The sequence below is a fragment of the Rhineura floridana genome, chromosome 1 (assembly GCF_030035675.1).
Source record: "Rhineura floridana isolate rRhiFlo1 chromosome 1, rRhiFlo1.hap2, whole genome shotgun sequence".
Taxonomy (NCBI): Eukaryota; Metazoa; Chordata; class Lepidosauria; order Squamata; family Rhineuridae; genus Rhineura; species Rhineura floridana.
In genome coordinates, this window is record NC_084480.1 from 175,699,271 (window position 1) to 175,752,442 (window position 53,172).

At 42.7% G+C, this 53,172-nt stretch overlaps 1 protein-coding gene across 5 annotated transcripts; it reads left to right on the top strand.

The window, feature by feature from the left end:
• The first annotated feature begins 10,299 nt into the window (after positions 1-10,299).
• On the top strand, positions 10,300-52,911 carry STING1 (stimulator of interferon response cGAMP interactor 1). Of its 5 annotated transcripts, none has more exons than XR_009758200.1 (9): positions 10,300-10,405; positions 23,707-23,892; positions 29,531-29,780; positions 32,814-33,000; positions 35,551-35,659; positions 40,184-40,422; positions 45,968-46,154; positions 48,336-51,155; positions 52,673-52,911. XR_009758200.1 is itself a non-coding variant. In XM_061587202.1 (8 exons), the coding sequence occupies exons 2-8, from the start codon at positions 23,820-23,822 to the stop codon at positions 48,527-48,529; spliced, it is 1,239 nt and encodes a 412-aa protein (XP_061443186.1). In that variant the 5' UTR covers positions 10,300-10,405; positions 23,707-23,819; the 3' UTR covers positions 48,530-51,191. The 5 variants fall into 5 exon arrangements, 3 of the variants coding, with proteins under 3 accessions (XP_061443186.1, XP_061443207.1, XP_061443199.1); XR_009758201.1 differs by lacking the exon at positions 52,673-52,911 and having other exon boundaries at positions 48,336-50,203; positions 51,006-51,185; XM_061587202.1 differs by lacking the exon at positions 52,673-52,911 and having other exon boundaries at positions 48,336-51,191.
• The last annotated feature ends 261 nt before the right edge of the window (positions 52,912-53,172 follow it).

Below are 53,172 nucleotides of genomic sequence, written 5' to 3' on the forward strand. Positions count from 1 at the left end.
AAACTGCATCCTAGCTTCTCTTTGCCTTCAACGTCATTTGAACCATGCAATTTAAATGGGGATGCAAGTAGCACCAATCTCACATTAAATCACCATGTGAACCAGCCCCTACTTCAGAAAAGGGCTTTTCTCAGGAAAAGCCAACTTCATCACACATGCATTATCACAGAACCCATAGCCAGGGCCGGTGCTGACATGTTTGGCGCCCCCCTGCAAATTATGAATTGGCGCCCTTACCTTTTATAATTTTTTGTGTTCATTTTTCAATTCAAATGTTAGTAATTTATTATTAATTTTCCCAGGTGTTTTTTTAAAAGTTTCTGGGCTTAGAGGCGCCTCTGGCGCCCCTCAAGCTTTGCGCCCTCCTGCCATGCTTACCTTGCTTACTGTGTTACACCGGCCCTGCCCATAGCAGGCCTTTAATCTGCCAATATAAAAACATCAAAACTCCAACAAGAGGTGGGTAGTCCCTAGATGTTTTATTCTTTTTGTCATTGTTTTTAGGCAATATTTCATTATGGAAGCGGGAGAGGAACTATTCTTCCAAAGTGAGAGTGAAAAGACACATCCTTAGATAATTATCCAGGGAACAATCCTAATTGGGGTAGGTTGTGCAGTAGCGGGATTTCTTCCAGCCAGGGTGGATGGTAGGGGCCAAAGGCTTTGTTTACCTACTTTGATGCATCGACTCCAGACTGGCACAGCACAGGGATGTAGAACAGGCCCCCCTCCAGGAATGTTGGATCCATCTCTGATTCCACCCCATCCCTCCCCCAAGCACCCTGTTTCAGGGCCTTATGCCCATGGTGACCTGCACTCCGTCATGTTTTAAGAGATCACAGGCACAGAGGGAGCCTCCCTAGTGATGGAACCCCACTTCCGCCACCTCCAGCATCCTGGATCTCCTGCCTCTTTCCCCCTTTCTTTTTCTTTTTAATCTCACAATATGCATACCCCCACCCTTAATACCCCCCTTCCAGTTCTCTCTGACCACTTGCCCTCCATTCCCCTTTCCCCGCTTCCTTCAAGTGACACTCTGACATTCCATCTCTCAATAACTTCCAGCCATCAGGGCCTACACCTTGATTGTGTCAGGCAACATTAGCAGGTTAAAAAAACAATTAATCCTAGGGACTACTGGAGGATTTCCAGAGAAATCACGAGTGGAGATGGATGTGAGCTTTAACCCATTCCCCCCCAGGCACAATCCTGATAGAAACTGACACACACACATACACTACAATTAGTGATAGGAAAAAGCTCCTATTGGGATAACAACCCAAGGATATAACTGGGGATAAATTTCTTGCAGCTTTACAAGAATGAACAGATTAAGGGTGATCTAAGGACGGTTGGAGGAACTGAACTTTTTCGGGTCAGCATGTTGATTCTGTGGAAAAAATGACAGTACTTTCTTAAGATCCTATTTTGGTTCTCTACGTTTTGTTAGTTCCACAAAGCAGCACAGCATCTACAGAAATCAATGATGGGTTTTATCTGGGTAAGAAAAAGAGCAAGGACAAACTTGCAAACTATGCAGGTGAAAACAACACATTTCGGTAACACTCTTAAGTGTTCAAACACTTCATGTACCTTATCTTCTTGTAATCTTTGCAGCAACTCTGTAAAGTGAGAATTATTATTACAAAATAATGAGGCCGAGCAGTACCAAATGTTTTCTTCTGTTCGATTGCAACATAACAAGTCACTATAATGCACAGAGTGGTTTAGTCATCAAGACTTTTTTTTTCTAGAAGAAAAGCTCGTGTCTTTTCTTTTTGAAACTCTTACTTTGAAAAGAAGTAAAAAGGAAAAACCAAATAAAATGTGACTACCTTCCTGGATCATTGTTTCTTGTGATAAAACATTGTGCTAAATGGGTTAAAATATTTCTATTTTAGTGTCAGTGTCACAAATTAAAAACCCAGGATCAACAGCATTTTAAGTAATTTTGATCTGTAGGCATTTTGCTGCCTGAAGCAGAGGCCAGCCAATGGCCCTCCCCTGCTCCAGCCAACACTTTAAAAAGTCTTGCTGCACTCTTCAGATGCCAGTTCCTGCCCCCACATGGTGCCCTCCGCTCTGCAGCGGCTCACAGCACCTTGCTGTATTGCAGGGCCAGGCCTGGAACAATCAATACACAATTTTAGGTTTTGATTTCTGGGAATGTGGTTACTCCATGACAGCAGATAAGACAGAAGCTGTGTCAAATCAGGCCATTAAGAGAAATGACAATTTATAAGAAACAAATAAGATGCATCCAATGTACATTAATCTGAGGAGTCAAGTTACCATGGCAGCACATTTACCTCCTGCTGATAAAACACAGAATGGCTGCCCAGAAATATGCTATCCATCAGAGAGGATGCCCTGAGTTGGTGTCATGAGTAGTCCTGACATGGTAGTAGACACTGAGTGAGGATGAACCAGACCCCCCCCACACACACACACACAGGTCAAGGACCTTGAGGAGCAGGCAGGGTCTCCTGAAATCAGCGCTGAGAATCCTCTGGAGCTGGCAGAGAAGGAGGTGGAACCATCATCACCAATTATCAAGAACTCCAGGACCAAAAGGTTCGGGTCCAGGCTGAAGAGCAACATCATAGTATGAATCTATGCAGGTGTGAAAAAACTTTGGCCCTCCAGATGTTGCTGAACTATCACTCCCAGCAGTCCCAGCCAGCATGAATGACCAATAGCCAGAGATGATGGGAGTGGTAGTTCAGCAATATCTGGAGGGCCAAAGGTTCCCCACACCTGGTTTATAGACCTAAGGCTGGCAGTCTACTTATGAGTAAGGGGTATAATCATGAGTAAGCAATCCCTGAACTGCTTTTACTACCAGCAGCTATGGTCAAGTTGGGGTCTAGGAGGCCAGAGTATATAAGGTTCCCCTCCTGAGCATTCCTGTCACTGGCTCTTTCATCCCAGTTCTTATTGCCCCTCCTCATTTATGTTTATTCTGCATTTAAAGTTCAGAATCAGGTTCTTTAAATAAAGAATGACCATAAATGAGTTTCCAGTGGAGGGACATGAATACAGTTCTTGTGGCAGGAGAAAATGAACAATTCAGAATTGGATCTTAAAAAAAATATCCTAAAGTACTGCCAACACAATTGGGCTTGAGTTTATTAAGAACTTCAGCTTGATAAGGACTAGGTGATGTGGAACTCTTCCCATCTTACATGCTGGAGGTTAACATTTATAACAGCTTACAAATGTATAGTTTCTTCCTTGCAGATTACCATGTAGATGACTTAGGGTTGCCAGGTTCAGGGCCTGAGACTGATGCTGTATCTTTAGGAGAAGAGAAAATCAGCCAAGTGCAGGTGTTCTTGCAACCCTGTAATGGGAAAAACCACAAGGTGGAATTCTCCCTTCCCCCTGCACAACTTTTAAAGATACAGAAGACCTCTTGGAGGCCAGGCCAGGGTTTTAACAGGTTGTTTCAGTGTGTTCATCTGCTCTTCCTCTTATATTATTGTGTTAAATGATGGGTTTTTTTAATTAACCTTATTAGTACCCCACCCTGGGATCTCTTGCAATCAAGGGAAGGTTAAAAAGGCTTTAAATAAATAAATGTATAATTAACTTGAGGAATTTGCTGCCACAAGGAGTAGTGATAAAATCGGTTTGATTGTTTTAGATAAACTAATGTATAGGTTTGTCAATGTCTATCAGCCACGAGCACAAACGGATACCTCCATTTTCACAAGTTCTTCTTGGAGAGGCGGTTGCCTTCCTGTTTGTAAGCTTGCCATCTTTAACAACAGGATGTTGGATGGACTTTGGTCTGTTCCTCTTGTTGTAATCTTCCTTTCCCCCTAATGTAGGTGTAACACAAGAACCCCCTTCCCAGAAGCTGGGTAGGGCCATAGCTCCATGGCAGAGCATCTGCTTTGTATACAGAAGGTCCCAAGGTCAATCCCTGATACTTCCAGGTACGGCTGGAAAAAACTCCCTGCCTGAAATCCTGGTGAGCTGCTGCCAGTCAGTGTAGACAATACTGAGCTGGATGAACTGGTGGTCTGACTCAGTGCAAGGCAATTTCCTGTGTTCCTAGGAGAGAGGAATCAGACTTCCATAGACAATGTACACTCATTCTATGATTGCTTTCTTATTCCTTGGTAGGTCAACTTTAAACATTAAACAGTAGATGTCTGCCAGTCCTCAGTAGCAGAGTTCTGTGCTAATTATATCAGAGAGCTCCTGGCACAGCAAAATGCAACTTAACTAACTTCAAGGGTTATTTATTTATTGTTTGTTTGATTTATATCCCGCCCTTCCTCCCAGCAGGAGCTCAGGGCGGCAAAAAAAGCACTAAAAACACTTTAAAACATCATAAAAACAGACTTTAAAATATATTAAAACAAAACATTAAAAAAAAATTTTAAGCTTTAAAAACATCTTTTTTTTAAAAAAAGAGAAAAGGTTTAAAAACATATTAAAAAGCAATTCCAACACAGACGCAGACCGTCTCAACATAAAGGCTTGTTGAAAGAGGAAGGTCTTCAATAGGCACCAAAAATATAACAGAGATGACACCAGTCTAATATTTAAGGGGAGAGAATTCCACAGGGTAGGTGCCACCACATTAAAAGCCCGTTTCCTGTGTTGTGCAGAATGGACCTCCTGATAAGACGGTATCTGCAGGAGGCCCTCACCTGCAGAGTGCAATGATCAAATGGGTATATAAGGGATAAGACGGTATTTCAGGTATCCTGGTCCCAAGCTGTAGAGGGCTTTGTACACCAAGACTAGAACCTTGAACTTGGCCTGGTAGCAAATGGGCAGCCAGTGCAATTCTTTCAGCAGCAGGGTGACATGTTGGCAATACTCTGCCCCAATGAGCAGTCTCGCCACTGCATTTTGCACCACCTGCAGCTTCTGGACCAACCTCAAGGGCAGCCCCGCATAGAGCGCATTACAGTAATCCAGCTAGAAGTTACCAGTGCATGGACAACAGTGGTCAGGCTGTCCAGAAACGGCCGCAGCTTTCTTACCAGCCAAAGCTGGTAAAAGGCACTCCTAACCACTGAGGTCACCTGGGCCTCTAGCAACAAAGACGAATCCAAGAGCACCCCCAGACTACGGAACTGCTTTTTCAGAGGGAGTACAACCCCATCCAAAGCAGGCAACTGACCAACTATATGAACTCAGGAACCACCAACCCACAGCGCCTCCATCTTGCAAGGATTCAGAGTCAGTTTATTGCCCCTCATCCAGGCAGTGGTCCAGGGCTTGCATGGCCTCTCCCAATTCAGATGTTATAGAGAAATAGAGCTGGGTATCATCAGCGTACTGCTGACACCTCACCCCAAATCTCCTGATGACCGCTCCCAAGGGTTTCATATAGATGTTAAACAGCATGGGGGACAAGATGGTACCCTGCGGCACCCCACAGCATATCTGCCAGGGGGCCGAAAGTCAATTACCCAATGCTATTATCTGAAAATGACCCTGGAGATAGGTTCAGAACCCCTCTAAAACAATGCCACCAATACTCATCTCACCAAGTTGGCCCAGAAGGATACCATGGGCAATGATATCAAAAGCTGCTGAGAGATCAAGTAAAAGTAACAGGGTCACACTCCCCCTGTCCTTCTCCCGATAAAGGTCATCCATCAGGGTGACCAAGCACGATTCAGTCCCATAACCAGGCCTGAACCCAGACTGGAATGGGTCAAGATAATCTGTTTCATCCAAGAGTACTTGCAGTTGCTGCACCATGACCCTCTCAATCACCTTCCCTAAGAAGGGGGTATTTGCGACCAGTCAGTAATTGTGGCAGACCAGAGGGTCCAGGGTGGGCTTTTTCAGGAGCGGTCAGATCACCCCCTCTTTCAGGGCAGCTGGAAGCACTCCCTCCTGCAATGATGCATTGACCACACCCTGGACCCACTCGGTCAAACCCAGAGCTTGGAAGATTACTTTTAAAAAGTAATAAATTACAGTTACAATTACATGGCCAAAAACTAGTAATTACTGTTACAATTACAATTGCTCTGAAAGTAACTGATTATTTTTTCTCAGAAATAATCACTACAATTACATTTCACTTACTTTTTAAAAAAATGCCTACAAGGTGCTGGCCTTGGCTGCTGCACAGCTAAGTATCCTGCAGATACCATCTTATCAGGAGGTTCATTCTGCTCAATATAGGAAACGGACCTTTAGTGTGGTGGCACCTACGCTGTGGAATTCCCTCCCTTTGAATATTAGGCAGGCGCCATCTCTGCTATCTTTTAGGCGCCTTTTGAAAACTTTCCTCTTTCAACAAGCCTTTTAAGTTGCGACCTATCCCAGTCTGCATCTCTGTCAGAATTGTTTAATATGTTTTTAAATGATGTTTTAAACCCTTTTTAAAGTTTTTTTTAAAATTGTTTTTAATGCTGTTTTGTATTAATGTATTTTAAGATCTGTTTTTATGAAGTTTTAAAGTTTTTTTGGTGCTTTGTTTGCCACCCTTGGCTCCTGCTGGGAGGAAGGGCGGGATACTAATTAACTAAATAAATAAATAAAATAAGTAGCCCAAAACAACATTAAAAATAAACACACACATACAGAGGTAGTAGAACAATTCTTTTTATCCATAAGATAGCAATGGTGGTCTCTCCGCTAGTAAGGGAGGTGGGGAGGGAGGCAGAGGCCACTACTCAGATCTTTGCATGTCAAACCAAGTGCAACCCCCCACTCAGCCAGCAAGCATAATCTCTCTCACTTAACCACCTCCCAGACTCTGCCCTGCCCCCAACTAAGGGACACTCACCCAAGCAAACATTTTCCCCTGAGATGCAAAAAAGTTAAAATACTGCAAATGCAGCACAGTAGCCAGAGAGGGTGGTGGAGGCTGTGACGCCCTTCCCTGGCTCTCCCTGTCAGGTTCCTACCTGCGCGTGGCTACTGCCTGTCACTAGGCACCACCAGGGACTCTACCAGTCTGGACTGTTCTTTTTTATTTTTTCTCTCCCCGCTCTAGCACAGATCTCAACAGATCCCCCTGCTAGGCAACCACCAGTCACGTCCTAATACTAGTATTCCCAGAGACTCTGAATACTGGTATTGTTATTCTCTTCACCGCTGCCACCATTTGTTACAGTTTCCCTTCAGCCTTGGTCATTACCTTACCCTCCCTTCTGGTCTGTGAAACCCCAGCCAAGGATCAGGCCTTTGGTAAACCAAATTAAGTATTTATTAAAGATAACAAAGCTAACAAGATTAACAAGATTTCTTCTTAAGGCACATAAGCATATGGTTTTACTCAATACTAATCCGAACTCCACCCCCCTCCTTCTCCACTCTCTCCTGGCAAACCACTCTCTCAAACCCACCAAACAACCCACTCTTTCTCTTCTCCCCCCAGATTCCACTCTCACTCTTCCTTTTATACGTTCAGCCATTTTAAACACTCAGCCAATCATCTAGCATTCTACTGCCCATTCACTCCCCCTCCTCTTTCACTCCACTTACCATGTATCTTCTAAACAACAAACACTTACCATATATACATTAATATAGGAACATCACAGAGGCCACTTTGTGTGCCAAGTGCAAACACAGTATACTCTCTCTCTCTCTCTCTTTCTCTCTCTCTCTCTCTCTCACACACACACACACACACACACACACACACACACACACACACACACACTGTCATCTTTCACCTCCACGCTGCTGCCTCCTCCTCCTCCTTTATCCATGTTCTTGCCCTCCGGCTCCTTTTTCCCTCCACTCCATTCTTCACCACCATCCATTTTTTTAAACAATTGTTTTCTCCACTCCACCCCATCTCACTCTCCACCTCCTCCCTCGTTGCTTACTAGCCACCCACAGAGCATGAGGGAACAGCGGTGCTGCACAGAAGCCCAGTTTGAGGCACATGATTTTCATGCACAAATCAGAGGAGCAGAATGTTTCCCCTGCTTCCCCCCCCCAAGTAATGCCCAAAAGTAATGCTGGAAACTTTAGAATTACTCCACAAAAGTAATAAAATTACTTCTAATTCTATTAAGTAAGTAATTCATTACTTGTAACTAATTACTTCCAAGCTCTGGTCAAACCCCCTCAGCAAGCTTTAATAAGCCAAGAAGGGCAAGGGTCGAGAGGACATGTTGCTGGCCACATCATCACAAGCCACCTTGTCTAAGTCAAGGTTCTAGTTTTGGTGTACAAAGCCCTATACAGCTTGGGACTAGGATACCTGAAAGACCATCTTATATGCCCAGTCGATCACTGCACTCTGCAGGTGAGGGCCTCCTGCAGATACCATCTTATCAGGAGGTCCGTCCTGCACAACATAGGAAATGGACCTTTAGTGTGGTGGCACCAATCCTTTGAAATTCTCTCCCATTAAATATTAGACAGACACCACATCTTTTCAGTGCCTACTGAAGACCTCTTTTAATAAGCCTTTTAAGTAGAGCCCTTATCCAAGTTTGTGTCTGTGTTGGAATTGCTTTTTAATGTTTTTAAACCTTTTTAAAAAAAAGTTTTTAAAGCTTTTAAAAATGTTTTTAAAGATGTTCTATTTTAATATGTTTTTATTGGTGGTTTTGTTTTAATATATTTTAAAGTCTGTTTTATGATGTGTTAAAGTGTTTTTAGTGCCTTTGTTTGCCACCCTGGGCTCCTGCTGGGAGAAAGAGCAGGATATAAATCTAATTTAAAAACTTATAACAATACCCAAATTCCCGTTAACTCTTAGTCCTTTGTTGACACAGTATTTTCCAAAGGCAGTCATGCTTTACAGTTCTGGTGTATGGTGCAGGACTAGGACTAGGCGGTTGGTCTGTAGCTCTGAATCTGTCCAAATTTTGACAAAAATTTGTCAACAAATATGGAAAATAAAACAATGGTCCACAGACTGGAAGCATTCAATATACATCCCAATTCCAAAGAAAAGGGATCCCAGGGAATGCAGTAATTATCGAACCATCACCTTAATATCCCATGCAAGTAAAGTAATGCTCAAGATTCTACAACAAAGGCTCTTACCATATATGGAATGAGAAATGCCAGATTTTCAAGCTGGCTTTAGAAAGGGAAGAGGTACCGGAGATCATACTGCAAACATATGTTGGATAATAAGGGTGTGAGACAGGGGTGTATTTTATCACCCTATTTGTTTAATCTAGATGCAGAACATATCATACAGAAAGAGGGGCTGGACCAAGATGAAGGAGGTGTGAAATATCAATAAAGATATGCAGACGAGACCATACTACTAGCAGAAACCAGTAATGATTTGAAATGAATGCTGATGAAAGTTAAAGAGGAAAGCACAAAAGCAGGACTACAGCTGAATGTCAAGAAGACTAAAGTAATGACAACAGAAGATTTATGTAACTTTAAAGTTGACAATGAGGACATTGAACTTGTCAAGGATTATCAGTACCTTGACACAGTCATTAACCAAAATGGAGACAATAGTCAAGAAATCAGAAGAAGGTTAGGACTAGGGAGGGCAGCTGTGAGAGAACTAGAAAAGGTCCTCAAATGCAAAGATGTATCACTGAACATTAAAGTCAGGATCATTCAGACCATGGCATTCCCAATCTCTATGTATAGATGTGAAAGTTAGACAGTGAAAAAGGTGGATAAGAGAAAAATCAACTCATTTGAAATGTGGTGCTGGAGGAGAGCTTTGCGCATACCCTGGACTAAGAAAAAGACAAATAATTGGATGTTAGAACAAATTAAACCAGAACTGTCACTAGAAGCTAAAATGATGAAACTGAGGTTATCATACTTTGGGCACATCATGAGAAGACATGACTCATACGAAAAGACAGTAATGCTGGGAAAAACAGAAGGGAGTAGAAAAGGAGGAAGGCCAAACAAGAGCTGGATTGATTCCATAAAGGAAGCCACAGACTTGAACTTAAATGATCTGAACAGGGTGGTTTACAACCGATGCTCTTGGAGGTCACTGATTGATAGTGTTGCCATAAGTCATAATTGACTTGAAGGCACATAACACACACACACAGTTGCTGGAATTGCTCCTCACCTCTCCCCGGCATATACTTCAAATGTTGTGCTCTGTTTAATTATATGTTAGCTTACTGTCTGTTGAATAGAGTTGGCTAATGCTCTGCACTCTGTAGGACAACATAATGTCCTTATGAGTCAATGGGAGCGGAATATGCTCCATCTGCAAGTTTTACTTTCATTATCACTGAAACGTCCTTTTCCAATAAAAGAAGATATATAATAAACCCCACCCTTTCCTATTTTTTCTCCTACTGACTCATATTTCTCAGCTGACAAAAGAGAGCTCTATTTGTACCTCAAAGAGCATATGCTGCAGTTTTGTGAAACAGATGTGCACAGCCCAGCCAGCCCAGCAGCAGTAAAGAAGCTGATTAGAACTGGGAGCTCTCTAATACTTTGCTTCAAGAGACTGGTGAGTATTGAATAGCATCGTCACATCCACCTCTTCCGGGCAGGGTAGAATGGCTACTGCTTATTTGTGTTGATTCTGGATTGCAAAATGAGTAGAAAATTTCCCATGAGTGAAATGGACTGAACCAGAAGCTGCTTTCAAGCATCTGATTGTGAGGAAGGGTTGTGATGCAGCCCACCCTTTGAAGAGAGTCTACCAGTTAACTCACCACATGAAATGGCAATCTGGATTAGTTATCTGTGTGAGTGGATCTATTTAGGAGAAACTGGGCAATCGTACACTTACACAACACTAGATTTTGAGATACGCCACCAACATTATTGGATCATATAAAATGCCACGCGTATTCTGCTTCCACAATGGGACTTCTGCCTCCTCTCCATATCTGCCCCCCTCAAATCTGCTCTGGAAGGTCCCCCCAAACCTCTAGAGCAGATTTTGAGGGTGTTGGCGGGGCTGCAGAGGAGAGGAGAGTGAAGTTCCATTGCGCAAGTCAAACTCTGCTGCATGAATGAATAGCAACATAGGATACAACCCATTATTATCATCATCAATATCATGATTTTAAACTGTCGTAATATTGTGATTCTAAACTGTGGTCCGAGGCCACCTTAGGACCTCAGAGTGAAGGGTAGGTAATAAATTTAAATAAGAACAGGAAAAGGGGAAGGTGCCCTCACACTCAGGCACCCCTGAGCCAAACTGCAGGAATTCAACCTCGACCTATAGCTTGGACCTGCATGTGTCCATCAGCTGTTTGGGCCCACAGTTCCCCTGGCAACCCAGATAGCTAGTCCATCACCATCCCTGCTGTGTTGCTTAACAGACTGGCCCTGCCAGGTAGCTTCCTAGCCTTTCATCATCCCTCCCTCAACTAACTGCTTCATACACTTTGACAGCAGCACCCATCCCACTTGTGCACCCTGAGAGGCCTGACCCCACCCAGTCCAAGAAACCTGGGTAAGCAGAGAATGGAAGGACCACTGCCCCTGAGCTCATTCAGTTCCCTGTCTCCACTCAAGAGTAGGAGGAAGAGTTCTACTACCCCAGAGACATAACGTGTAGCAAAGTCATAGCCTTTATTGATCAGTATCTGGGATGAAGGAGATTCTGAAAAGGAAAGACACATGGGTCAGTTGCCAACTTTTCATTGACTGTCAAGTTGCTTGACAGACAGCAAGATTCCAGGTGCAGTGGTACCAATTCCGTGTTAGGAACACCTTCATCTGTTGCATAATTGCCTGTAGTGGACCATCCAAGAGTAAAGGAGTCTGCCTGGAGCAAATAGGTTAATACCCTCACAGAGAAACAGCCAGGAGCATCCTTGACAGGCTTTGGTCCTGCCCAGACCTCAAACCTGAGGTATCCTCAGAGGGGGAGCAGGACCCCCCAGCAGATCTCCACACAGCCAGTAATCAGGAAGAGCCATTGGATCTGGATATCCCTGCCACAGGACTAGAGGTCTCCATTCCATGTGGCTTCTGGTCAGCTCTCAGACTCTCCCTCATCTCCCCCGCAGGGCCACAGGAGCAGAGGAGATGTTGAGCCAGACAGGAGCTCTTCCTCTTCATGGGGTGGAACAGGGAGTGTTGTGGATCCTGTACCTGTAGTAGGAGAAGGGGAGACATAGGCAGACCAACAGCTGGAGAGCCTTAGACCCTCATGCAGAATAGATGCTTGTGAGGAAGTGCAAGGGAAGAGTGCACGGTGCCACTTGAATACTGAGCTCCTGCTCATGCTTGCTCTGTTTCCTAAAGCACCTCATGCAGCAGATCTCAAACACAGGATTGCACCCTCTATGTCTTAAGCTTGATTTTTCAACCAATAATTTTCCTACGGGTTCAGTTTCTCATGTATTGTCTCAGGGATGTTGCAGTGGAAATAAGTAATGAAAAAAAAACAGAACCCTAATCAGTAACACCGTCATGGGCGTGGTTGAACAGAGAAATTTTTTTTATAAAATATAAAATTGTGCGGATGGAATTCATATGGCAATACTGAGAGTAGACTGGGGTAATGGTTACTGAAACAGAGAGAGAGAGGGAGGGAGAGAGATGAGATGAATTTCAAACTGAACTGTGGGAACATACTAAGGATGTGCACTGACCCCAAGATTTGATGTGGACCTCATTTTGGTGCTTTGGAAAGCAGCCCACCATGGTTTAGACTGCTTTGTAGGTTGCCCAATTTGGTTTGGGATCCATCTTGGTCTGCTTCATCTGTCCTCTTCACTATTGAAATATAAAAAGACTTAATTCTTTTCTTTGATGGATGAAATTTGCAGGCATAGCAGCCCCTCCAAGCAGATAAACCCTTCCAAATTACAGGCAAATAGATCCATGGGCTTTTGTACTGGACACCAATTAGAGTTAACTTTTTAAAACAAATATATACCTTTTTTATTTTGGGGCAGATGAATTGGATAAAATTTGCATGCAGTTTGCAGAGAGGTGCCCCTGGGTGAGAAACTTGCCAAATTGCAGGCAAGTAATTGAAGGGGATTTGTGCTAGGAATCTTTAAATCTTATTTTGTGGTGGGAAGAACTTAAGGGGATTTGCTTTCTGGGTAACATAATTTCCTCTGATTACAAGCTTGACCTGTCAATCACAACTGAGATTTCCCTTTGCCTTCTCCTCACTCTGGTATTTGCTTTCCCTTCATGCATCACCCCACCATAGCACTATTCCTTGTATGGTAAGCTTAGAAATGTGCTTTTAGTAGATGCTCATCTGCAGCATTTTTTTTTTTTAGGTCTGAACTGCTGAGGCATCATGAAGCCTTTCAGGAGTCCTTGCTTTGACCAGTGCTATCTCATACAGATTCTGCTTCACCTCTGACAGTCCCAAACTCCTCTGAGACAGCTCACTTCAGCTTGGGAGTCAGGATTTGTCTAAATTTGTTGCACACCTCTAGAACATACCCTTACAATATAATTAGCTATAGAGAAACAGTGATTCACAAATTTTTGGTCGAAATTGATCCAGTAATATGAGAAGAAACAATTTTGTTTCTTTCTTTCATCAAATCATTTTGCTGATTCATCAGTATATTTAGAATCATAGAATCATAGAGTTGGAAGGGGCCTTGTAGGCCATCGAGTCCAACCCCCTGCTCACAGCAGGAAATCCACAGCTAGAGCATCTCCCGCAGATAGCTGTCCAGCCTCTGCTTGAAGACATCCAGCGAAGGGGATCCCATCACCTCCCTAGGCAGTCGGTTCCATTGCCGAACCGCCCTTACTGTCAAGAAGTTCCCTCTAATGTCCAATCTGAATCTACGCTCCTGCAACTCAAAACCATTAGACCTAGTCCTACCCTCTGGGGCAGCAGAGAACAAATCTGTACCCTCCTCTATGTGACAGCTCTTCAGGTACTTAAAGAGTGCAATCATGTCACCCCTCAGCCTTCTCTTCACCAGACTGAACATGCCAAGTTCCTTCAACCTTTCCTCATAAGACTTGTTCTCCCATTTACTTGGGAGTAAGTCCCACTGAACTCAGTAGGGCTTATTTCCGATTAGCCATGCACTGGACTGCTTGGGATGCCTTTTTAAAGCTTTGAGCCTGCTTTTGAATAAACCATTTTTGGGGTTTTGCAAGACATTCTTATTAAAGAATTTGTAGAGGCAGTCATTTGAAATTTCCCAAAGCTCAGGGTTTTCTGTGAAAAGTAAAATAGCGGCCACTATCTTGTCAAACTTCTGATTCGTTTCCCGCTATATATAGCTGAATTAAAACAACTGATATCAAGGTGGATGAAACAGCAGCAAATATGTCCTTGTCAATTTGTCCCTTTTATCTCATACTCAGAATCAAGCCCCCTTGAGTTCAGTGAGACTTACTCCCAGGCAAATGTAGGATTGCAGCCTTAGAGCTATTAATATGGAGAATACAAGTTCTTGTATCAGCATAGGCAGAATGGAAATAGAGCTACTGAACAGCCAATCCAGCTGGCTCACTTCTTCCTGGAATCTACTACTGCAGATTACAAGTGTGGGAATTGTGTGCTTAAACAAACCAACAAAAATCTCCCTGAAGGGGTGTTTGGTTTATATGGGAATATGTTCAGACATGTGATTAGGGGATGCTGCTGTCTGAAATTATGTAATTCAGGAAGTGCTGTAGGAGGTGTTTGCTGTGCATGTTTAATAGGTTCATCGTCAGCACTGCATACAGAAGTAAGAATTCTGCTGTCATGCAATGGCAGTTTTGACTGTTCCTGCAGAAGTTGGTGGTAGGAGGGTGCAATTTGCAGCAAAGAAGTTGTGAATGGAAGACAGGTGCTTAATCTTACCGCTACCTGCTGGCTTTTTCTTGAAACTACCAGCTGTTTCCTCCCATCTCAGATTTTAGTCAGTTGTTTCTACTACAAAAAGCTGGGCCGGGTGGAGGTGGGAATAGTCCATGGGGGCAGGGCAGACCCAAGACATTATTTTGCCCAAGGACAAGATGGTGCTCCTCCCTATTCCACGTACAGGAGCCAACTGGATGCACAGCTGAATCCTACCTCAACACTGGTAATGGGACATTGTCCTTCATTGCACCTGAGGGTCCCATGTAGCAAAACACATTATGCACTCTGGGCTGCCCCATTTCTATCGCGCCAAGGCATAGATGCTTCCGCCGCTGCTTCCGCTGCTGCTGCTGCCGCTGCTGCTGCCACCGCTGCTGCCACCGCTGCCACCACCACACACTTCGAAGCCCCACATTCCCTTCCTGCAGATCGGCGCCGTTGTGCGGGAAAGTCATGGGGGTAGTTCAGCTTTACTTTTGCAAAGCCCGAGGGAGTTTGTGTGGAAAGAGTTCGAACCATGCCGAAGTTTTAAAAAGAAGGAAAGAAAGAACCGGAGTGAAGGAAGGCAGTTTACTGGGGGAGAAAGGGGCAAAAGCAAGGAGGGGTGCAGCAGTTCAGGAGCAGTCAGTCCGAAGTTGCTTGTTAAGCCGACGGAAACAAAATAGAATTCATGGAGAGTTTAGTGGGTGGAGAAAGGGGAGTATCTGAAAGTGATGATCCAGTCCCCAGCAAAAAACATCAGAGCAAAGCACCTACATGGGAGAAACACTGCGAAGCGGAGATGGTTTTTCCTTCACTTTTCGCATTATCCTCGGATTGGTTTAATGTGGATTTAAAGGGGAAAACTGCATCCTAGCTTCTCTTTGCCTGCAACGTCATGTGAACCCTGCGAATTAAAGGGGGGTGCAAGTAACACCAATGTCACATTAACTCGCTGTGTGAACCAGCCCTCTATCAAATGAAGGGCACAGAGAACAAATTAGATGCTACTTCTGCAATCACACTGGTTGTCTACCAGCTTTGGGGGTTAATTCAAAGTGCTGATTATTCTCTTTAAAGCTTAGATCTCCATGGAATTTGGAAGTTTCAAAATAAATGCAGAAATGCTGAGAGAATGTGATAAGAAGTGAAATTCAACCGTGCATTAGATGACAGGAAAGTGAGCTGCTACAGACATTCTCATAACTGGAAAATTATGCAATTCTGTTCTATGAAAACAGTGTACTAGGCAGGCAGGCTGATATTATGGCTCTACTATGATGTTGTTGGGAGCGGGACCAATCTTTTGACACGCATAAGATTCCAACTAAACTTCATTTTTCTCCCTCTTCTCTGTCCATTTTCCTTTCTGCGTTGGTGGTGTGTGACTAGTGTCCTGCCAGCATGGCTACGCCACACTAGCAATGAATACCATCACAGCAACACATATGCTACCTCAGTGTAAATCTATGACCCCAGCATAACGTTATGTTCCACTGGCACAGCAGAGTTTTGTCATGATCCTTTCTCTGCCCAGTGGGAATGACTCCAACTGATTGTAACTCTGTTTTGTCTCCAGCTTTGCAACATGCACTTTCATTTTATAGAATTCTGTTGCTCAGAAAAAATCCCCAAATGTATGGAAAACCCCTTGGCACAAAACCAGTATACCTAATACAGAGGGCGGCTGTTTAGTGGGTTGAATGCCCTGATAAACCCCCAAAGCCTTGGCCATGTGAGGCCAAACCAGCAAGTTGTCTTTCCTTTTCCAGAGCAGGATAGACAAGTGGGGGAGCATTGGACACACACCACACCGTCATAGTGCCTACATGCAGTGATGCCCAACAGGGCATGTTCCTTGCCTTTTCCTCAGGGGATGCCATGGAGGCTTAAGAGAGAGGGGGCACCAGCAACTACATTTTTGGCATGGCTAAGAAGCAACTGTCAGAAACTGTAGACTCCTGGTCATTTGAGAACCTCTTGGCTACATAACCTAAACCCCTTGGATGAGATAATTCTCCAGAGTAGCACAGTTTTCTGTGATTGATGGACAGATGTGATGCAATTAGCAATGCATGATTTTTAAAAAAGTAAATAGCATTTGGCGAGTGCTTAAATCTTGATCAGGACTATAAGAGAGAAGAGGGCTTTGATTCTTCACTCCTGCTATAGTTCTGATTCATAGTTATTTGATTTAGTATTTATTTATTTAATGAATTTATACCCCACCTTCTAAAAAACTTTCAGTGAATCTCACAAAAACAAATTAATAATAATTTATAAAACAGCATAATTTAAATCAGAATACCCAACCTTCAGTACAATCCATAAGAAACAACAGCCAATTATATATATTAAAACCCCACAACCCCTGAATGTGGAATGCTTGAGAGTCATAAGATTTTCTAGTTATTTAGGTTGATATTGATTACTTTTGTCAGATCACCCTTGATATTGTCAGCGATACTTATATTGTTATGGATTTTTTTCCTTTTCTTGTTATTGCCACAAAGAAAGGGATGGGTGGGGCAGTTGATCTTTTATTTCTTATTTTTAATTTTCTGTAAGTTCAGTTCTCTCCAGTCGGGAAGAGACTGGTCTGAATTGGTTTAAAACCTGCTGGGTGCTGCATTTTTCCTTTTTTCTTCACATACTGTATGTGCAGATTTGGCTGTATTTTAACTGTTTCTTTTTTTTTTTCAATTAATTTTTATTCCAATTTTCAAAACCAAAACAATACAAAAGAAAACAACACAAATCAATAACTAGTACAATACAAAAAGAAAGAAAAAATATATATATATATAAAAAAGAAAGAATATTGACTTCCGATTTGTCATAGTTCAGCTATAAATCTATAATATATAACAAACCTATCTCTTAATAGATTATAAAATCACCTTCCTCCAATGGTTATCTTAGTTGGTTTCAAATCTCATTAACATCATATCATTTTAATCTTCCACAAAAAGTCAAAGAGAAGTTTCCAATCCTTGAGATATATGTCAATCAATTTTTTTTCTAAATAAACATGCCAGTTAATCCAACTCATCAAATCTACTAAGTCCAGTAATTTTAAATCGCTCTTCTGTCATTATCCATATTGGGTCCATCTTCCATCTTCCATCTTTACGCACCCAAAAATCTTGCTGTCATAGTCATATAATAAAAGTCTGATAGGAATTTCCTCCATCACAGATGTTTTCTTACCATCAAATCCAAACGTATCACTGAAGTGTTGTTGCAAAGCCGCATCTCTGTTCCTCTTTTCCACATGATACACTAGTACATCTCTTGAAGGTTTTTCCATTGACACAAAACAGGGATTAATTCTGTTAACTTTCTCCATTTCAAGTTCCATCAAATCCTTCCAGTCCAAGAATTTTCTTGAACCGATAATATCTTTATCTCCAATCTCTTCAATTCCTTCAAGGACAGCGCTGAATTCCAAACTATAATATTTGTCTCCAGGATCCATCACAGCCAGAAAATCCAAATCTTTTTTCATGTCCATAATTAAGCCAATCTCCATAGTTTGAACCTTGCCTTTAATTTCTCTTCCATCCTTTTTTTGTTTTCCAGATCTATCTTTATTCTCCTTTCTCATAGAGTCCTGAGTTTCTTTCAGCTCCTGTCCCATTTCGTGAAATTCAATTCTCCACGCTTGTCTATTATTTCTCAGTTCTTGTTTTATTGAGTTAATCCCATTCATTATTTTCTGAAACATGTCTAGAGATAAAGTCCCTTCTTGTACATCCATGATCTTCTTAATTGTCATTCTTAAAACCAAAGGAACAAAACTCCTTCAATTTTCAATGTCCCAAACAGAGAGCAGCTTATTTCTTTAACCAGTTACAAAGGAGTTAATCTTTCCAGCAAACTAACGTCACACGCTAGACAGCCCTTATCTCTTATCTGCCCAGAAGTGTAAGAACGGCTTTAGTTCACAGCGTCGAAATAGCTAGTAGCAGAGAGAATGAGCAGATTCGTCAAAAAGAAAAAAAAAGTAGATCAAGAAAAATAGTCCCAGTCTTATCTCTTTCAATCAGAAATCTCTCATCCGTTTAATCTTTAGAATGCTATTTTCCATGTCAGCTTTTTGCAATAAAAAAAAAGATACGCTATTTATATTTTCTTCCCCCTTAGTTCCGTGAATAAAAAAAGGAAAGTCTTACCTCACCTAGGTTATCTCAATTGCTGTTACTTTGACAAATCTCTTTAGCTGTATAGATAAGAAAATGATGAATGTAGACAGGAGGATGTTTGCCTGTTAATCCGTATAAAAGAACGGGTCACTTATCCAGCTGAGCTAGCATAAAAATCCTCGCTCTGTCTGAGCTGCTGGAAGACAGACAATTCTGACGAATTCCAGACTCCAACAATCAAAACAAAGCTATGTAGGAAATCTCACGTTTCTTCTTTAACCGGAAGAAATTATTCCCAGTCAGAAAAGAGCCTTCTGACTGAATTTAAACTGGAAAAGTTTCATCCAAGACGAGAGCTCGTCTCAGAGGCTGCACAGGCGTAGGGATCCTCCTGGGAAGTCCGTATTTTAACTGTTTCTAACTTTAAAATGAATAAAATTGTTTTAAAATCAAAATAAAACACCACAACCCTGTAAACCTCCATATCTGCTATATGTATCAATAGCAGCAATGTCCGAGGGCTGATCCAGATTTGGACCACAATGGGGGCAAAGAATTAAAGCTCTATCCCTCCTCAAGGCCCTGTCTAGCTCAGGGTCCTTATAGCAGCTATTTACTTTTTTAAAGGATTCATTTTAATAGATTGTCATGTCTGATTTGGCCATGCCTGTGTCTTCATTATAAAAGCCAAACAGAATGGGAAAGAAAAGGATTGTTCTAACTCACTGGCACAAGAAAAATCAAACTTAGGACTTCAAGGGAAACAAGCAGGGCTACACATGCTCTGTGCCAAAACAAAATCCAAAACAGTGGCTTAAGGAAACATGGATTCCATGCTGGAAGTGTAGGAGATTGCAACTCAAATTCTGGGTTGAAGTCTGCATGCCTGGGTCCTCCAGGCACTAGGCTATCTGACCTATGCTCATCTACTTGCCTGCCTTCCATTGTAAACTTATACCCTTCGGGAAGCTGACCACACCTTCCAACCTCTCCTTTCTCTTTTCTTCTCCAACCAGCCAAAGAAGAAGACATCTTGCCTTTGTCTCGCTCTCCTGTAGCATGGAGGCAATGACCAAGCCTAGCCATTGTTGCTCCAACTTAGTTAGTTAGAACTAGACTGCTTTCCTATGTATTTCTATAAATAAAGAAGCTTTTATTTTCTTTTTCAGCCAAGTCTGAAGTATCAGTGATTTAAAGCAGGGGAAAAACTTGCTCCTTCCAAGTAAATCAAGCACCCACAAGGTGCTCAGTTTTGCAAAGGGTTGCCAGGTGCCTGGTTTTCACCTGGAGACCCAGGATTTTTGGGGTGCTCTTCGGGTCTCTCTGGGTGAATCACCTTAATCTCCAGACTCTCAGCTTTCATTTTTTAAAAAATTAAGTTTCTAGGTGGTCTGGTTCCCGAGATATACACCAAAATGTCAGCTGCTCCCCTGCAACTTCAGTTAAATGAGGTTGTAGTTGGCGGCTCTAATCCCACCCTTTCAGGTTTGTAGCCAATAATAAGTAAAGTCATGGTTGAGATTGACAAGACACTAACTAGAGCCCTTTGCAAGTCAGAAAACTTGTTTTTTCCTGCTTTTCTGAAAATCTCATTAATTGAGTAAGTATATCACTTCCAGTCTTTTTCCCTCTTGTGTGCAGGAGTCAAACAAGTTTAAATATTCCTGGGTTGTTGAAGAGGGCACTGTTTTGAAAACCTTCCCAATATGAAGCTTTAATCCAGTACTTGCTTTTCTGGGAGTAGATGTGGTTAGCATTGTGCTGTAAATCAATGGGACTGTTGAGTGAACATGGCAAAGGATTGTTTGTGTTGTAAATCTTTCTCTCTCTCCAATCCTATTTTTAAAGCAAATAGGCAGAGCTTACATGGGAATCAATGCTTTTATTTTGTAGGAAACTAATACTGATTTTTTTTTTTTTAATGTTCGGTAGTGACCAACTGGTTTTGACAATAAACTATTATATGGGGTGTATGTATTTTTACATCTCCAGTGTGTGTGTGTATGGAGTCTGTCCAACAACCCTGTGAGATGGGGTTGCAGACTGGAAACCAAGGCAGCTCACAATAAGAAATAAATCCATTTAAAATCCAATAACCATAAAAACAAGTATAAACCTATGCCTTGGAACTCCCTGTTGATATTAGGTGGGGACCTTCATTGTCTTCTTTTTGGTACGTGCTAAAATCGTCTTTGTTTAGGCAAGCCTACCCAGGCATGTAGAAGCTATTATACTTTTTAACTCATTGTTGGTTTTATTATTCTGAATGTTTTTAAATACCTGTCTTTAACTGTTTTTGCCAATAATATCATTGTTTTAATTCTTTCTGTATACGCTTTGAAGTTGTTGTTTTCAATAAAGTGATATATAAATGTTGTAAATAAAATACAAAAATAAATTTCAGAGTCACTGTGGCCTAGGCTTGCCAGGTCTCCGGCAATCTGCCGGAGAGTCCGGCAAAAGGGGGCTGTGTCCGGCCTCCGGCTATACTTCAATTTAAAAGGTGGATCTCCGGCTTTTTATTGGCCCCCTCAGCCACGCATGCACGATTGACCACGCATACGTTGGGCTGCGGCTGGCCGACTTCTGCTCTTTACAATTTCAGGCAGGCAGGCCGCAGGCAGGACTTGAGCAGCTGACACAGTGAGGGAGGGACTCCTCCAGCAGCAGCCCCTGCCCACTCCCATCACCACCCACAGAGAGAACATACAGGTGGCCGGGGCCCGGGCGTGTGAGGGTGATCTGATGGCCCATGGGTGGGTGGAGGCGAGCGGTGGCAGCAGCGGAGGCTAGGCTGGGCCAGCCTGGCTCCGTCTTTCTTAGCCCCAGCCGGCCCGGAGCCAGTTCCCCACCCTGGGGCTCAGGCTGCTGAAGTCTCTGGTGGGGGGGGATCGCGATCGCGATCACGGCCGCGGCCGCAGCCGCTGCCGTGGGTGGACTGAGGCGAGTGGTGGGGTGGCAGTGGAGCCCAGGCTGGGCCGGCTCCCTCTTAGCCCCGGCCAAGATGGGGGCCGGGGCCCATCCCATGCAGCTTGCGGCCTGCCTGGCAGCCTCAGCGCAGGAGCCGTGGAGGGCAGGCTGGGGCGGCTCCTCCTCCTTAGTCCAGCCGGTTCTCCAGCTCCAGAAAGGACAGCCGGCCGCTTCACCCCTCCTGCTGTTGGCGCTGCTGGGGGGGCCCCATCGCGGCCGCTGCCGCCCAGGGGTGCCCACAGCAGGAGGGGTGAAGCCGGCGGCCGTCCTTTCTGGAGCAGAGGAACCGGCTCCGGGGCTAAAAAGGAGCCGGCCCGGCCTGCCCTCCACGGCTCCTGCTGAGGCTGACAAGCTGCGACGCCTGTCTCCTGGCAACCGCTGCCGAGACAGGGCCGACGCGGCGGCCTGCAGCCTCAGCCTCAGCAGGAGCCGTGGAGGGCAGGCTGGGCCGGCTCCTCCTCCTTAGTCCAGCCGGTTCGGAGGTAGGCTGACCGGCCCACTTCTGGTACGTCTGTTAAGGAAGCGTGCTGAAAGGCTTTGAGGGCCTGTTTGGATGTCACACTCTCGCACCTGCAACTCTTTAACTTAATCTCAGGTGCTTGAAGCGCTGTTTATTGAAATAACTTTGCACATGCTCGGCGATACTGTCTTTACTTCTTTATTTCTGGGCAGAGCCGTGGTGGTGAAAGCATGTTTCTTGGGGTATTACTGTGCTTGACCCTTGCCTTAAACTAAAATTGGGGATTTGTTAGCTCGGGGCTGCCTCCATACAAATACATGGGCCATAAGAAGAGCAGAGTTAAGGGCAGAAAGGATTTGTTTCTGCAGGACTCCTGTGTTCTTCTCTCCTCTTTGTGTTACTATGTGTTTTTAAGCGCTTCCATCCTCCAGGGGCTTAATTATTTCTTGCCAGGTTAGATTTAAATCTGGCTGTAGAATTCCCCACTTTAGCTTCATATCTGAATTCATGTATTAAACTTTGCAAGACAGTCTATAGTCTGTGTTTTCTTCTCCCCTTCTTTTTTTTTAAAAAGCTTTCTGTTATCTGTTGCTGTCTGCAAACCCTGAATGATGACAGCATGTATACTACCAGCTGTCAGATGTTCAATATTATCAAAACAGAAAGAAACTGGCCTGTTTGAAAGCTGCATTTTTATAGAGCCATAATTTTATTAGAGCAATATGGCTTTGGCAACATTTCCCCACCCCTTTTTTTCTTATTTTTTAATTGCGGTTTCTACATACTTTAACCATAAAAAAGTAAATTGAACGATCTTTTTCTGGTCTAAAGTTAATTGTTGGCGAGTTAAAAGTACATCTTTAAGTCTGCAGGCTAGCACATAGGATGACATACACCTCAATCCTCTCCACTTTTATTCAAAAGTAGTTGTTACATATGGTTACAACCTTAGTATTGGGCATTGTAATAAAACATCCCAAAACATGATGATACACTGCTTCTTGAACAATTTGTTCATTGACCAGGGAAGGAAGGAGTCAGTTTACTTACCTGCCATGTGATCCCACTGAGTTTCACCATACTCCAAACTAGGTGGAATCCATGTTAAATGAAGAGTAATGTTGAACTCAGCTTCAGCATCCCCCACCATGGTCAATGTATGTGCCCTACTTTTGTCTCTTGCATGATGTAGTTCCAAAAGTCTCAGAAGGTAGACTTGTTTAGACAACTATACTGGTTAATTGTGAGACTGACACTACTATAAAAGCTGTCAAATGCTCATTGTTGATAAACCATATTCAATTTCTTTAGTAATTTTTGTCTAATAATAACTTTTGCTTATAAATTGTTTTAAATTTTTTAAATTGTGTTTTAAATTGTTTTTAAAAGATGTGTTTTAAATTGTTTTTAAAAGATGTGTTTTAAATTTGTATATTTGTTTTTAATGTTTTTAGTTACTGTAAACCTCCCAGAGAGCTTCGGCTGTTGATGGACTTTTTGATGAACTTTGCCTGGTTAAAAAGTTTGTGCCTGAGGTCAGAACATCTGATCTTCCTCTGGATGAGAAATGGGTGCAGTTGCTAAAGAGCATCAGATCAAGAATTCTGGTGAAGGTTGTCAGTGCAGTGTTTGCCATCCCAGTAAGCAATGCTTTCGTGGAGAGAGCGTTTTCACTAATGGGCAATGTATGGACTGACAACAGGAACCGTATGTTACCTTCCCTTGTTAAAGCAGAGCTTTGTGTCAAATTAAACTTTGGCATGAACTGTGCTGAGTTTTTTAAATATGTGAAGGAAGAACAAAGGTTGCTTAAAGCTTGTGTTTCAAATGAGAAGTACAAATTCTAAACTCAGCCTGTTTAGTTATTTAACACCAGTTCCTACAGTGAAAGCACCTTGTTCATTCTTTCTGTTTTTCTTTTATAAAGAGTAATACTGTTTATAATGTTTATAATGGTTGAAAACATCCCTTGGATGTCATCCACTTCTCTTTTGTAAGAGAGATAAATGTCTAAAACCAGCTGCAATTTCATTGCTTCAGTGGGTCTCTACTCTAGTTGGGACTAGATTGATTGGTGATGTAACCTGCCTTTGTTCTCTTAAAGATAGTGTTTGTTAATAAAAAAATTGTTTGTAACCTGGTGCTATTGGTTTGATTTCTGTCACATTTTTACCTTTACCTTAATACTAGAGGTAATTGTATAATTGTATAATTGTGATTGCCAACTGCTTGCCTAGAATGCCCTCCCTTGTCCTTAACATGGCTGCAACCGTATCTACTCAGAAGTAAGTCCTATTTAGTTCAGATCTTGTAAGTTCAGGTCTGTGGCTTCCTTTATGGAATCAATCCATCTCTTGTTTGGCCTTCCTCTTTTTGTACTCCCTTCTGTTTTTCCCAGCATTATTGTCTTTTCTAGTGAATCGTGTCTTCTCATTATGTGTCCAAAGTATGATAACCTCAGTTTCATCATTTTAGCTTCTAGTGATAGTTCTGGTTTAATTTGTTCGGACACCCAATTATTTGTCTGTTTTGCCTAGAATGTCCTCCCTTGTCCTTAACATGGCTGCAACCGTATCTACTCAGAAGTAAGTCCTATTGAGTTCTATGGGGCTTAGTTCCTTAATAAGCATGTTTACAGTTGCTGCCTTCAGGGGCATCTATCTATGCTTCCATCTAACATCTCTGCAACACTAAACTCCTTTCTTCCAATAATGGCCAAGTCTGAGGGCACGTAAACCCTTCTTGCCAGAAGCAAGTAAACTAGAAGGCATCAGAACTGCACCTCCCAAGAAATGTCCCTAATGTCCTAGTAAGAGTTCTACCTAGAAGTTGAAGGGTTACGCTGACCCTTTGGTATGTGTTGCTGTGGTTGGTATGGTATTGCATTTAGGGAAGCATCACTGTCTTTTTTCATTTTCTGTTTGCATTTCATGTACCTTTGACCCTCCTCCCTTACATCCATAGAAGCAACAACAGTGGTTCCATGTGGTCAACTAAACCCCTAAAACCCATTGATGATGTGCCTTGTTGGTTGCATGATGGTTTGTTTTTTGCCCACTAATGGTAAAAGAGAATTCACATATTTGAAAGTGTGGCTGCAGTTGTTGTTCCCAAGCTGCTGCCTGTGAAGGTAGACCAAACCATGGGTGTTTTTTCTCTGTCAATTATTACTCACTGGAATTGGATTGGCTGTCCAAGTGAGTTTATAGCACCCCACAGAGTAGACAGAAAGGGTAGAGAATCTTCTTTCTCTTACACATTTCTCAGACCTCTTTCTGAAGTGAAGGGTCAAATCTGTAAAGAAGTTTGGAGCAGCCACATTAAAAGATAAGGGCAGGGCATTCCAGGCAGGGGGTTGTCAACCCTGCTTGGATATGGATGTCTTTGCAGAGGATCCCTAGTCAAGCATTACTAACAGCACAATCCAAACTATCTACTCAGAAGTAAGTCCTGTTGAGTTCTATGGGGCTTAGTTCCTTAATAAGCATGTTTATAATTGCTGCCTTCAGGAGCATCCATCTGTGCTCACATCTAACATCTCTGCAACACTAGGCTCCTTTCTTCCAATAATGGCCTGGCCTGAGGGCACGTAAACCCTTCTTGCCAGAAGCAAGGAAGCTAGATTAAATGTTCCCTAAAGGTGTTGAACTGTGACTTGGGAGACCAGGGTTCAAATCTCCACACAGCCATGAAGCTCACTGGGTGACCTTGGGCCAGTCACCGCCTCTCAGACTCAGAGGAAGGCAATAGTAAACCACCTCTGTCTGAATACTGCTTACCATGAAGACCCTATCTGGGATCAACTTGAAGGCAGTCCATTTCCATTTTGCATCACCCTAAGCTTGTGAGAAAGAATGACCTTATTTTACACCCTATTTTAGGTAAGATTTCTATTTTAATCTCCAGAGAATTTTTTTTGAATGGCATGCTCCAAGCAACTATGGTTGATACAATGTATCATGCTTAATGATATCACTAGGGCCCGCCCCGTGACGTCACTAGGGCCCGCCCTGTGATGTCACTAGGGCCCGCCCCGTGACGTCACTAGGGCCCACCCCCATTTTCTCAGGTTTTTGGATGGCTCCGACCTGGCAACCCTACTGTGGCCCTTGGGTCTCTTTCGTCTTTTAGGAACAAAGGAATCTGACTTATATCGACACTGGCCATTTGGTACCATCTACCTGAGTACTGATGACATGGACTAGCATTGGATCTCCAGGATTCCAGGCAACGCCCTTTTCCAGAGATTGGACTTTGGACCTTTGCATACAAAGCATGTGCCCTACCACTGAGCTACAGCCCTCCCCCTGTATAAAAAAGTATCTTTTAACATTGTTCTTTTCAATTCACTGATGAATGCATAGCATGCCTAGGGAGGATCCACACCATTCATTTAAAACACATTCAACACACATTTGAAGCACATGAATCCCACCACAGAATAATGGGAACTCTAGTTTGTTAAGGGTGGTGGGAATTATAACTGCAACAAGGAAACTACAGTTGGATGTGCTTTAAATGTATTGTGTGGATCTACTTAATAAACCTTTCCTGCATGTAAATCATTTTAATTAGATTTTTAAAATCAAAATTAGCTACAAAGTTTACTGGGTGCCCATAGGCTACTCACTGTCTCTCAGCCTAATTTGCACAACAGAGGGGGATGATGACCACCCCAAGAAAGAAGGGCACACTTAAAATGTAAAGGAAATAATAATGTACAACCATAGTGTGAAATCAGATACTTATTGGGACATAATATGAAGAAATAATTTTAGAAGTATGAGTGTCAAATATGTTTATTATTTACACAACCTGTAAAGATATTTATAGTGCAATCCTATGCATGTTTACTCAGAAGCAAATCCCAATGTATTCAATGAGGCGGCTTACTCAAACAGGGGAGCATACATAGGACTGCAACCTCAAGTGATCAGGAACTTCACTCACCCAACCCAGAATTCAGAATCATGCCACTTTAAGCTGTTTTGCAACTGTTTTATACTTATTTTATGGTTATTGGATTTTAAATGCATTTATTTCTTGATATGAGGTGCCTTGGTTTCCAACCCTACCTCACAGGGTTGTTGGAAAGATTCCATTCACCCACACTGGAGATGTAAAAATACATACACCCCATGTAATAGTTTATTGTCAAAACCAGTTGGTCATTGCAGAACTTAAAAAAAAATCATTATTAGTTTCCTACAAAATAAAAGCAGTGACACCTTGGTAAGCCTTGCCTAATTGTTTTAAAAAATAGGATTGGAGGGGGAGAGAAAGATTTGCAAGACAAACACAATACTTTGCTATGTTCGCTCAACAGTCCTACTGATTTACAGCACAATGCTAACCATATCTACTCAAAAGCAAGTCCTGTTGAATTCAATGGGGTTCACTCTGGGTATGTGTAATTAGCATTGCAGCTTTACTCCCAGGAAAATGGGTATAGGATTAAAGCTTCATATTGGGAAGGTTTTCAAAACAGGCTATGAATTAGGCTATTAGTGGTTAGAGCAGCCAGCTATGCACTCATTTAACAGAAATTGTGATGGGGCAGCGGGTGATGTTTTGGTGTATATCTCTTGAATCAGACCACCTAGAAACTTAATTTTTTTAAAAATGAAAGCTGAGAGTCCAGAGATTAGGGTGACTCACCCAGAGACCTGGAGAGGACTCCAAAAATCCAGCATCTCGTGGGAAAAACTGGACACCAGGAGCGTCACTACCAGGGTGTGGAGGGTGCGGACCGCACCCGGGTGACACCCTGAGGGGGTGACACCCAGAGCCACCCTGCCCCGTGCCGTTGCCCCGTGCCAACTCCTCCTCGGAGGCGGGTGGGCGAGACCAAAAGCAGGCGCCCGCTCGCTGGCGGTGAAGCCGGTACAGGCCTCCCACCGCCAGCCTGGAGTGTGTGGTGAGTGCATGTGTGTGTGTGTGCGCGTGCGCACGAGTGCGTACACGCAAGACCAGCCACCCCCATCCATGCCCCTGGGAGGGTGCGCGCTGAAGGTCCGCATCCCCCTGCACTCCCGCTAGTGACGCCTGGCAACTATAACTTAGAACAGCCAACTAAAGTCACACAATATAGCCCCAGCTATAGAAAGGGGGAATGCTCTGTGGACTTTGGTGCTCCATCTTCTATAGCAAGTAATAGCAGGCCTGTGGCACTCAGGTTCATCTGAAGTTCCAGTTTCAGTAGAAAGTTCTTGCAAGTTAGCATGCAGAGCCTAACCCAGAAATCCTGCAAAGCAGGGGTTCCCAAACTGTAGTCCATGGACCACCAGTGGTCCACGAGCTTCATTCAGGTAGTCCACAGCATGTCCACATTCAAAATCCATATTAATTTTTAATTTTCTTTTATTGCTTCTTTTATTTCTTATATTGTATTTTATTGGATTTAGATTTGAATTCTATGGAATGCAAATTGTAATACAATAAAATACAATGTAAGAAATAAATGAAGCAATAAATATAAAATTAAAAATCACACAGCATCAAGCCCAGAGCATTACAATTGTTACAACAGAGAGAAAAGTCATTAAGTGGTCTGCCAAGACCATCAATAATTTTCAAGTAGTCCATGGCCGAAAATGTTTGGGAACCAGTGCTTTAGAGAGTCTCCCAGCTGCAAGGGAGACTCTCCTCTGTATTAAGACCTTCCGCACAGTAGGGGAAACAGTTTGAAAACTTGCAGCACTCCCAGAGAAGGAGTATTGCTGGTCTCATGGGAAATACTCATACAATTGGTCCTGCCCACAAGACTGGGCATCCAGTGGATGGGCAAATGCCTAAAGGGCACCTACATTGAGCTGTGATCTTTAGCATTGGACCTTGGAACAATTTTTGTTTTTGAAGGGCACTCTAGGCAGTAGTTCTGGTGGTGGCTTCAGCTATCCCAAATAAGAGGGAGAAGGAAAGGGCTGTCCAAAGGAAAAGGAATGGAGAAAAGAGGCTGAGGGAAAGGCAGCAGAATGAAGAGACTGGACTCCGAGAGTAGGTGGGACTCTCTGCTAGGCCATTCCGCTCCCATGTTGCCACATCAAAAAGAGAAGAGGAAATCTAAAAGTGATGCACGTGTAATCCTCCCTCTTAGTAATACTTCAACATTTCATGAAGGTATTTCTGGCACAGAATCTCCAGGATATTATCTGAGGACTTAGAGTTATGTATCTAACTTTGAGGAATTGGCTATGGGAGCAGTCTCTTGAGCATCCACTTAATGAATAAGGATAACCATGTCAATATAAATCCTTTGGGTTTTTGTATGTGTTGTAGGTGTGATGCCTTATACAGAGGAACAACCCAGTGACGAAACCGACTCTGTTATCCCCAAACCCCGGGGTAATCGAGCTCAACACATGAGCCACATCTTCCTTGCCATGTGTGTCTTCTTCCTGTACCTCACTGAACCAAGTCTAGACCATGTCCTCCAATGCATTGTCATCCATTTCACAGCCCTGCAGGTTGGAGCACTGTGCAAGGGGATCTGCAACTTTGCAGAAGAATTCCATCATGTGACATCCAGGTGACAAAGCTGCCAAATTATGGGAAATACTGATGGGTGTCAGCATAATGTGGTGATGGCAGTTGATATTCAAGCACACCAAAGGCCAGCTGATTAGAATTACCTGGGTCCAGACAGTCATAGTTGTTATTCTTGTTATTGTTATTGTTAGTTAATAATAATAATAATAATAATTTAATTTGTGGGTCGCCTATCTGGCCAATCGCCACTCTAGGCCATTACTATTATTAATAGTTACTATTATTTATTAGATTTGTTAGATTCTTGTTACCTGAAGGTCTCCAAGTGACTTACAACGTTGTTAAAAACATAAATAAATATTTCATACAATAAAAAAACCCAGCAGCAACAACCCCCATGCAGCCACAGGAAGCTTTGGCAGCACAGTAATAACAAACAGTATCATCCTAGTGAAAAAGAGGAAAAAGAAGGGAGGCATGATAAGCCTTGAGACTAACACTTACCCAAAGAGGCCTGACATGCCTCATCACCTGGTAACCCTAAAAGGTAAAGGTGTCCCCGCACTTGTAGTGCGAGTCGTTTCCGACTCTTAGGGTGACGTCTTGCAAGGTTTACTAGGCAGACCGTATATATGGGGTGGGATTGCCAGTTCCTTCCCCGGCCTTTCTTTACCCTCCAGCATGTGCCGGGTACTCATTTTACCGACCACGGATGGATGGAAGGCTGAGTGGACCTCGACCCCTTTTACCGGAGATTCAACTTCCTCCTTCTGTTGGAATCGAACTCCGGCCGTGAGCAGAGCGTGTGGTGGTCGCCCAACTCCAGAGATTCCTGGATGATACGGATTATTTGGATCCATTTCAATCTGGTTTCAGGCCTGGCTATGGGACAGAGACGGCTTTGGTCGCCTTGGTGGATGACCTACGCAGAGAACTGGACAGGGGGAGTGTGTCTCTGTTGGTTCTACTGGACCTCTCAGCAGCTTTCGATACCATCGATCATGGTATCCTTCTGGGCCGCCTTGCCAAGATGGGACTTGGGGGCACTGTGTTACAGTGGCTCCAATCCTTCCTGGAGGACTGAACCCAGAAGGTGGTACTGGGGGACTCCTGCTCGACCCCTTGGCCATTGACCTATGGGGTCCCTCAGGGTTCCGTTTTGTCCCCCATGTTATTCAACATCTACATGAAACCACTGGGAGAGGTTGTCTGGGGTTTTGGTGTTCGGTGCCATCAGTATGCTGATGACACTCAACTCTATTTCTCTTTTCCACCTGAAGCCAAGGAAGCCATACAGGTCCTAAACCAGTGTCTGGCATCAGTAATGGACTGGATGAGGGCAAACAAATTGAGATTAAATCCTGACAAAACAGAGGTACTCCTGGTCAGCCGGAGGGCAGATCAGGGAATAGGGATTCAACCGGTGCTGGATGGGGTCGCACTCCCCCTGAAGTCTCAGGTTCGCAGTTTGGGTGTACTCCTGGACTCAGCTTTGAATTTGGAGGCCCAGATTGCTGCTGTATCCAGGAGCGCATTTGCCCAATTAAAACTGGTGCGCCAGCTACGCCCGTTCCTGGAGCTACCTGATCTGACTAGGGTGATGCATGCCTTGGTTACATCCCGCTTAGACTACTGTAACGCGCTCTATGTGGGGCTGCCTTTGAAGACTGTTCGGAAACTTAAATTGGTACAAAGAGCTGCAGCCAGAGTGCTAACCGGGGCTGGTTACAGGGACCATACAACTCCCCTGTTACAACAGCTCCACTGGCTGCCAATTTGTTTCCGGTCACAATTCAAAGTGCTGGTTTTGACCTACAAAGCCCTATACGGCTCAGGTCCAGACTATTTGACAGATCGTATCTCCCTACATGAACCTGCCCGGGATTTGAGACCTTCAGGTGAGGCCCTTCTTGTGTTCCCCACACCTTCGCAAGCACATATGACACGGACACGAGATAGGGCCTTTTCGGTGGCCGCCCCTAGGCTATGGAACTCCCTTCCGAGTGAGGTGTGATCAGCTCCCTCCTTGCCGTCTTTCCGGCGACAAGTAAAGACTGTTTTATTTCAATGGGCATTTGGGATAGAGAACGACTAGGATTAAGTGTCATAGGTTTGGTGATTACATTATATGATTTTATTATTTTAAATTGTCCGCTGTTTTTAACCTATATTTTATGGTTTCAATTTTTCTCATAGTTTAATTCTATTTTAATTGTATATTTCTGTATGTTTTAATGGTGTTGTTTTTAGTTGTAAGCCGCTCTGAGTCCTATTGGAAAAAGGGCGGGGTAGAAATAAAGTTTATTATTATTATTATTCGGCTGCGTTACCGCCGCTTACCACTCTGCGCCATGGAGGTAACCCTGGGGAGCAGCAAAGATCTGATATACCAGCCATGGAAGAAAAACAGGAGGAAGATGAAAAAATGTCTTAAACACTGAATGGAAAAGAGGAAGGATAGTGAGACTTTTTTTTTAATTTTAGGATGCTGAATTTGGCCTCATCCCCTGCATTATTTGCTAAGGTGGTTAGTACTAAAAGCTCTGACTCTACGGGACTCCCTGACAGTTTGTCCCACATCAGACCCATGACATCTTGGGTACATGATAGACCCTGGAGTGATAAAACTGGGTTGGAACAGAGTTCCAAGGAAAACCCTAAAAATCATTTTTATTACTGAGCTAATGGTTCTGGCAGGACATAATTTGATCACTGGATCCACACCCTTTAAACTTAAGTGTTGCTCTCTGGGTATCCATCTCCATGAACAAGGCATTCCAAGTCAATGTCTGAGCACTGATTTGCTGGTCCCTGGTGAGCTGCATAAGTATTGCACATACCCCTACACCCTGCCATCTGCTGTTTGCCAGGACTTGTTGACCTATTTAGGTGTCGATGCTCTTTGTGTGGAGAGTAACCACCACCCAGAGGACCAAGGCATTTGGAATCAAGGGAGGTTGTTGTGATGAGCAAGGATGTTTTCCTCGTCTCTGCAGTCACCGTGGTCTGTGTGAGAAGGGTACTCTGTGATGTTCTATCACATTCTATCATCTTGTCTTTCTCTTTCCTATAGGTATCATGGGAACTACTTAAGGGCCCTGAGTGCCTGCCTAGAATTAAACAGGCCTGCTTTGCTCTTTCTGGGCCTGTGTGGAGTAGCCTACTTGTTGCTCCCTGGAGAAGAAACTGGGCTTCGACTGTGTTGGAACTTGATCCCTATGTGCCTCTGCCAGCTTTTAAGCATCATCTTTGGCCTTCAGGTAGGAGTCATGGATCATTAAGCAATCCTTTAATTCATTTGCAATTAATAACAATGTAACAACTATATCCTGCTGTTTCATGTAAATGGATGAGTTTTGTGGAAAGGTTGTATTAGACGTATTTAATAAATGAGTTATTTTTTGACAGGCACCCTATAATGTGTGGACTTTGTCCAAAGTACTGGTCTTAACTATCAAACCTTGCTTGGCCTTCAAAACATAAGCATAGTTTCTCCCAATATCAGTCCACTCTGCAACTGAGATCTAATCAAGTGGCCTTGATGTGGGTACAATCTTTAGACAGATCTGGATAGTGGTGATTAGGAGCTGGGCCTTTTTGGCAGCTGCCCCCAATCTGTGCAACTTCCTCCTTGCAGAAATAAGGAGATCTTCCACTCTATTGCCCTTTTGTAAAAATGTCTGTTTTATCAACCATTTGGGTTTTTACAGTATTTTACTGAAGTGTTTTGTTTCATGTATGATGATGTAGTTGTCTTAAGCATTTTTGTTTTGTTGGTGGTGTACCATTGTGAACTTTTGGAAAAGCAGCGTAAAATGTTTTAATCAATGTTAGGGCTGCAACCCAATTAAAGAATTTTTAATTGTGCAACTGTACATAGATTTTATGGGAATCAGATATATTCACTATGCACATCTACCCCTCCACTCAGCAAATGCTAGCCTACCCATGTAGATGAATATGTTGCAGAGTCTCTGTCGGGGTGATCATTATATTCTCTTGCATCACAAGTGACTTTCTTTTTTTAGAGCTAGTTACCATGCTGTGAGTTTGCCACCATAAGATAGAACTGCTATGCAGTTCTCCAGCTAGGTTGACAGACCTGGGAAAACCAAAAGAACAGAGCAATTTTCTTATGGTAGGCAAGACAGAATTTTAGACCTGCCAGCTTTGCCTCCCTATGTGGTATATCACCACTAACAAGGTTGTTTGATGCCCTTTAAAGCTTTCAGAAGGAATCTCCCATACTTTTGTCATTTGCTTCTTCTCTGGTATGATCCGCGTAATGTACAACATTGAGGTTTTGGCCATTAGGATGACCATGATAAGTACTGCAAAATATGCTTTCCGTGTTTTAATGAATATTTTAAATAAAATAACACAAACACAATAAAACCAGAGAAATGGATTAATAAAGTTCTGTTTGCATAATATGATACAGAGATGCGAGGGTTCTTTACCTTGAGGAACCAGACTCTTCCCAGCCTGTGGACACTGAATGTTATCTTGCCCTGAGGAGACTGCCTTCAAGCAGCTTGGCTGGAAGGATCCCACCCTCCAGGCTGAAGAAGCTGGGCGTCCCTGCTTTATGACATTTCCCCCTTAATTCACGTCATAGCTTTGTTATTATATTTCCTCTGGGTTTGTCTACACACTTCTGAGTATTTTAGGCATCTTGGTGTACCCAAGAATGGTATGATTGCTGGGCATTTCTATTATTTATTTATTTATTTATTAAATTTATATACCGCCCCATAGCCGAAGCTCCCTGGGCGGTTCACAACAGACAATATCAAAATACAATAAAACACATATTTAAAACAATTCAAAACAACATTAAAAATGGGCTTCCTTAAAAATTTTTAAATTTAAAACATTTATAACACATATTAAACACATATTAAAACACTTCTTAAAATGCCTGGGAGAAGAGGAATGTTTTTGACCTGGCACCGAAAAGATAGTAATGTTGGCGCCAGGTGTACCTCACCAGCAAGACTATTCCACAATTCGGGGGCCACCACTGAGAAGGCCCTTTTTCTAGCAGACTAACTAAAGTAATTACTACAAGAAAGTCTACATCTCCATTTTATTGTTTTTATGTATTAGCTAAATGTTTTGTCATCATGAAAGGCAGAGTGTGCAGAAGGAGGAAATGCAAGGAATCTGATGGAGCCCAACATGTCTTTGTGTGCTCTGGTTGGAGAAACCTGACACCTCCCATTGCAAAGTTCAATTTACTGGAGTTTGGGCCACCCAGCATCAAAAGTTTTAACCCTGTCATAACAGTGCCCCTATGCTCAACAGTTCATTTTCCCACATCAGAACAAATGGCAACCATTAACTTATATAGGAGAAAGTGAAGAAGTGCACTTATCAACATAGAAGGGGCAAAAGCCTGCTCCCTGATGCTGATGACTCCCATGATCCCAGCCATTGAGAATCTACACAGCTCCTATCTGAATAGCCCTGTCATGAGTTCTCTTTCTTAGCCACACTAAAGAGTGTCACATGACAAGAGTGGCAGAATGTTGGGAAGTGGCTTTTTAGTATGTTGGTGTTTGTATAGCCTGCTGTGTCTTATCATGCCTCATCCTTGTGCCGTCAGTCACTATTCTGACATTGTGAGGTGGCACCGACTTGTCTAAAGCTAATCTAACAATTCCATAGCTGAGCAGAGATTTGAAAATATCTCAGGTGTAGGTTCACCATTGCCTTAAGCCTCATTACAGAAGTTAATCAAGGTAGGATGAGACCTGCAGTTTGCATGTGTTAACATTTGATTACAGCTTTTTTCCTTCCATCTGCAGCGTCCCTCAGCCGCAGAGATTTCTGAAATGTATGAAAAAAACAACTGCAATGTAGCACAAGGACTTGCCTGGTCGTACTACACTGGGTATTTAAAAATCATTTTGCCTTGTAAGTATTCATTGTAAGCAGTCTCTTCCATTAGCCAGTGATATAAAATGAATTCTAATGTCCAAAATTCTACATCAAAGACATTCAGATTCAAAATGCATATATAGATTAATAACAACATCGTTGGCATTCCAGGGAGCTGGAGAATGATTGCCAGCAGGGAAACCTCAACTGGGAGAGCAAACACATGAAGCACCCCTGCTCCCACCTGCTGTCTTTTCTGGCCCCATCTACTATTACCAGATTACCTCCACAAGAATTCAGCCCACTCCTGCTCTCCTAGCTTGTCATTTTTTCAGGGCTCTAGGACTGGATGTTGGCAAGTCAGAAACACAGCACATGTGTATAGTCCAGACCCCGGACTGAGACTGGTAACATCATGGCTTAACAGAGACGCAGGAAAATTTTGCCAGCCTGACTGAGGTCTCATGCCATCATGAAGGTGCACTATGGCTGTTGATATGCTCATGAACCACTCACCTTACATTCTCCTTAATATATACATTTGTAGGTGACAGTTTGCATATTTATTACTAATTTATTTTTGTATTTAGATTTATAGCTCACCTCATCCCAAAGGCAGAGTCAGTTAGTAAGTTGCTGTTGTTATTGTTATATGCCTTGAAGTCAATTTCGACTTATGGCGACCCTCTATATTAACAACCTCCAATAGCATCTGTTATAAACCACCCTGTTCAGATCTTGTAAGTTCAGGTCTGTGGCTTCCTTTATGGAATCAATCCATTTCTTGCTTGGCCTTTCTCTCTTTCTACTCCCTTCTGTTTTTCCCAGCATGATGGTCTTTTCTAGTGAATCATGTCTTCTCATGATGTGCCCAAAGTATGATAACCTCAGTTTCATCATTTTAGCTTCCAGTGATAGTTCTGGTTTAATTTGTTCTAACACCCAATTATTTGTCTTTTTCGTGGTCCATGGTATGAGCAAAGCTCTCCTCCAACACCACATTTCAAATTAGTTGATTTTTCTCTTATCCGCCTTTTTCACTGTCTAACTTTCACATCCATAAATACAGATTGGGAATACCATGGTCTGAATGATCCTGACTTTAGTGTTCAGTGATACATCTTTGCATTTGAGGACCTTTTCTAGTTCTCTCATAGCTGCCCTCCCTAGTCCTAGCCTTCTTCTGATTTCTTGACTATTGTCTCCATTTTGGTTAATGACTGTGCCAAGGTACTGATCCTTGACAAGTTCAATGTCCTCATTGTCAATGTTAAAGTTACATAAATCTTCTGTTGTCATTACTTTAGTCTTCTTGACATTCAGCTGTAGTCCTGCTTTTGTGCTTCCTGTTAACTTTCATCAGCATTCGTTTCAAATCATTACTGGTTTCTGCTAGTAGTATGGTATCATCTGCATATCTTAAATTATTGATATTTCTCCCTCCAGTGTTCACACCTCCTCCATCTTGGTCCAATCCTGCTCTCTGTATGATATGTTCTGTGAATAGATTAAACAAATAGGGTGAGTCTCACACCCTTTCTGATTGGGAACCAATCAGTTTCTCCATATTCTGTCCTTACAGTAGCCAGAGTATAGCTTGCTCATCAGGACAATCAGATGCTGTGCACCCCCATTTCTTTTAAAGCATTCCATAGGTTTTCATGATCTACACAATCAAAGGCTTTGCTGTTATCTATAAAGCACAGGATGATTTTCTTCTGCAGTTCCTTGGTCTGTTCCATTATCCAATGTATGTCTGCAATATTATCTCTTGTACCTCTTAGCATTTGTTATATTTCTGTCTCTTCACATATTGTCCTATTCTGCTCCCATGGAGGAGCAAGGCAGGCCAGTTGTCTCACAGTACCATGGAGAGCTCCTAGTAAGCAACTTGGTCCTGTAAGGGTTGGAAATGGCCTGTGGAGCTTTTGCTGCCAGGCAAATCTCCTAGACGCCAACCCCTCATGGAGAACTAGAGTCTCTTAAAAGGCCTGCCCTCTGGCCTGAAGATGGGCACTTCTTCTGCATTCCATGGCCTCCTGATTGGTGCATTTCCTGCACCATTGGACTGGTGAGATATTCTGGGTGACACTTAGTTCCTCAGGTCCAGGGGAAAGTGCCCATGAGGGTTCTGGCTCTGGTTCTATGGGCTCTAGTGCTATCTGTTTCAGCAAGCTCCTGCCTGGTGGCCTTGGCTTCAGTGTCCCCTGATCACCAGCACCAGGCTCGGAGCCAGGAACCAAGTCTGGCTTCTTAACTTGGTAGCACATGGCACACGTTAAACATTGTTTAGCTCTTTAAAAACATTTAACTTAAGAAAATACACAGATTGGGGCTGAGATGGAAACACCATTAAAGTAAAAATTATGTGCAGCACAATCTTCAGTTGGAACAAAGTTTGAAAAATCCGTATAAAGTTGTTGCAGTTGTTGGCCTGCAAGAAATCTTGGCAGGGAGAAATTAAACAAATCAAGCTGTTTTATGAAGTGCCAAATTGGGGTCCAAGCCAAATCTTGTGGTTGGTGCATGCTTGTAATACAGTATTTGCCTCTCCCACACAATGGAATATGAAAGAGTTGTGGGGAGGGGAAATTGGGGCCACCCCATTCTGGCATGCATCAGCCCCAGACTCTGTCTCTTTCTTGGATACTTTAATTTCACTCTTCCTCCTTTCTGGATACTTTTAAATATAATCTGCACAATTTAAAGAGTCCTTAGGGAGTGATTATCATTCAGCCTTGGAGCAGAAGCTTTCTGATCTGGGCTCCCAGATTGGGGGAGATTTCTGGAGAGGAGAAGGAAAGATAACATCTTTCCCACACTCACCTGAAACAGTGTTGAAGTTCAGGGCTGCTGCCAGTCCCAAACCTAAAAGGTGTTATTTCTTTAGAACCAACTAGAACAGGGGTGGGAAACCTGTTTGGCACCATGGGCCAGATCCTTAACAGGACCACCCACCTGTCAAAATCCCTTGTACTTCCCTTTTAAGTCTCTGAGATCTGGGACTTATAAGGGGGGGGAGAGATTTGCAAATGCCCATGTCAGAGACTTAAAAGGAAAGCACAGGGAGACTTGGAAGAGTTTTTTGCAAGTTTCTCCCCACTTTCCTTTTAAGTCCTCCGATCTTGGGGAAAGCATGGGGAGATTTGGAAAAGGCTTTAAGATAGTCCTCACACTCTCATTTGAGGAAACGGCAGCTCAGGACTCATCAGCTGATGTCACTAGTGAGCATGGTTGAGGAAAATGGCCTTGGGGGCCAAATGGGATGCCCTGAAAGGCCATGATTGGCCTAGAGGTCGGAGGTTCCCCACTCCTGAGCAGAAGGAGTGTGTTCTGGACAGTGTGAAAGGGCATCCCCTTGGACAATCATAAACGTTTTTACCCTCATCCCTCTAGGGGTGATTTATCTCAAACTGGATGTTCCTCAGCTCCTGTGAGTTTCTCCCAAGTGATCTGATTAAAAACTGTTCTGTCATCTTTTTGATTTTAAGCACCAACATTCTGTTTCCAGCCTGGTTCAAGTGGACCGTCCCTTTTGTAAGAGCCTCACTGGTCCCAAAACATTCCCCAGTGCCTAACAATAAATCCATAACCCTCCTCCTGATACCACCATCTCATCCACACATTGAGACTCCTCAGCTCTACTTGTCTGACTGGCCCTATGTGTGGAACAGGTAGCATTTCAGAGAAAGCTACTTTGAAGGTCCTGTCTCTCAACCTTCTACCTAACAACCTAAATTTTGCTTCCACAACTGCATAACTCCATTTCCCCACATCCTTGGTGCCAACATGCATTATGACCATTAACTCCACCTCAACCCTATCTACCAGGCTATCTTGACAGGCAGGCAAGTCACTACATTGTCTGCATGTGAATCACTAGCTCAGCTATCTATGTCCTTAATTATCAAATTGCCCACTCCCAGGAGCCCCCTGCATCCTGGAGGAGTATCATCAGTGGAATAGGATATCTGTTTGTCCCCCAAGGAATGGGCCCCTCCTCGGGATCATTTCCCCCTTCTGTGAGACCCACATTCTCCATGAGGAGCTGTCATCCTGGGAGTGGGAAGCCTCACCCACCAACCTCTCTGATTCGCTCAGCTTCTCCGGGTCAGCCATCTTGGCCTCAAAGGAACAAATTTCTTCCCTAAGGGCTAGGTGCTCATTGCATGGAGCACACACCTATGACTTTTGTCCAGCAAGCAGATAGTTTTACATGTGACCTGTACACATACACTGGATAGCCCCCCCCCCGGCTTTCTACCTGCATGCCTGTTATTGTTTATTCATTTATTTTGAAGTTTGAGATTTTCTAGGTCAAAAAAGGAGAGGAACACTCTGCCCTGGCCAACTTGCACAGCTGCCTAGCTCGCTTTTAACCATTACTTTGTCACTGGGATCCAGTTGCTTCATCAGCTGGGGCTCCCCCTGTTGTATATAGAGAACAATGAAGACATTCTAGGTGTACAGATGCCTGGCAGATCACCATGCATGGTGCTAAAAATGTAACCCTGCTATCTCCATCCCAGTTGTCTTTCCTCCATGCATTTTGTTTTGAAGGCCTCAAAGATTCAATTAGAGATTTCAACAGAGCTAATAACTGTCAGCTGAATTGTGAGAAGACCTGGAAATTACACATATTGATTCCTCTAAGCTGTGATGTATCTGATGACCTGCAGAAGGTTGACAGTCATCTTCACTTCATAAAGAATCTCCCCAAACTGAATGTGGATCGAGCTGGCATTAAAAGAAGAAGCTACAAAAATAGCGTCTATCGGATAATAGGTGAAAACCAAGAGGTATGCTTCCTTAATCAAGATTTCTACAGTGTTTCTTTGTGTGAAAATGGGTGCTGAATTTCTCAGGACACCATAGTCAGTGCTTTTGAAAAGGAAAATGGAGATCTGTTGATATTTATAAGGATGCCATTGAGGATAACAAAATAAGCAATTGTTTAACTTACAGGATAGAAACAAACAAATGAAAGTTCCCAGAACTTCATTCAGCAGTAGAATAAGCTGAATCTACTTCCTGAAATGTTTTTTGAAAGTTCTTCCTTGTTTCTTTTCTTTGATTTATATGCCACTCCATCCCAAGTGTTGTCAGGGTTTTTTGTACAGACATTTATCAAAGATGCTTTCTGCCTTTAGGGAGCGGTTAATCGAAATGACTTATGATTGCTGACTATGTCCACAAATGCAGTTAATAAGTTAATGATACTCCAAGCACAGGCGTGGAGTGTTCTTCATACACACAGGACAAGAGAGCTTGTACCTGATAGCCTCCCCTTCTCCCTGGAAAGGAGACAAGAAGGCTACCCAAATATCTTCCTCTGGAACTGTTAGAAGAATTTCCATCGTGAGAGCCAGAAACACACAATGTTTACTTCAGAGCTTGTCCTGAGTGCAAGCTCTCCCTCCCAGCCTGCACCATGTGGGCATGTGTGTTCTAGATGGAACCATAGCATGAGAGCAGAGGAGCTTCAACCCATTGCCACTGCTATGGTCCCAGTAAAGACTGCCTCTTCCCTCCACTGCCACACCTGCAATTTGCATAGGAAAAAGGCTACCATTTGGGCTGGCTATCATTCACCTGCAGGTGGCCAGGAGCCATGCTTCTGGGTGCCTGCTGAAGGATGCTGCCTAAGAGCATTTTCCCTTTGAGAAAGTGTGATCTGTGGCTGGGATAAGGGGACTTCTTACCCATTGAGTCCAAGCATTGCCTTTCAGGAAACATAGAGGCAGACATCAGCCAAGCCTCTTTTTATTTGAGAGGTTCAAGTTTACAGACCTCCTCCATCTTGCAGTCTGCCTCAGATCCATTGCTTGGGTGTCAGGGAGGACAGAGAGAGGCTTCGCTTTCAGTCTCACAAGGAGAAATCAGGGCCTCTGGCTACTAGTTCTTCTGAGACTAAATTTCAGCAGCTTCCACCTGGCACTGGTGGCACTGTTCCAGGCACCATTCTTTTAAGCACCTCTCCCCTTGGCTGGACAGCCTAAGGCATGTTCCCTACCCCCATGAAAGGCCCAGCTGCCTTGATTCCCACTTCTGGGTTGACCCACACTGTGATGTTGCATCTGGGTGTCCCAGGCTATAACTGAGCCAAGTGAGTGTCATTGTGGCACCAAACTTGGCAGTGGGATAGTCCTCACATGGCACTCTGCTACAAGAGGCCAGAGTGAACATAGGTGATTATTAATTATCCGTTGTTCCCTGCTATTACTGCCTTGTCCCCTAGTCTTCTTTCATTTGTCCTTGTTTGCTGATTGCCTTTCCTTGCTGGCTTCTTAAATATTTTTTCCTGTTGTTACTGCTTTTCAATGTGTAAAAAATCAGTTCATGTGTGTCTAGTTGTATGAGAATGCAGCTGCATGTGGACATTGGGCGGTTATCAGGATATACATCCCACTCAAAACAATGCAGTGTGGCTAGTAGACTGCATTCTCTCGCTGACAGAGCAAGTCAGATATAATGGGGAAAGATAAACTGGCAAAGCTCCTGCAGAATTTAAACAGGATCCTAACTGCTTCTGGTTGGGAACTTTTATTTTCTGCCGTCCATTGACTTCTACGGGGTGAATTTCGTTACACCTGCATTTGTGGGGACATACATTGAGCTCTGTGGGTAATATCAGTGAATGAAAGGAGTTAGGATGCACTGTAACTTTGTTTATCCCTGTCCCTGCCCCTGACATCTTTATTCCCCACCTTTGACATGCCTCTTTTTGCCCTCTATGGTAGCATAACTTTTTCCGGCTTAACATACACCAGCAGAGATAAGTAATTTATGCTGTTTTAAGACCAATTTAGGGCTTATCCAAACGGAGCGGAATAATCCACGGTTTCCATATTCGGTTTGTCATCTGATAGTCCTCACTTTGCCTTTTAGTTCGCTCTTTCCCAATTAAAAAAAATGCTTTTTTGCACCTGCACACCCCTACATTCTTTTCGCTTTTTCCAAGCTCCGCCTCTAAAACCTCCCCCATCAAACAATTGGTCAGCAAAAAAATTAGGTATGCTCCTCTCCCCCTTTGCAACAAAGCACAATTTGGCTGTAAAGGAGTTCTCGCCTCGGAAGGAAAGGCTGCTGGTTGGTTTCATGCCTGCCTTGTTTGTATTTGCGATATTACACTTAAACGAATGTATGCTTTTCTGCCTTTATTGATATTTAAGGAGATACACACGCTGGCTATTGCACTTATTTCTCCAAAAAAGCAAGAAACATGTCACCCCCCCTCCTTCTCCCTTTCCTTCCGAGGGAGAATGAAATTGACCAAGCTTTCTGGAGCAGGCTTGAAACCGACCAGCAGCCCTTTTCTTGTTTGTATTTGCCATATTACACTTGCTTTTCTGATTTGAAGCAAAAACCCCAGCAAGTAGAATGAAATTGACAAAGCTTTCTGGAGGCAGGCTGAAACCGACCCACCCCCCCTTGCTCGCTTGCTGTGCATTGCAGATCTCACCCAGAGCGGCCGCCCAGTTTGCAGGCTGGCAAAAAATAAAATGCATCTGCGCAGTAGTTGCAGACCCCCCCAACACCCCACCATTGCGATGATTGGTTCAATTTTCCCAGGCTTATTCTCGCACATGTGCAAAAGTGCAGATACGTGATTGGCTGGAATGAGGAGAAGGGGCAAGGGGAAACGCCCAAAAACCACCCATCAGCTGTAAAGTCCGAAGTATTGCATCCTAACTCCTGAAGGCACAGCGGATGATTCCTGATTTTAAACAGCAAATCGCATTTTTGCCAGTATTGCAAGGAGCGGATTTAACCCGTGAAAATGCGTAACAGCGCGAGATGTCATTTGGACGACCGAAAAATAATGAACACACATAGCGGGCGTGTCACACATTTTGCAGTCATCTGGATGAGCCCTTAGTCAAAGAGACATATGCCACATCCTAATACCTCCTATGTATCTGGGGGCTGTTAGAACTGCACCGAAAGGATCACATTTGAATTTGCATTTGAATGCACATCTGGTTTAGGGCAACTCTCAATCCAGAAAATGATGCACACCCAACCACCCCAAATGTGTAAGCTGTTTACGTGCACAGATCTCCTCAGCTGGGTTAGGGTGAATGCCTTCTGAGGCCTAGTTTTAGCAATTTGAGCATGTGCATAACTTTCCTACAGAAATTCCCATGTAAGGTGCATTACCGACATCCATATATAAATTTACAATCACATGTCATTTCATTCATTTACTGGTGATCACTCGTGGCCGAGTAAAATTGTCTTCCAGGGTAAGGTCTTTAACAGTGGGTCCATAAGTGACTGTGGAGGCCAATTCTGGATCCACACAGCCTCCCACAGTGAGGACATAAGTTTCCAGATGGAAGATGGTCACGATGAGGATTTGCTTGATGTGCCTTCCGCTTAGCTAATTTGTCCCTTTCGCCTTGTACTCGTGCTTCTTCAAAGTCCATAGCACCTTTGATAATGGCCGACCTCCAATTGGGACGCTCATGGGCCAAGGCTTCCCAGTTCTCGATGCTTATGTTACACTTTTTTAGATTAGCTTTGAGAACATCTTTAAACCTCTTTTGCTGTCAACCAATATTCCATTTTCCATCCTTAAGTTGGGAGTAAAGTAGCTGCTTTGGAAGACGGTGGTCAGGCATTTGAACAACATGGCCGGTCCAGCGAAGTTGATGTTGGAGGATCATTGTTTCAACACTGGTGGTCTTTGCTTCTTCCAATACGCTAGCATTAGTCTGCCTATCTTACCAAGTAATTTGCAGGATTTTCCGGAGGCAGCGTTGGTGGAATCTTTCAAGAAGTTGGGAGTGGCGTTTATAGATGGTCCATGAATTTACAATCACATGCATGACAGACTAACAGCTAGTGAAGGAGGAGAATTTTTTTTTGGTTCATATTTTTAAGTTAACTGCTCTAGTCTGCACCCCTCAGACTATTATAAGGATCAGAACATGAGGTGGTATTCAGCTAATGTGTCCCATCAGTGCAAGGATTACCCCTAGATGCACAACAAGACTTCCCTCTCTCCTCTTCCCATTTGTGCTCCATGTCCTCCCCAAATCTGTTCTGGAGGGTTGAAAAACCTCTAGAACAGATTTAGGGTGCCTGGGGGAAGGGAGAAGTCTTGTTGAGTTAGTGGTAAACTTTGCACTGATGGGACCATGACTTAGTGCTACTTTGCATACAACCCATAATTAGTTTTTGGATTTTGCACTTCTGCAAATTTTGCTGTAAAAGTTCTCAACTGAAAAATATACGAAAACAGATGCTGAAATGCATATTTTAGGATAAAATACATTTAGAAATGTATATATGGTAATCAAATGCAAATTTAAATATGTATTTTGTCATAAAATATTATTTCAGTACACATTTAAATATTAATTTTTGTATGCATTTTTATTTTTGTATGATTTTTAATAAGAAAATTCAGATAGTGGTTGGGACAGGTTGTGAGTAAATACATGCAAAATTGACACAGACTAGAAACAGACTAATTTGCCCATCCCTACTAGTAGCACAATTCCATGTATGCCTACTCAGATGTAAGCCCCACTAAGTTCCATGGGGCTTGCTCGCAGGTAAATGTGTACAGGATTGCATCTTAAGTTGCCCTTCCCTAGATAGACAACAGTTGTTGAACCAACCAAAGCTGTAAAAGGTAATTTTAGCCACAGATGCTATCAAGGCATCCAGATGTAAAGCCACATTCAGGAGCATCCCTGTGTCCTGCATTTGTTCTTCAAGGGTGAGAGAGTAGCCCTATCCAAAATGGGCAAACCTACCATTAACCTCTCCATGTTGTCTAGATTGATCTTAACCTTGTTCATTTTCATCTGCCTTACACATTTTCATCCCTTCAGGGAAAAGAGAAATAGGGATGATGACCCCTCAGTCCAAATTCCTCAAGAACATCTACTATTTGGCTATGTGCAGATGATAAATAATATGGGAGACAACATGAAATTTTTCATCAACTCTCCAAATAAATCCCTTGAGACTTCACAACAGTCCTCCAACATCACTTTCTGGAGACATCTTGCTAGTTATAAGGAGAATCACCAACATACATACAGTGTCCTCACTCCCAATCCAACTAATCAGTTCAGAAGCAAACTACCCCTGATAGTATCAAAAGCGATAGAGAGGTATAGGAGAATCAACATGATCACACTCCCTATAATTATCTTCCAAGGAAGGCTAGCCAGCGCTCCTTTGCCTCTTATGCAGGCACTTAGGTTCTGGTACAGCTTATGCAACAACACTTTTGAGAGTTCTGTTGTTGATATGGAGGTTACCAGCAATTCCTCAAACAAATGCCACCCAGATAACATGAGACTGCCCTTTTCTCCATTCCTCTAGATTAATTATTGTGTTGTGGAGTATGCCACCCCTCTGCAGTCCCTTTATGCCATGTCCCAAGATGAAAACGCTGCCTTTAGCCGTCAAGACCGTTTGGAACAAGCCAAACTTTTTTGCAGGGCACTGGAAGAAATCTTACAGAGATGTAAAGATTGTTCTGGTTGCTACCGGCTCATTGTGTATGATGGTAAGAAGTGGGATGGCTGTCCAGTTACTTGTTTTGGAGTGGGGAGGGCAATGGGATTAAATGTACCTTCTCAAAGAGCTGTCCATTATTTCAGTGTAGCTTAAGGAAATGTTCCTTTATCAAGAAGAACAATAGAGAGTACACCAATAAGCATAGTCAAGAAGCATGGAGCTCTGTTATAATGATAACTGTGGAATAAGGATTTCTTTACTTGCCCAGCTCACCATTTCACCCTTAATTGATTGATTGATTTCGACAATTTACATACATTTTAATTGCCTCTAAGCAGTGTACATCAAGGTGAAAAAATACAGTAAAGATAAAATCAGTTAAAAAATTATAAAAACAGAAATGACTTTAAATCCTGCAGGAATAAAAACAGTCTCTAGTAGGCACTGGAAGTTCAACAGCCTGTCTGATCTCAGCTGAAAGATCATAACACTGGGCCCACAATACTAAACACACAGCTCCTGATGGGTATGAGCTATGCATCCAAGCCACTGGGGACCACTAACAGTGACTCCTCCAAATACCCCAGTGATTTAGCAGGGATATAAGGGATCAGGCACAGGCAGTCCTTAAGCATCTGGCCCGATAGTGTATGGGCAGCCAGTGCAAGCTTTTGAGCACTGGAGTAATATACTGGCGATAGTGTGTCTGCAACTAGCCGTAGCATTTTGCACCAGCTAAAGCCTCCACACCAGGCCCAAGGGTAGCCCCACAAAGAGTGCATTGCAATAACTGAGGTTACCAATGCATGAATCACAGTAGTCAGACCATCCCCACCCAAGGACGGCTGTAGTTGGTGTACCAGCAATAGCCAATGAAAGGCACTCATGGCCAGTGAGGCTACTTGAGCCTCCAGTGACAAAGATGTATCCAGGAGCATGCCAAATTCCAAATTCCTGACCACTGGCCATGCTTGTTGGGGCTGATGGAATTTGGAGTTGAACAACAGCTGGAAGACACAAGGATGAGGAAGGCTACTTTATATTGTGTTGCACAAAATGTCATGGTCATAGTACTCAGTTTGAAGAAATCCTTCTGGAGCTGTTCATAGTCCATAGTTGAATGGGGGTCCAAAGAAAGGTTACATATACATATAGTCTAACCATTGATAATTTAACTTCCCTATATCTTGCCTCACCTTATAAGGTAGGTATGTGGAGAATAACCTGCACTGAGGATGAATTCACCTTTGTTTGCTCAGTAGAATTCATTAAAAGATTTCCTCAAACAAAGAAATTCAATATTAGATTCTTGAGAGAGAAAAATAATTCTCTGAGAAGAGAAGGTGTAGTCTCTACTTCTGGTGTTGAACTTGTATTTGTTATGATGCTTTGGTTTATATTTTTATATGAATTTGCAGTATAGGAATGAATACAATAAATAAAAATTAAACATTTTTACTAAGAGCCAGAAATATTTTTAGAAATAAATGTATATTCCCTTAGAGCAGTTATTAATCAGTAAATCATAAATGGCGCTGAAATCACTCCCAATGCTATTGAATTCCTTGAACGTGTCTACTATATTTGAAAAGAGATGTTTTTAAAATAATTGTTCAGCTGTGTATTCTGGTGTGTTTCATTTTTGCCTTCTGAACTTATCTTAATAAGAACAAGGCATCCTTCCTTGTCAGATAACATATCTGCAAAGCTGAGACTAATTCCAGTTATAACACTGTGGTTTTTTAACTTTGTAAAGGAGTGGGAAAGATGGCACTTAAAGCGTGCAGTTAAAAGTCAGAATTATTATTGCTGTTCTGGACTGGGGTTACTTGCTATGACATAATTTTGTGACTTCCTGCTGCAAAGTTAATGAGGCTTTTCTAAGATACAAAGTTCTGTACTCAGCCTTTCCTGCAAGCAGGATTTGAAATCCTCATCATGTTATAGATCCAATTTAGAGATTTAGCTCCTTGGTGGAATTGTTGGTGTTGTACATTCGAGGGCTGCAAGTCTGCAGGGGTGGTATTGGTGATGCCTTGTTCTTTACCACATGCTGGACTTAAGATTTCCAAAGCCCACCCACCCACCCCAAAAATCAGGTTAGTGATAAAAATAAGTGCAAAAGATGGCATGTATTGATGCAACTGAGAGTGCTCTTGCAGCAGATAGCCCCGGGGCTTCACTTCTCCGCAAAGACCAATACAGCCACATCTGCTGTTGTTTTTTCCAGATTCAGAAGCAAATGACAAGCACTTTCTGTCCAAGGCCATCCTACAACACATAAAGCAGCAGCACCAGGAGGAGTATACCGTGGATGAAAGGGATCGAGACCACACCGGCTCACAGAACTTGGAATCTACTGAAGTCGATCTCCTGATAAGCGGCTCAGATCAACCCATGTCTTTGCATAGTGATGGCTACTGAAATAGACTGGCCACCTTACCTGTTCATCTTCATGTCCCTGCTCCTGGAAATCACCAGGACTGCTTCCAGAGAATAAAACCTAACAGTACCAAATCTTAACCTGTGAAGCCAGACCCCAGCAAGACCTAAAAACCCTTCTACAGAATATGAAAGTGTCAGCAGAAATGGAGGCAGAGGCAGCATCAGTACCTTATGGGTACGGAGACATGATGGGATAAGACAAACCCATGCAAGACAGCAATCTGAGAATATACGATTGTAATGGAAACCCACCATTATCTCCTTATTGGTTCTGCAAGAGAAACACAGGACAGAAACCTTCCTTTTTGCTCTTGCCACAAGCTGACTCTCTCAGCCACTTTGTATGGGTAGTGTGATGGCTCTGGAGGGCTTTTTCTTTTTGGTAGACCCTTTTTTATACAAGAAGAGTTCTCCCCCCTAAAAAAACCCCACAGTCACAATGGGCTGCCACCAGACAGGACAAACCTTCTGCCTGCCCCTGATCTGTTCAGGTGCTTGAGGAGTTTCCACACTCTATTGACCAGGACCCCTCCCTTCAGCCTTCCCTAGGGTGGGAAATAAACCAGGAGAAGAGCTTTGGGTTTACTTTCCCAAAGCCTAGGAGACACAGAACAACAAAACCTTGTGAAATATCCTAATCCCCAAAGGGGACAATATTAACAATCGAGCAGTCAACACATGGGGAAGGTTTTATGAGGAATTACTTTTTAAACTAATTAAGTCAACTGTCTAAATATAAAATGAAGCTTATTTGGAGAAACAAGTGAAATAAGGGAAAGGGAAGACAACACACATAGAGGCTTCCAAATAAAATTAATAAATTCAGTTTAACTTAGCCAGCTACATATTACTTGCTTGAGCAGATCCTTGGTTTTCAGAGCCTGTGCAAAGTTCATTGCAAAAGAGGCTCTGAGAAAAAGCATCTCTGGACTCATCAGATATTTCCAAGAAGACAAAGACTGAAAATCTTACATATTTATGGAAGACTGAGACCCCTAAAATTTCTTAATGGAGATGAGTTGTTGTTGGCCCAGTGAAGACAGATGCTTCACCTATGGCATCAGTGGTCTATGTACTCAATCAGAAATTTATTTAGAGGCTAGCTCTACCTCAAAAAGATTCTGAACCTTACATTACATAAGGTCTGGCCAGTTCTAAGAACTCTGAGGGCAGAATGTTCATTTGAACCTCCCCCCACCTCACTGTTCCATGTGTCAATGTCGTTCCACCCCCAGCTACAAAAAATACTCCAGAAATATGCATATAATCCTTAAAAAACTATATTTTACATTAGAAGCAGAATGTTAAGATTTTATGTCTAAAATACAAATACAAAAACAATATTGAATTCACTTGGAAGGAATAGGATCCTCTTATCGTTTTTACCAACAAATATAAACATCAATAAAGTTAAAGAAGATTTTTATGCACAATGACAAACTACGTTCAAATTTTTGTAGACGTTTCATTGTTGTAAAAGTTGTATCTTCTTTTTTCTACTCTTCTTGACACAAATTCAGATATGAGATCATCGGAAGACATTTCTCGTAGAAGATTGCATTCTATATAGTCTGCATTCAGGGGTGAAGAACCACTTTTGTCTAGCGGGCCAGATCCAAAAGTGGCCACTCTTCTGCAGGCCACTTTTGACAGGTGAGTGGGTTCACCCACCTGTCAATCACTTGAAGCCTTATGAATTTAAACAGCACTGAATGCAAGCTCTGCATTGCTCCTGATTGTCCTTTGGCAGCCACAGCTGTTCCAGACAAGCTTTACATGTCATGTCCTACATGACATCAGGTGAGTGACTGGTGAGTGTGAATGGCAGAAAATAGCCACATGGGTCAAATTGGCTGGCCTAATATGGTTCACGTGCCTGAGGTTCCTCACCCCTGCTGAAAAGAGAACAGGTAGTGATTATAGTCTTGACTACAGTATTGGTGACTATAATTAATTTTTAATACAAAATAATTTGGAGAATTCTCTTTCTGCTTCAGAATTTGAAAATGGCAGAGTGAGATGAAGTTAAAAAGCTATGGTAACATCTGGAAAAGCTGCTTTCAGGTCCTAACTGTAAATTATCTTCAAACTACTATGTTCAGTTGTCTCAGACTGCTCCCTCTGCAGTATCTAAGAAGCAAATGAAATACTTTAGCTCAGTGGACAGAGAAATTTGAATAACTCTTGGTTAAGCTCTCTTACTAATGCTTCTGAGTCTGTTTCCGGTATATCATGATTATGGGAAGAATGGTCTAGTTATGCCAGGAATCCAGATAAATTCACAACTTCTGTGGAAGCACAGGAGCATGTCTCCAGTTCTATCTGAAGTTTATCTAATATACTATAGTATGTTTCCACTCTGAATTTGTCTTTTTCCATCTGGGAAAGTTTATTTGTGTCCTCATGCTGTTGATCTTTCAACTGAATATGACTAATTTCTTTCCCTATTCTCCAGTTTCTTCAGTATTATGGACAAAGATGATGAGAAAAGAAAACAACATTTCCCCTGCCATAATATCAAGGCCTGTTTTTGTAGGGTATAATCAAATCTATGTAGGACTTCATGCTTGAAAGCTGCCATAGAAGATATTTTAAATATTTTCAGGTGTGTGGATATTTTTTTACCAAAAAGTTTGCTTCTAACCTAACCACAATTTCTCTTTAGAATCATTGGCAATTTTTATTAAAGTTTCTAAAATAATCATACGAGAAGACCAGTGTCTGTGTGGCATCTTCTCTGTGACTGCAGGACCATGTTCTTTGTGAGTGACTGGACTAGTGATCAATACTGTATTCTCTTGTCCCTGGTAGTAGCATCCAATTAGAACATTTCAAATTGGATACTACCAGGAGAGACAGAATCATAGAATAGTAGAGTTGGAAGGGGCCTATAATGCCATCAAACCCAACCTCCTGCTCAATGCAGGAATCCAAATCAAAACATACCCAACAGGTGGCTGTCCAGCTGCCTCTTGAATGCCTCCAGTGTTGAAAAACCCACCACCTCCTTAGTTAATTGGTTCCATTGTCGTACCGCTCTAATAGTTAGGACGTTTTCCCTCATATTCAGATGAAATCTGGCTTCCTGCAACTTGAGCCCATTATTCTGTGTCCTGCACTCTGGTATGATCAAGAAGAGATCCTGGTCCTCCCTCCTGGTGTGGCAACATTTCAAGTACTTGAAGAGTACTCTCATATCTTCCCTCAGTTTTCTCTTCTCCAGGCTAAACATGCCAGTTCTCTCAGTCTCTCCTCATAGGGCTTTGTTTCTAGTCCCTTGATCATCCTTGTTGCCCTCCTCTGAACCTGTTCCAGTTTGACTGCATCCTTCTTAAAGTGTGGTGTCCAGAACTGGACACAGTACTCAAGATGAGGCCTAACCAGTGCCAAATAGAGGAGAACTAGTACTTTAGGTGATTTGGAAACTATACTTCTATTAATGCAGCTTAAAACAGCATTTGCCTTTTGTGCAGCCACATCACACAGTTGGCTAATATTCAGTTTGTGATCAATAACAGTCCCAAGATCCTTCTTGCCTATAGTGTTTCTGAGCCAAATATTCCCCATCTTATAATTGTGCATTTGGTTTCTTTTTCCTAGGTGAGGAACTTTGCACTTATCCTTGTTAAAGTTCATTATGTTGTTTTCAGCCCAGTACTCCAGCCTAGCAAGATCCCTTTGAATTTTTTTTCTGTCTTCCAGGGTATTAGCTATCATTTCCAATTTTGTATCATCTGCAAATTTGATAAGCACTCCCTGCACCTCCATATCCACATCATTAATAAAAATGTTAAAGAGCACTGGGCCCAAGACTGAGCCCTGCAGTGCCCCGCTTGTTACTTCCCCCCAATTTGAGAAGGAACCATTGATAAGTACTCTTTGAGCACAATTCTGTAGCCAACTGTGGCTCCACCTGATAGTTGTTCCATCCAGCCCACATTTAGCTAGCTTGCTAGTCAGAATATAATGGGGCACTTTGTCAAAAGCTTTGCTGAAGTCGAGGTATATTATGTGCACAGCATTCCCACAGTCTACCAGGGAGGTTACAGTTCTGATTGGTCTATCTTTTCCCCTTGTGCTGTTAGTGTCCATCACAACGTTCTCTCTTTTCCTTTTTTCTAGGTTTACCGGCCAATCAGAATCTGGCAACGGGTGGGGTTGTCTTTGTGAGAGAATGTCTGTGTATGTGTGTAAGAGAAAACATTTGGGTGTAGCGTAACAGAGGCTGGATCCACGCTAGGGATGGGAGAGAGATTTGATTCAGTTCTATTTAAAGCTGAATCGATCCAATTTGTACTTTTTGAAATAACATGAGAACTGAAACACAGCCATCCTTTGAAATTCACACTTATCTAAATTTTGCAATCCAGTTCTCCAACCCAAAAAATGTTTTAAAAAATGCACAGCTTAGGGAAAGTGTGTGTAAACATGAATATATTAGTGAAAATAGCATTCATAAGTGCATTATATTTCAAAATATTGCTTGCAAAAATGTATACATTAGTTAGAACAGCATATAAAAATGTGTTTATGAGGAGAAAAATCACACTAAAATGCCAAAAAAAATTCATGAGCATTAAAAAAAACTCACAAATCACTGTTGAAATGTGGAGAATCGAACA

Coding starts and splice junctions, on each gene's coding strand:
- STING1 (XM_061587202.1), top strand. CDS start 23,820: ATGGGTGCAGTTGCTAAAGAGCATCAGATCAAGAATTCTGGTGAAGGT. Junction 29,781..32,813: donor TTCCATCATGTGACATCCAG/GTGACAAAGCTG, acceptor TCTTTCCTATAG/GTATCATGGGAACTACTTAA. Junction 33,001..35,550: donor GCATCATCTTTGGCCTTCAG/GTAGGAGTCATG, acceptor TTCCATCTGCAG/CGTCCCTCAGCCGCAGAGAT.